The 60,560-nt window shown below is 35.0% G+C and overlaps 5 protein-coding genes across 6 annotated transcripts; 4 read left to right on the forward strand and 1 right to left on the reverse strand.

Moving 5' to 3' along the window:
• Nucleotides 1-12: 12 nt before the first annotated feature.
• On the forward strand, nucleotides 13-1,307 carry LOC120201450 (benzaldehyde dehydrogenase, mitochondrial-like; the record flags this gene model as incomplete). The annotated part of the gene is made up of 5 exons (XM_039202061.1): nucleotides 13-216; nucleotides 303-440; nucleotides 549-686; nucleotides 779-840; nucleotides 917-1,307. Coding segments are annotated over 5 exons (816 nt in total), but the record flags the coding sequence as incomplete, so codon positions are not given.
• Nucleotides 1,308-23,828: 22,521 nt separating this feature from the next.
• Nucleotides 23,829-26,054, forward strand: LOC120201452 (U-box domain-containing protein 19-like). The gene has a single exon (XM_039202063.1). The coding sequence runs from the start codon at nucleotides 23,879-23,881 to the stop codon at nucleotides 25,907-25,909; it is 2,031 nt and encodes a 676-aa protein (XP_039057994.1). The 5' UTR covers nucleotides 23,829-23,878; the 3' UTR covers nucleotides 25,910-26,054.
• Nucleotides 26,055-26,656: 602 nt separating this feature from the next.
• LOC120201453 (serine/threonine-protein kinase STY13-like) lies at nucleotides 26,657-36,716 on the reverse strand. 2 transcript variants are annotated; one of them, XM_039202064.1, is made up of 7 exons: nucleotides 36,481-36,715; nucleotides 36,099-36,447; nucleotides 35,419-35,540; nucleotides 34,676-34,872; nucleotides 34,356-34,530; nucleotides 34,028-34,162; nucleotides 26,657-27,216 (listed from the first exon to the last, which is right to left on the reverse strand). In XM_039202064.1, the coding sequence occupies exons 2-7, from the start codon at nucleotides 36,439-36,441 to the stop codon at nucleotides 27,010-27,012; spliced, it is 1,179 nt and encodes a 392-aa protein (XP_039057995.1). In that variant the 5' UTR covers nucleotides 36,442-36,447; nucleotides 36,481-36,715; the 3' UTR covers nucleotides 26,657-27,009. The 2 variants fall into 2 exon arrangements, with proteins under 2 accessions (XP_039057995.1, XP_039057996.1); XM_039202065.1 differs by having other exon boundaries at nucleotides 36,099-36,716.
• Nucleotides 36,717-40,006: 3,290 nt separating this feature from the next.
• On the forward strand, nucleotides 40,007-45,697 carry LOC120201455 (protein EXECUTER 2, chloroplastic-like). The gene is made up of 11 exons (XM_039202066.1): nucleotides 40,007-40,445; nucleotides 41,368-41,484; nucleotides 41,566-41,631; nucleotides 42,387-42,493; nucleotides 42,572-42,653; nucleotides 42,941-43,636; nucleotides 44,058-44,184; nucleotides 44,265-44,428; nucleotides 44,572-44,646; nucleotides 45,167-45,259; nucleotides 45,379-45,697. The coding sequence occupies exons 1-11, from the start codon at nucleotides 40,131-40,133 to the stop codon at nucleotides 45,478-45,480; spliced, it is 1,944 nt and encodes a 647-aa protein (XP_039057997.1). The 5' UTR covers nucleotides 40,007-40,130; the 3' UTR covers nucleotides 45,481-45,697.
• Nucleotides 45,698-59,678: 13,981 nt separating this feature from the next.
• LOC120201451 (CASP-like protein 4A2) lies at nucleotides 59,679-60,557 on the forward strand (the record flags this gene model as incomplete). The annotated part of the gene is made up of 2 exons (XM_039202062.1): nucleotides 59,679-60,266; nucleotides 60,428-60,557. Coding segments are annotated over exons 1-2 (717 nt in total), but the record flags the coding sequence as incomplete, so codon positions are not given.
• Between the last annotated feature and the right edge of the window lie 3 nt (nucleotides 60,558-60,560).

A 60,560-nucleotide genomic window follows, 5' to 3' on the forward strand; every position in this document is an offset into this window, starting at 1 on the left:
GAAATACCAATTTATAATGCCTTATTAAAACTTTGTTTGCAGGTTGCATTCACAGGATCAACCGAAACCGGTAAGGTTGTGCTTGAATTGGCTGCAAGAAGCAATCTTAAGCCAGTGACGTTAGAGCTTGGAGGGAAATCACCTTTCATAGTATGCGAAGATGCCGATGTTGATAAAGCTGTGGAGCTTGCTCATTTTGCTTTGTTCTTTAATCAGGTTCCTTTGATGAGTTCCTTTGATATAAAATATAGGATGTTTGACATACATACCTTAAGAGACTGTTCTAATGCTTCTTTCTTCAGGGGCAATGTTGCTGCGCTGGGTCTCGCACTTATGTTCATGAACGTATATATGACGAGTTCCTAGAGAAAGCAAAGGCACGTGCACTGAGACGTGTCGTTGGTGACCCCTTCAAGAAGGGTGTTGAGCAAGGTCCTCAGGTAATATACCGAACCCCCTCTCGCTCTCTCCTTCCCTTCCTCGATATATTTAACAAACTACATGAAGCACTTCAGCTGACGTCGTTATTCATCTTGTAAAAAACTCAGATTGACACGGAGCAGTTCGAGAAAGTTCTAAGGTACATAAGAGCAGGAAAGGAAAGTAAGGCAACCCTTGAATGTGGAGGTGACAGACTCGGAACAAAAGGATACTTTATCCAGCCAACTGTTTTCTCAAATGTTACGGTAATAACCGTCATTCCTCTGCAATAATTACCTTTGTAATTAGTTACTAACTTGTTGCCAAACATCATCATCCTTGCATTCTTATCAACTAGGATGATATGCTGATAGCACAGGATGAAATCTTCGGTCCAGTGCAATCTATCCTTAAGTTCAAGTAAGTATCAATCGACCTCGGTTCTAGATAGATGGAATAACTTGAGTTCATATGAATCATGTTTCATCTGTGGCAGGGATATTGATGAAGTGATTAGAAGGGCAAACACAAGCCGATACGGTCTAGCAGCAGGAGTTTTCACGAAAAATATAGAGACAGCGAACACGTTGACACGGGCGTTGAGGGTGGGGACAGTCTGGGTTAATTGCTTTGATGTGTTCGATGCTGCAATTCCCTTTGGTGGTTACAAGATGAGTGGCATTGGCAGGGAGAAAGGGATATACAGTCTTCATAACTATTTGCAGGTGAAGGCTGTTGTTACACCTTTGAAGAATCCGACATGGTTGTAATTTCGGTATCATCAGATTATCCCACCGTCTATCCCCTCAGTTGGTTGTGTCTTTATAAAATAAAGAACTTTGGCTTTGTTGTTTCGTTTGGAACGTAATAAAATTTATTAGCAGGGACAAGTGAGTTTTGTAATTATGCTATACGTGAATCATTGCGTTTACACGTATATTACTGTATCTATTTTACGAAAATAAAACTTAAATGCTATTTTGAGAAAACAGTTAGAGTGTTATTAGTATCGAATAGTTTAAAGTAATTATAAGATATTATTTATTTAGAATCTTTCTTATAATATAAAACGTAGCTGTTTGAATCCGAAACCTTTAGAAAATATAATACTCTCTTCATCCATCATGGGTTAAATTAAAACAACACTTCCTTTATTAATATATATTTGAAATACAATAATAAATAGATAATGTATAGGTTAAAGCGAATTACAAGTTGTACCGTACATAAAAGTTCTATTAAAAGAAATTTTTAATACCTTTACTATTTGTAAAAATTAATTTTAGTCTTTCTAATATAAAAATTAACATTTTAATTCATATACGTCTGAAAATGAATATTTTGAACCTGTTAATTTTAAAATTATAATTACTTAATTAATATTTTAGTTTAAACATTCTTTAAATTTCTAACAGTTTTGAAATTGAACAAATTGGTTTTTATTAAAAATTATTTAATATACATTTTAAAAGTGAATAATAATCCAATTATATAATTATTTAATGTACATTTAAAATGTACGTGAAAAGAACTCATTGAATGACCTTAGTGGTTAAAAGGAGTATTGTTCTCACTTAAAGTTTCAGGTTTGAACGACTGAGTCTACATGGTGTATATTATCCATCACTAAATTTTTTTTGACATATATTATATTGTAATCATTCTAAACTATTAAAAACCAAAATGCTTGCGGAGATGGGAAAACTCCAGTTTTCGAGAAGTAAAAAAGTGGATATTGTTTAAATACTATCATTTATTTAAATGATAATATAATAATATTAAAACGATTAAGGTTGTAATGAGACGAAACATATCACGTGCTATTCAAGATAGATCGATTCAGTTAAAGTATGGTCAATACTTAATTCGAATTTTTAACGAGCTGAAGCAAATTACTTGATATTTTGACTTGAAAAGCTCGCAAGCAACTCGAAAAATAATATATTAAATTTTTAATTTTTTAAATTAAATTATTAATAATATTAAAATTAAATGTTTTTTATTATAAAAAAATACAATATAATAATTTCATATACTTAAAGTTCAAGTTCAAGATCGAGTTTGAGCTTCAATTGAGCTAAGCTGAGAATGTTTTGAGTTCAAGTTTTTTCAAGTTTTAGTCAAACTTGACAACTTTAAACTTGCGAGTTTTCAGATCAACTCAAACTTGATTTTAGATTTTTTAAATCGAATAAAATTCAACAATACTTGAACTTAACTTGACTCGTTTAGAACCCTAATATGAATGAGTAAGATATTGTTTAAATGAATGAGATTTCAATCACATTCCGACTGAATCTTGTAGGAATTGTTCAATAAGGATCGAAATTATCAAGTAGTATAATTTGAAAACATTTAAAACGAACTAATGGTTCTCAGTTCTGACACGTTTACTCCTTGCGCATCCTTCGAAGGTCCCATCCCTTTTATTTAATTGAGTCTTAATTAAATTATCAAAGTTTCTTAATTAAATTGAGTCTTTAAGGGTTAAACCAAAGAGAAAATGACGTAAGATGCGCGTGATATTAGTCATGAGACGGTTGGTCCACCGTTATATTGGATGGTTTTAATCAATTCCCCTTCCATCACCTGTGTTTCTTAATCAGCTTTAGGTTGGGTCATAATCAAAGATACACGAAATATTTTACATTAGAAAATATAAATATTTAATAAATTATATATACAATTATAAAAATTTAAGATATATAATTAAAATTATCGATAAAAATATAAAAATAATATAAAATTTAAAAAAAATCGCCATAATAGGTGGCGGAAGATAATGGAGACTAGTGGGGGTCATGCCCCTCTCGAAAGTTTAAAAATTTATAGTTTAGACCTTCAAAATTTTTTAAAATATTTAATTTAGCCCCCATAAAATTTTTTAGAAATTAATATTAATTTTTTAAAATTTTTAAATATTCTTAATTAAATCTCTCCCATAATTTTTAAAAATTCTCTTTAAACCTCTCAAATTTTTTTTTGGTTATACCCCAACTTTTTTAAAAAAGATATAAATTTAAAATTTTAACTTAAGCTTCTAAAATTTTTACAATTTTAAGTTAACCTTCCTCAATCTCTATCATCAACACTTAAACTTCCTCAATCTCTATCATCAACTCCCGGCACTCACTACAATCATAACATATACTTCAATTTTAATATAAGAATCTTCCAATCAGTTGCTATGCACGTGGGAGATGATATCTGAATCCGATTTATCATTTCATTCATTCATTCATTCATTCATGTCGGGATAACGACATCCCACCTCCCACTTTTGATTTTTATTTTTGCTCATTAAATTCCAAATTATTTACATGATTTTGTCCTACTCAGAACTAGAAACTTGTAGAATCATTATTGGAGAAAGATCTTTTGACCCATAGTTTTATAATATGCTGCACGCCAATGAAAACTATATATTATATTTTTATAATATACACGTATATATCTTGTAGTCAAACATGAATAAATATCATATATTTGTCTGTTGAATATTTTTTTTTCTTTGACACTTCTATAATCATTATTATTTTATTAATAAACACAGTGCGTAAATTTAAATGACGGCATGTAGATATGAAGCATACTTCTATTATATTAAAACATGCAATAACAATTGATCAAGCTGTCTGAAAATGAAGGGTACACTTCATGATTATGGTTTTACACTGTCCAGATTGACAGATTGTTTACAACTCATCAAGTAATATTATTTATATCATTATGCTTTTATCTTGTTCTAATCATGATTTTTTAATAATTTAATTGAATATTAATATTATTTGAATAATGAATTATTTATTAGAGTATTAATGCTATTATTTAATCAACAAGGTTGCCCTCAATCGCAGCAACCACACGGCCAGAAATGCCGTTGAAAGTTACCTTTGAACATTCTGAGATACCCGGTTTCCTGGGTAACATGGCTTATTTTCATTGGCCCAAGTGTCCTTGGTCGGCGTTGTAAGGCCAACCAAATGTCGTCACTGTCAAACCTAAACCCAGATCAAAAGGCTAATTCACTTTGGGATTAATTCAATCATACGCACTCAAATTATGAACTGAAATTTAAAATGATCCTTCAGCTTTAAAATGTTATAGTTAAAACCTTAAATATTAATTCAATTACGATCAATAAAATTATTTGCATATACTAGCAGTTATAAATTTAACTGTCAGTTCAAAGCCTCTAATAAAATTTTTACTTTAACAGTCTAACAGTCAACAGTACTGTATAAAATCAATTTTGTACTACTCTATTTCAATTTATATTATTTCACTGTATCATCATGAAAATATAAGGTACTCGAGTCAGTAAATGAGTGTGCGCGCTATTTGCAGTTTTATTATCAGTAACAATTTGCACTTTCGATGTCAGTAACAGTAATGTACATGTGTTGTAAAACACAATATCACTGTGCCAGTAATCCGATATAGATTTCACAATGTCACAACATCGTGAACCCACGGTGCATATATAGTGTCAGTATCAGTAATAAGTGAACAATAATCAGTAATCACCCCACCTCATGGCACGCCATTTGTACCACTAACTCTTAATCTCATACAGTGAGCGTAATTGAAAATAATATATTGTTCTCCATATAAACATTCATATAATCGAATATAAATAAAAATCTCATAAAAATCAGTATTGGGCAGCTCATACCCAAAATATTTACATGCTATAAACATAAAATATCGTATAACATAGTTTGGGTAATTCGTACCCAAAACCATATAAAAATCATTTAATAACACAATAAAAAAATATTTCAGAACATGATACAAATTATTTTATTCAAAAATATTTGAGGTTGATTCATCGCAAGCTGTCCTCCGACCGTGTATAAAATAAGTAAGTTTCACTCACATGTTGCCTCAATACACTTTAATTACTATCTTCCTTGCACCCTCGAACCTAATACTTTTATTTTGGTTCGATTTGTTTTTGTTTTCGATCACAGTCTTCATATCATCAATTTCCCAACATAAACAATTTCAAATATGAATTAGTACTTTAACTAATAATATAATATTCATTTATAATCCAACAATTTAAAAAAAATCGACACATATTTGAAACTAATTTCTCTCCCTTAATCTTGTGAAACTTTCCACCTTATCTAAATTCAATATTCTCATATTTTAACTAAAATTTCTAGCATTGCATCCAAAATTTCCAAAGCTTGAATCTAAATCCTTTAAATTTCCTAACTTTGTAAAATGCCCCTGACAACTTCACCATCTCACCACCTTCATTCAACTTACAATTGAGTTTCTAGACTTATAAACTCTTCCAAATCAGTCAAATTTATTGTTCTGATATTAGATTTCAACATAGGAACTTAAATTTTCAATAATTGCACATTAATCCTTTAAGTTGCCATACTATGAGAAAACGTCCCTCAGGGTCTAACAAAATTCCAAATTGGCTATGGAGGTTTGGCAGTTTGGTGGAGGAGAAAGCAGATTTTCTACAAATTTCTAACCAAATATCTCCTAATTAGCCTTTAAAAATCAATTAAAAAATATTTTTTATTGTTTTTGAGCCAAAAGACTAAATTGCCACTAATAAATTCCCAAAATTATACCCATTCCACTCTATTATCTCTATTTTAATATTATTAAATAACCATAAAAATCTCATCTTTCAATTTTTCTTCTTGACCCTCTAATTTTCCAAAATTTCATTTTAGTCACTAAATTGCACTATTTCACTTTATAGTTCAATTCCCACTAAATTCCATCAATCCAACTTAAATTCCACTAATTAAAATATCCATGTAACTTTTCCAACACAAATATACCTTCCTTTAAATTTTTTTAATATTCTTATTCGATTTGGTTATTTGAATAATATGTTGATCATTGTCCTTTAATAAACTTTTATGCAAACTCCATATCAAAATTCTGAAATCTAATAAACTAATTGTCTTGGGATGAACTAATTATTTAAAAATCCATAATTTAACTTTTGAAAATTGTAACAGCCTAAATCAGGGCTAGTGACTAAAAATAGAAGTTTTGAAACTTTGAGATATAATTTTGAAAGATTGAAATGTATAGGGATTTAATTGGAGAATTTGTATGTTGGATTTTATAGTAAAGATTGAAAGAAAGAATGGTAAAATGGTCATTTACCAAGAAAGTTTTTTATCTTTCTTTTGTACGTTATATAAATGTGGGAAATGAGGGAAAAGTTTTCATAGAACTCTCCCTTCCTCTTCTTTCTCTTCACCGTGGGAGCCAAAGCAAAGATATCAATCGAAAGCAATTCCAGATCAGTCGACAAGTATAGGGCATCGAAGAAAATATAAGAGAACGATATTGACTATTGAGGCTAGGTGAGTGCACATTATTTAGTAAATGATGTTTAATGGGAAATAAGACTTGCGATAAGTCTATTTACAATAGTAAAATGTATGAATTCATAGATAGAAGTATGTGTTTGTTATGATTTACATGTGTGCATGAGTATATGTGATAACATGTTATTATGTATGTTACATGATTTGTATAAGTCATGTGAATATGTGTGAGTGAATTACGTAACTATGTGACTATGTGTGAAATGAAGTAAACTATGTAATTATAAAGTATGTGAATATATGTTAGTGTGATAAGTTATAGGAATCGATATAAGTGATATATATGTTTACATAAGTTATATGATCTTGACATAATGAATGATATGAATATGTGATATATGAACATAAGAGATTAAGTGAATGAACATAGATGATATTTATGATGATATAAGAATAAGATATGAATCATATGATATTAGTTATATGGAAAATATTTGTGAACAAGATATGATATATGTTTATGTGAAACCATGCAAAGTGATATGAGTTATGTGACATATAATTATGAAATCATATAAGAAGTGACATGAATTACACGAAAAATAAACTATGTGATTACATGAATATGTGATATGTGAAATTTATGGAAACGAACTATTTGACCTGTGATATGAGATATATGATAATGAAATATGAAATTCCATAAAAGTATTACATGATATGTGATAAAAAAGCCATGAGCTTATATGAATATGTGATATGAATGTGTAGAAATGACATAAGTGACAATGTCAATGTTATGTGATATGAGAGCTATAGGTATAGTTGGCATACCAAGAGTCGAGGGTTACCTATGTCTTTCGAGATATAGGAACAGTTTACCTATGTCCTTCGGGACATATGGACAGGTTACCTATGTTCTTCGGAATATATGGATAGGTCCTTTGGGACACAGATTTCATATGCCACTTAGTGGATTTTATACGAGCTGTGGTGACAGCATATGTGTGCACAACCTCATAGTACTCGCATACCTTGAGTTCTCAATAAAGTACATAGGCTAATAAAGAGATAATCCTAAATACAATATATGTATATATATATGATGTGTGATATGAATTGAATGAAATGATATATGTGTGTTATGAGTTATTGCATCTATTATAAAAATGAGTTATAAGATATATGATATGAGCATAAGAGATTATACGAACAATAGATAAAAAATATGAATAATAATAGTGTATGAGTATAATAGAAACATAAATGATAACATGTATATATGTATTTGTTACATGAAAAATATATGAGTTACGTGGTTATGATAACATAAAATAATCATGCATGGTTAGTGAATATAAATTACATTAGATGTGTTTTTTATGCCTCACTAAGTCCTAGACTTATCGTGTGATTGTTTCACACATAGGTTCCAGAAATCGAGAAGAGAAGCTAAGAGAAGCAAGACAGGTCAGTCACTCATTTATGAATTTCAAATCATAAAAGAATATTAATAATGTATACCTTGTTATATTGAATATGCTTTGATAGGTTTTGTAAAAGAAAATATTTTAATTAATGAAATTGTTTATCTTACTGAATTATGGATTTAAATTTTTACCAATTTATAAAGAAAATGTTTTGAAAAGTCAATGTGACACCTCGGACTCAGATCCGGGTCGGATACGGGTTGGGGTGTTACATTTAATAGTATCAAAGCTAAGATTTAGCCGATTCTAGGCTTAAACCAAAGGTAAAAGAGTTTTTAAAATGTGTACATGCCAACATGAAGTGAAAATTTCTGATCTAAATGAATAAGGAGTGAGATGTCTTGTTAATAGAGTGGAATTAGAAGATTATGTTAAAAATATAGTAATGAAAGTTTCGAAGCAAGAAAAAGCTAATAGACTTGATGGTGGTAGCAATTCACCTACCCTGGTCGGGCAGGATGAAGAGCGGACACCTCAGGAAATGCTTTGAAACAACAAAGGTTGTTTTCAGAAAGTTGAAAACATGTTAGAATAATGTTATAGAGTCTCCATTGTTCTGAAGTGGAGAAGTTAGATGAAGTAGTTTAGATACTATACGTATGAGTTGAAGTATAGTGAACAAATGTTATCATGAGAATGATAGAAGATTCAGAGATGTTGTTATTAATTTGAAAAGGTTTGATAATAAGTATCTCGGTGATAAGTTCATCAGAAATATAAAGACATAGTTAATGAATTTGAAACATGATAATTGTAATGTGTATGAATAAGAGAGCAGTTTGATAAGTTGAAAGAATAGTAGTTAGGCTAACTTAAAGGAAAATGATGTGTATAAGTGATGTGTGGAGGGCTTATACCTAGATCAAAAGAATATTATTGGTATTGGAATTGTGTTTTTTTTCTCCAAGAGGTGGTTAATGGTGTTAAAGATCTAGAGAGAACTCATAAGGATTAAGAGAATCGATATTTCATAGAATCACTACTATCAAAGAGAGACAGAGATTAGGATTTTTTAATTTCAGACTCGGTTAAAGATCAAATTTGATGAACGTCATATTCACTTAAGTAGTAGAGTCTGGTACTGGAAAATTAAATAAGGAGTTAAAGATAGATATGAAGTTAAGATATGAAAGTGGGGGGAAATGGATTAAGAGTTCCGTTGAAATGATGTAAATTGAAAAAGAAAAAGTATTTAAAATGTATCAAGTAATGTGAATATTATTTCAGAAGAGTTTAAGAATGTGTACATCGGTGATTAGCTTACAAGACAAAGAAAGTTGGAATGTTGAGTTGAGCAAAGGAAATTGCATAGTGTATGAGGAAGGATGTGGATTTGATAAGTTAAGTAATTCTTGATGGTTTAATTTCGACTGAAAAAAATATAAATAATTGGTTCGATGAAGGTTTACGTTCCAGATTGGAAAAACTGGATGTGATTGTGTATTTTGATCATATAGATATGATGTAGGCAAGGAAATAAATATTTGTATGTTTTAAAAGGGGGCTTTAAAGAATGAAATATAAGTACAAAAGATGGTAAAGAATGAAGTTCTATATAAGTAAAGTGGATTATCAAAGTTACGAAAATGCAATGAAGATTGGTACTCAGAGATGAGTATAAGTGATAGGACAAGAGTATGTGGACATTAAAGAAAAGATATAACCTATGCTATAAGGAGATTTTGATTTATATTATAAGGAAATGAAAATGATGGAGTTTAAAGGAACATAGATGATAAAAGTTATATTGAGGTATGGATTATAAGTTGATACAGAAATAAGAAAAGTAGGTAAGGTTGAATAAAGAGATTGTTTGATTTTGCAAAAGTGTATGTTTTAATTATATGATGAAGGAAATCAATTGAATTATGACCTTGAGTAAGAATGAATGATAATATTTACATGGTAAATGATATGACAAGGATTTACAAAGGTCTAAAGTAAGTGTACAATAGAATGGATTAGGGTTCTTTGGAAATCAAAGACAAGTTATTAAGTGCAAACCGTGAAAGATTGAAGTAGTAAAGGTAGCATAAAAAATTTGAAGCTATAGGTGGGTAATGTTTTTATCGATATGTTCAGTGAAAATTCGAGGATGAATTTTCTTAAAAGGACGGGAGATTTATAACAGCCTAAATCAGGGTTAGTGACTAAAATGGAAGTTTTGAAACTTTGAGGTATAATTTTGAAAGATTGAAAAGTTCAGGGATTTAATTGAAGAATTTTTATGTTGGACTTTATAGTAAAGATTGAAAGAAAGAAGAGTAAAATGGTAATTTGACAAGAAAGTTTTTTTATCTTTCTTTTGTAGGTTATATAAATGTGGGAAATGAGGGAAAAGTTTCCAGAGAACTCTCTCTTCTTCTTCTTTCTCTTCACCATGGGAGCCAAAGAAAAGATATCAATCGAAAGCAAGTCCAGATCAGTCGACAAGCATTAGGCATCGAAGAAAATATAAGAGAACGATATTGACTATTAAGGCCAGGTGAGTGCATATTATTTAGTATATGGTGTTTAATGGGAAATAAGACTTGCAATAAGTCTATTTCCAATAGTAAAATGCATGAATTCATAGACAGAAGTATGTGTTTGTTATGATTTATATGTGTGCATGAGTATATGTGATAACATGTTACTATGTATGTTACATGATTTGTATAAGTCATGTGAATATGTGTAAGTGAATTACGTAACTATGTGACTATGTGTGAAATGAAGTAAACTATGTAATTATAAAGTATGTGAATATATGTTAGTGTGATAAGATATAGGAACCTATATAAGTGATATATATGTTTACATAAGTTATATGATATTGACATAATGAATGATATAAATATGTGATATATGAACATAAGAGATTAAGTGAATGAACATAGATGATATATATGATGATATAAGAATAAGATATGAATCATATGATATTAGTTATATGGAAAATATTTGTGAACAAGATATGATATATGTTTATGTGAAATCATGCAAAGTGATATGAGTTATGTGACATATAAATATGAAATCATATGAGAAGTGACATGAATTACACAAAAAATAAACTATGTGATTACATGTATATGTGATATGTGAAATATATGGAAATGAACTATGTGACCTGTGAATATGTGATATGAGATATATGATAATGAAATATGAAATTCCATAAGAGTATTACATAATATGTGATAAAAAGCCATGAGCTTATATGAATATGTGATATGAATGTGTATATGTGAAATGACATAAGTGACAATGCCCATGTTATATGATATGAGAGCTATAGGTATAGTTTGCATGCCAAGAGTCGAGAGTTACCTATGTCTTTCGAGACATATGAACAGTTTACCTATGTCCTTCGGGACATATGGACATGTTATATATGGAAAATATTTGTTATAAGAATAAGATATTAATCATATGATATTAGTTATATGGAAAACATTTGTGAACAAGATATGATATATGTTTATGTGAAACCATGCAAAGTGATATGAGTTATGTGACATATAAATATGAAATCATATGAGAAGTGACATGAATTACACGAAAAATAAAGTATGTGATTACATGTATATGTGATATGTGAAATATATGGAAATAAACTATGTGATCTATGAATATGTGATATGTGATATGAGATATATGATAATGAAATATGAAATTCCATAAGAGTATTACATGATATGTGATAAAAAGCCATGAGCTTATATGAATATGTGATATGAATGTGTATATGTGAAATGACATAAATGGCAATGCCCATGTTATGTGATATAAGAGCTATAGGTATATTTGGCATGCCAAGAGTCGATGGTTACTTATGTCTTTCGAGACATATAGACAATTTACCTATGTCCTTCGGTACATATGGACAGGTTATCTATGTTCTTCGGAACATATGGATAGTTCCTTCGGGACACAGATTTTATATGCCACTTAGTGGATTTTATACGAGTTGTGGTATACATATGTGTGCATAACCTCATATTACTCTTATACCTTGAGTTCTCAACAAAGTACATGGGCTAAAAAAGAAATAATCCTGAATACAATGTATGTATATATATATGATGTGTGATATGAATTGAATGAAATGATATATGTGTTATAAGTTATTGCATCTGTTATAAGAATGAGTTATAAGATATATGATATGAGCATAAGAGATTATACGAACAACAGATAAGAAATATGAATGATAATAGTGTATGAGTATGATAGAAACATAAATGATGGCATGTATGTATGTACGTGTGTATATGTATGTATGTGTGTGTGTGTGTATTTGTTACATGAAAAGTATATGAGTTGCATGGTTATGATAGGATAAAATAGTCATGCATGGTTAGTGAATATAAATTACATTAGATATGATTTTTTATGCCTCTCTAAGTCCTAGACTTAGCATGTGATTTTTTCACACGTAGGTTCCGGAAATCGAGAAGAGAAGCATGACAGGTCAGTCACTCATTTATGAAGTTCAGATCAGAAAAGAATATTAATCATGTGTGCCTTGTTATATCTAGTTGGCATGTACTAAGAGAATTGTATTGAATATGATCTGATAGGTTTTGTAAAAGCAAATGTTTTAATTAATGAAAATTGTTTATCTTACTGAATTATAGATTTAAAGTTTTACCAATTTGTAAATAAAATGTTTTGAAAAGTCAATATGACTCCTCGGACTTGAATCCGGGTCGGATACGGGTTGGGGGTATTATAAAAATTTACATTTTTGTCCTTAAACTTTTACAACTTTACACTTTAATATTCAAACTTTCAAAATTTACATTCCAATCACCAATCCAAAATTTGGGATATTACATTGATTGTTAGTGAAAACGAACTTCGAGGGCTAAGATAAACATCCTAAACAATTTCAATAGCTAAATTGATGCAAAAAAAAGATAAGGACGAAATTGATAAATTGGGTTTACTACATAGGCAATAGTGACCATTAATCCTATTTTTTTTGAAAAAAAGTTTAACGGTAAAAAAATCATTAAGTCAAGTATTAATATCTTATTAATTACTTTTTCAATAAACTACACTCAATATCACTTAATTATAGGTTTAACAGCAAACATATCATTTTTCTTTTTTTTTCTTAAACTTATAAACATATCGCTCAATTAAATATCGTTACAAACAAGTCATTTCGTCGTTAAAATTGAAACAAACATTTAATGTGTCTTTATATAATAATATTTTTAGTCCTTAAACTTATATATTCTATTAATTTCCATAACTCGGACTAATTCAATAAATTTAATCCATAATTTAAAAAATTAATCAATTTAGTTCCTTTTTACGATAATGTCAAATCAAGTGAGCTAATCGAATCAAGGCAGTGGTTGGATAACTGCATTCTTTCCTAAAACAACAATAAGTTACCATTAAATTATTATTATACCATAAAAGTAACAAAAAAAAGAAGTAATATAACATTTTTAGGAAAATAACAACTAATTTATGAGAAGAACAAAGATTAAAATGATGGTATTTTCAAATACAAAAGGTTAATTGATTGAATTGCTTTATATTATGATCAAATAAATTATATAAGCTTTAAAGATTAAAATTATTATTATATTAGATTACTCTATTACTTTATTTAATATTTAATGATAGAATAATATATTTATAATAATATTTAATCAAATGTCTATTTGTAATTTTTAAAAGAAGAAGTGATATATTTATCCCCAATCTTATAATTAAATGACCTTAAATGTACACATAATGCATTAATAATTTGATTTTATTGTATTAAAAACAAGTTTCTTAAATTTTAATTATATTTATTTTTTTTGTAAGAAATCATTAATTTTATTCAAAATAAGAAATATCCTAATTACAATAAAGGTTTACAATCATGACCGTAAATTAAGCACATAATTAGGATAATTTCCTATAATCAAAACTAGAAATTTAAGATCACATAATGACCATACAAGGAAATATTAAAATCTAACTAAGAAAACGCGAACAAGCATAGATACAAATAAATTTGATCACATCGACAAAGGAACTACAAAAGGGATGAAGCTACTGAAAGACCACCGACAAACCGTAAATCAGACTCGAACGACGTGAAAAGCTATCCATGAGCGCATAACAGGAATTCAAATCCTATCTGAGGGTCCAAAGAATGGAAGATCAATAAAATAACAGATAAGCGTCATCTTGATCAATCTGACAATGTCTAATCAACCTTTAGAAAAAAGATAAGTGAAAACAACAGTCAAACGACCGAAAAACGTGTCAAAAGATCGAAGAAAACGTGTCATAAAAGCATAGAAGAATTTGTCATACAACAAACTTATTAAAAAAAAAAAGTACAATAATTAATATTGACAGTCGACCAACATTAAAATTGATGATGTTGTGGATGAATAAATATAAAATGAAAAAGAAATACACTGCTTACTAATAAAAAAAGAGAAAATAACTTCAGTGACCGAAAATGTCTTATAATATACGATTTTAACCAACTTTTTCTGGATTTGCAAAAATAACCAACAAATTCGCAATGCGATTTCAAATTCGCAACACGAACTCCAATTTCGCAACACAGTTTCCAAATTCGTAACTCAGTTTTCAAATTCGCAACTCGAATTTCTTTTTCGCAATGCGATTTTTAAATTCGCAACACAATAGTCCTTTTCGCAACAAGATTTTATAATTCGCAAAGCGCGTTTTATTTTTGAAACGCGAATTTTATTTTCGCAACTCGATTTTCGAATTCGAAACACGAATATTAATTTCACAACTCAAAACCTAAACCCCTAAATCGCAACTCAATCTCATCTCCATCTCTCACTCTCTACGGCGACATCCGTCCCCATATCCGACGACCCCCCTCCATCTCCATCTCTCAAAGCCACCCTCTCACAACCATTCACGACCACAAATGGAAAATCAACCGCCGAGGGTTAGTTTTTTTAATTATTTTTATTTTGAAATTTTTGTATTATTATTAGATTTTTCATATTTAAATTGATGATAAATTTACTCGTAATTTCAATATATAGATTAACCATTTCACTTAGATTGTCTTAGTAAATTCATTCGGTTACTGCCAATACTGTTAAATTGTTTAGCCTTTAACCCTGTGAAGTTAGTATTTGTCTTTCGGTTGAAGTAATGCAATTCATTCAAGTTTCAATTTGCAGAAGAAGATTAGTTTTTGAAACTTAAAATCGCAACACGAAAATGAAATTCGCATCACAAAATTGCAACACGAAAATGAAATTTGCAACGCGATTTTAGTTTTCGCGCTGCGAATTTTATTTTCGTGTTGCGAATTTCATTTTCGAGTTGTGGTTTTCATGTTGTGAATTTAAGTTTCAAGAATAAACTACTCTTCTTCTGCAAATTGAAACTTGAATGAATTGCATTACTTCAACCAAAAAACAAAGACAAATACTAACTTCACAGTGTTGTGAATTTAAGTTTCAAGAATAAACTACTACTCTTCTAGAATGTTGTCCTTGAACCTGCACTAAACCTATATGTTGTCCTTTTAAATGTTTATATAAGTGCTTACTTCTGGAATGTTATCTGATGCATTTTGTGAACTATGATAGAATAATGACTTGGATGAATACCGGGCTAGTTTGAAACATATTTGCCCATATTTTCCATGTTTAATATCATGTCTGTTTATTGTGTATAATTTGTTGTTTTTGGTTATTAGTATATCTAACTTGGCATGTTTATTGTTTTTGTTAGGAATTTTTTTCAGCTGCATTGACTTTAAGGAATAAATTAAGCCTAGCTACTACAATTACGTCGACACTTACACCTGTCCAAAGAAATTTGTTTGAGAATACTTGTTTCGGGCAATGGATGAAAGTACAACATCCAAGTAGAGATGATATGTTGACTCATTTGTTTCTTCAGACTATGACTAACGATCTACCCGAGGGGATACAACATCTCGATGAGGAGATATGGTTTCATTTTCCACCGGCGTATACTCATTTTGGGCGGGAGGAGTTTTGCTTGGTCATTGGTCTACGTTTCGGACCACACGATGAATTAGGTCCATAAACTAGTCATATCACCCGCCCATCATGGTTATTTCGGGTTTTTCCTGAGCTGACAAAGGTGAAGGCCACTTTACACGTTGACGATTTGAGAATATTACTTTTTAAAGATGGTTTTACTCGGATGGATGACCTTGATATTGTCCGAGTATGCCTTTTGTTACTTTTGTATGCCAACTTTTCAGCCAAAGAGGGCATACAACCTATTTCTCAGGATTTAATATTATTGGTAGATGACCTAGATGCATGAAACGTGTTTCCGTGGGGTTCATATCTATGAAAAGCTACTTGGAAAAAATTATCGTCTGCCTTTGAAGACTGTCGTAGTTTGCGTGGGCATGGTTTCAAATACACTTTGGTAGGCTTTATTTGGACCTTTAATGTAAGAATTTCTATATAATGTTTCCAAAATTAATTATTTAACAATTACTAAAATTAATGTTTGTGTATTATATTGTTTGTAGATTTGGATATTTGAGGCATTTCCCAGCATGCGTACTTATGCCATCAAGAATTAAAATGATATTTCTAAGGCTATTACTTGAAAGAGGATCCGACTGTTGGATTGGGAAGATTTAGTACCATATACGACGATCAATGATATAAGTTAACACAAATACTACCATATATAAACAAGTTATTACTAGTAGACGTTTGACTTTGTTTGGGCTTTTATATTGTTAGGAGGCAAACTATCCAATACAGACATTGACACCCACAGAGGCTGAGCTTGCCACTGATTGGTGGCAAGCTAGTAGGCATTTTTTTATGGGACGGATGATGAGCACCCCCCACTTTTTCATCTAGCCGATTTTTTAGTTTGACACCGAGATTCATCACCTCATAGAGTCGATTCTCCACTTCGACACCGAGATCCATCACCTGATGAGCCAATTCTACACCTCGATACTGAGAGCCATCACCTCTAGCCGACTTTACACCTCGACACCGAGATCCATCACCTATTCCATCATATCATCGAGCCTCTTTTTCACCATCACCTCATGATAGACGACCGAAAAAGATGTCACGATATTTATCTCCCTGTTCTCCACCTCCACGGGATGAGTTAGGTGCTTTACGTGGTGAGGTGAGTGTTTTACGTGATGAGGTCGGTGCTTTATGTGATGACAATGGTGCATGGCGTGATGAGGTAGGGTCTTTATGTGGTGAGGTAGTTGTTTTACGTGATGACAATGGTGCTTTACGTGGTGAGGCAGCTACTTTACATGATGAGGTCGGTGCTCTACGTAAGATTGTTTCATCGTTGCAGAATGAGGTTCATACTCTACACAATGAGGGAAGTTTGTTTAATTTTATAAGAAATACTATACTAAAAATGCAAATAACCTTTTTTCGACATTATTTATTTATTTACTGATTTATGTATTAATTTATTTTTACCGGCCCGATGAGGTAGGTGATTTACGTCAGGTTTTTCTTACACGACGGGGTTCACGCATCAGATGTCGTAGACCTTCCATTACGTCTCCTTTCACCCCAATAGTTCCAAGACTGCATAAGAAGAAGCATGATCCACCTACAACCATTTAGGATCCACCTCCCATTATTCAGGATTCACCTCTCATAGTTCAAGAGGCCCCCCATCGTTCAAGAGGCCTCTCCCATCATTCAAGAAGCCCCTCCCATCGATCAGGATCCACCTCCCATCGTTCAGAATCCACATTCTATACTATGTCGAGACATATTGTTCCCGGTATGATGGATCATATATGGCTTTCGTATCAGTTACCGACCAGTACCATTCCTTAGCACGAGATATGCACACTACAGGACACAATTAAGGATAATACCATTTGGGCTAAGACCACAGTTGATTTTTATCTACATTAACGGAGTCAGGGGTGCTTCACCGATATATGCAAAATCGACGATACACATTCGTTTCTTGAGTGGTCTTGGTGGAGTGTTTTATTAGGGGTTGAAGAGAATGGCTATTTCGAATGGGGGTAGGTATTATATTCTTTTTATATTTATTTTGATTATTTTTTTAAAATTTATTAAATTCACTAATATATGTATTTTTTATAAACAATATATTGATGCATGGGTAACACGACTTCTGATCTTAAGGAAATTGAAGAAACTCAAAAAGACGCGATGGACTATTATGCCTTCGTCTTTTCACGCAGCTCACTTGAAGGATCAGAGAGACTCTTCATATGCGTCAGGTAATGGCAAAGCTATCCTTTATCCTGTGTGGTGGGAGGTCGATAAGGTTAGTATTTATTTTTGCATATTTAAAGGTTTTCATAAAATTTATTTGATGTGTGTAGTTGAAGTATTATTTATTATATTGCAGGTGTTTATCCCTATTATGGAACATCATCATTGGATTCTCATTGAGCTTCAGCTCCCATCCCTGAAGACGATAGTATATGACAACATACTGAATTACATACCATTATCTGATCTGAAAGATATTATTTGTAGGGGATGGAGCGATCTTTTGGCTAAATACTTGGATGCAGTTGCTTATTGGACTAATTCAGGAAACGAGAAGCCAAAAAAGTTAAAAGTTATAATGACGAGAGACGAGACAGCGCCACAACAAACGTCAATAACCAGAGGGGATTGTGGTCGCTTGTATGCATGTGCTTGGAACGTATGACGAGAGTAGGTAAATAGTTTCTACCTCCGACAGATAGAGATAGAGCTGCAGTAGGGTTGTGGTTTCGGCATTTTATGGCTAGAGAGATATATGCGAGACGTTGCCTACCTGCTTCTAGTGGTTGATATGCGACAGTATGACCATGTGAGAATTTCTTTTCGCTTGTCTGTATGACTTTGAACTGTGATTAGAATGTACATGATTTTCACTTGTGAGTTTTATGTATAGGTTTGAAGCCGAGAAATTTTGAGATGCTTACAACCTCACCGGGTGCTGAAAGTGTGCATAAACAACCATTTGTTGATAAAGATTAAATAATTTAATTTATCTCATTTCATTGGCTGATCATATCTCAGGTCTGTAAGCTCCCTATTGTTAGGATCATTTTAGGTTGGATGTGCTGTAAAGTGTAAATAAAATTTGTTTTTTCTTGTTTAATTGATTTGTTTAATTTCAATCTGCATTATGTTGGCAAAAAAGACATGTTGAAGGCACAATACGTTTAAGAAAATCAAATTCGCAACGCGAAAATTGTAACTCGATATTCAAATTTGCAATACGAAAATCGAATTCGCAACACGAAAATTGGTTTCGCAATTCGAAAATCAAATTCGCAACACGAAAATCGCGTTGCGAATTTTAATATCGAGTTGCGAATTTTAATATCGAGTTGCAGTTTTCATGTTCCGAATACGATTTTCGCGTTACGAATTTGAGTTGCGAATATGGAGAATTTCACAATAACCATATTTTTTTCTAGTTTCAATTCAAGGAAAACACCTTCAAAAAGAAGATAACAGACAACAATCTGATAAGTGATAACAACTGAACATATCATAGCAATGTTCAAACTCAAGTTAAGTATATGTGATGTCAGGAGTACAGCTTTATAATGCATGCCTAACTGCAAAAATGTATGCATTCACACATATAATACACATAATACAACGTTTGCATTTAAAAATCACCTAAGTTAATAGTCCCAAAAGGTGAAGGCGGTTGTGATTGGGATTTTGATTTTGAATGCGATTTTAATTTCCTTTTTCTTGGCACCATATGAGCTTTAGATTTTGATGAGGATCCATATTTTGGTAGAGGAAAAGATGATTGTGATGACACTGGTGATCCACAGGTCAACCTTATATGACCACTTTCCTTGCACCGACTACATGCCGATATCTTCTTCTCTTCACCCTTATACGGTATACGATTATGATTTTTTGGTCGGCCAAGTAGCCTTCTATCCATGACTGGTGGCAAAACTGTTTGTAAGTCATCTGGTATGTCCCACTTAGAAGGATGTGGAATAGAGTAGACAATCTCGGCATAAGTTTGTCGATATACTTCTGTAGTGTAGCAATCCATAGCGTATGCGCTTGAATCATCTTGGTTTAGATGAAGAGCAACTTTTATAATATGGCCACAAGGATAACCAGATGTTTGTCTTCAAACAAAGTGTTTGAACATGGTTCAACTCTCTATGACGTTGACTTCACAACATGTTTCGTTCTCTTTTTTTCAGTCCATTGTGCAACACGACGTTCCAATGTTCCTGTAAATTTAAATAAATAATACTTAGTAAAATCTATTAAATATGATAAGTTACGAATTTAAAGAAATAATACTTGTATGGTTTCTTTTCTTATCGTACCACTGTTAAATAGAGGCTCAAAAAAACTCCATTAACATAGTAATGGGTAATTTTCGGGAATGAAGACTTAGAGCGTTGATTGATTCTGCACTATTAGACGTCATGAAACCATATATTGCTCCAAGTTGATGTACTCTTGACCATCTTTCAAACCCGACATCTTCTAGTGTTTGAGCACATTGAGGTCTTAAACAATTTATATATTTATTAAAATCCACTTTCCGATAAGCTTTTACAGTCTTCCAGTATGTTCATTTGTGATTTTTTATACCAGCAGACCTTGATTTTAGATTTATATAAAAAAAAACACCACATAGTCCATGAAAAGCATCTGGGAAACACCTTCTAATAGCGTTGTCAATTGAGTTTGCCCTATCGAATATGATTGCCAGATTGCTAATAGGACCTATGCAATCCCTAAGATGCCCCATAAACTATGTCCATGAATCAGAGGTTTCAGATTTGCCAACCCCGTAAGCTATTGACAGTATCCCATTTTAGCATCCATGGCTACTGCTAATAAGTTTACTCCAAGGTATCGACCTTTCAAATGTAGTCCATCAACTATAATAACTGGCCGCATGCAAGTAATAAACGAACGAATCTACAAAATAATATACACAAGAAATATAACCATTTAAATGTGAAATGCATGTAACTAACAAAAATGAGTCAACAAAATTATATTGATTTACTAACCGCAACACCAATGGTGATAAACATCAACTCAAAACATCCATCTCTATCTGTTTTGATATGAGTTACTGACCCATGATTTTTCAGCTTTAAATTATGACAATAAGCCGACAGTTGGGCAAACGATGCTTCTGGCGACCCTCTCAACAATTCCAATGAGCATTCATGTCATTCATAATTTCATGTCCCCGATATACCCTGTCATTCAAAAACATTAACTCAGCCAGAAAACCACCCAACACCTTTTTGTTTGCATATCTATGGTGAGGAAAAACTTGGGTTCTTGAACATGTATGTTTATCAATAAAAGTCATAACTTGAAACATTTCACAATCTTTTATCCTCTTTGCAATCATACGCCACGTACAGTTTTTGTCAATCCTACACTTTGTTTCGAAACGATCTTTGCTTGATTTGTTAACTTTTAGTTTATACCAATCTTCCACACATTTCGTATACAAAGCTATCTTCAAGTCTTCCTTTGTATCAAAACAATCATCTTTCTTGATACGAATAACTTTTGTGTAACAATCAACTGCTACCTTTACCAACTCTTCTTCCGGTATCTGAAGTAATTCTGGCATATTCCAGTTATACTCTAGTGGCTCTTTCTTCTTCTTTTCTTCGGGGACTTTTTCTTCTTCTTTTTCTTGTTCAGGGTTATATGAATTACATAATGGATGTTCAACATGTTCATTCAGAGCCGTAACTTCCTCCTCATTACCATCAACAACATCTTCCTCGACAACGGCTGTTTCATCATCAAAATGAGGGTATTGACCAATATCAAAATCATTACAAGCAGGGTCTGTTTCTTCTTCTGAAACATCATCAAAATCCGAGTATTGACCAAGATCAAAGTCCGGGTATTGACCAAGATCAAATTTTGAATACTGACTAGTACTCACAATTTTTTCTGTTGGCTCATCATCGTCTAACTGGTCAATACGAAAAACGAAATTTGGTGTTGAAAGTTGATTGGAATTTGGATTAGGGAAAAGTTATGGATTTTGAGATTGTGTTTGGTATTGAAAATGTGGTGAAACAAAATTTTCTTGGTGATGAAATTGTGGTGGAACCATGAAATTTTGAGGTTGATAAAAACGTTGTACATTGTGAGCACTATAAACTGGGGCTGAAGAACTTAGTTGATTACTACCCGTTACTGACCCAATTTCACTACTTCTAGGTTCAACAACATACAATGTAACATCATCTTGCGAAACACTAATGTAAGCAATGAATCGTTCAACATCTTCATTGTTGGTTAACAAATAAACTTTACATTTTCTCTAATAAGATAGTCTAAATCCACTTAGAAGCTCTAAATTCAATTTCTTTGAAACACGTAACATTAGAGTTTCAAAAGTTAATAAATTTAATGACAGTTTTAGTTGAAGATTCATGGGTAAATGCATATATTGTAAAACACCATTACCATTCTCCCATGACCCTCCATAACACAAATCTATCCAAACATGATCAACATTAGATGATTTCATTCTACAAATTGTAAATTAATTTACTAAACAAACGAGTTATAAACTATATATCATCACTAACTTAGAGAAAAACATACTTTTTTAAGTTGATACTTGATAATTTGGGAGAGAAATCATTGAAAAATTATATAGAAATAAAATTATGTAAAAAAAATTAGAGATGGGGAAGGATGTCGTCGGATATAGGAACGGATGTCGTCGGAGATAGTGAGAGATGGAGATAGACTGAGTTGCGATTTAGGGATTTAGGTTATGAGTTGTTGCTGCTGCTGGCGTAGTTTATATATCTAAAAAATTTGTGTTGTGAAAAAGAAAATTGAGTTGCGAAAAAGAAATTCGTGTTGCGAAAAGAAAATCTAGTTGCGAAGAAGAAATTTGTGTTGCGAAAAAGAAATTTGTGTTGCGAATTCAAAAATCGAGTTGTGAAATTAAAAATCGTATTGCGAAAAAGAAATTCGTGTTGCGAAATTGTCAAAATCGAGTTACGAATTTGACTTATGTGTTGCGAATTCCAAATTCGCGTTGCGAAAAAGAAATTTGAGTTGCGAAAAAAAAAATTGAGTTGCGAATTCGGAAACTGTATTGTAAAATTGGAGCTCGTGTTGCGAATTTGTTGGTTATTTTTGTAAATATAAAAAAATTAATTAAAATCATATATTATAAGGCATTTTCGATTACTGAAGTTATTTTATCATTAAAAAAAAAGCTAGAAGTTAGTTTTTTTGCCAATTATATTTAATTTAAGATAGAAAGACTTGGTTAATAATACTAATATTTTAAAGATGGGAGATATTTGTTTGACGTGTTGTGAATCATTCCTTGAATTTTCAAAGTATATCCATATCTCCTTTCGTAGAAGGAATCACTTGCCAAACCTCAAGACTACACGTGTCATACGACACGTGTCCGAACTTTGTGGGCGCCAAATCGATCCCAACCTGTCTTCTCCTAGTCAACTCGGTAGCAGTAGGCACCGTCATGTAATCCTTCATAACCTGCCACGTGTCCACCAAGATTTTCTCGTTATATTTTGGATTGGATTAACTGAAACCCCTCACTAAGTTGTAAACAAGTTTGTGCATCCTCTGCTTTTCCTTTTAACTACCGTTTTAGTTATACTCGATGATACAAAAAAAATCTGATCAAATTGACCGCCGGATGTTTTCGTTTCCGGCTGTTCATCCTTGCGAATCAGTTTCTCCGGGGACCCTTCTCCGCTCATTAATTATTCTTTCTCAGAATATCAGTAATTACCAGTCAAAATCCTTTTCTACTCAAAGAAGAAATGCACGGGAAGCGATTCGACAAATTGGGATACTCCTCGTGTTTCTCGAGGAGATTCACGATCGCGGTTTAGTTGTTTCCGAGTCGGCTGTGCTTTGCTTCTCTGAGCTTCATCTTACTTTCCAGAAAATTAACTTCTTGTTGGAGGATTGCTGTCGAGAAGGAGCCAGCCTATGGATTTTAATGAAGTCGGAGATGGTGGCCACTCAATTTCGAGTGCTAATTAGAACTGTTGCTACAGCGCTAGATGTTTTGCCATTGGATTCGATTGATGTTTGTGCCGAAGTGAAGGAATTGGTGGAGTTGGTAGCGAAGCAGGCACGGAAGGCGAAAATCGAGATCGATCCTCATGGTGAAAGAGCCACGAGACGAGTTCTTTCCTTTTTGGATCGGTTCGAGAAGGGAATCGAACCCGAGTTTCAAATTTTAAAACGGGTTCTTGATTATCTTGAGATCAGAACCTGGAGCGATTGCAACAAGGAAGTCAAATTCTTGGAAGAACAATGCGTTGAAGGTGAGGAAAGAGAAGTACCATTTCTAAGTAGTTTGCTGGGGTTCATGTGTTATTGCCGGGGATGGATGTTCGATACATTGGATGGTCAAAATGCCGATCAAACTGACGTACAATGCAACATGGAGATTCTTAGTTGCTTGAACCCCGAAGATTTTCGCTGCCCGATATCGCTGGAACTAATGATCGATCCGGTCACTGTCTCCACTGGACAAACATACGATCGGTCTTCCATACAAAAATGGTTGAAAGCAGGGCATACCATTTGTCCGAAAACAGGGGAGAAACTAGCGAGCACCGAATTGGTCCCGAACACAAATCTCCGCAAGCTAATCCATCAGTTTTGTGCTGATAATGGGGTATCTCTCGCCAAAAAAGGAAAGAAAAACAGCGACATATCGACGACAATCGTTCCCGGGAGTCCGGCGGCCGCGGAGGCATTGAGGTTTCTGTCAAAACTCCTAGTGAGAAAGCTGATTTTTGGACCCAGTGAGCAGAAAAACAAGGCCGCTTACGAGATTCGTCTGCTTGCGAAATCGAACATTTATAACAGGTCTTGCTTGATTGAAGCTGGCACGATCCCGCCTCTTTTGAACCTTTTGTATTCTTTCAATAAGTCCATACAAGAGAATGCAGTTGCAGCTTTGTTGAAGCTTTCAAAGCATGCCAGTGGGAAGAAAGTGATAGTTGAAAGTGGGGGATTGAGGTCGATTCTTGCAGTTCTGAAGATGGGAATGAGTTTGGAAGCCAGGCAAATAGCTGCTGCAACAATATTTTACCTTTCTTCAGTGAAAGGGTATAGGAAATTGATTGGGGAAATGGATGAGGCAATCCCAGCACTTGTGGATCTCATCAAGGAAGGTACGCCTTGTGGGAGAAAAAACGCAGTGGTAGCTCTGTTTGGACTCATTTTATATCCTGGAAACCGTCGAAGGGTCATCGATGCCGGAACCATCCCATTGCTCCTGGATATCCTTGCTTCATCAGACAAGCACGAGCTCATTACAGATTCAGTAGCGCTTCTCGCGAGCTTGGCAGAGAGTTTCGCGATTCTCCGGGCTTCATCTTTGCCTCTAATAACAAGGATTTTGCAATCTTCAACATCTCAAGCGGCAAAGGAGCATTGTGTTTCCATCTTACTGTGTTGCTGTAACAGTGATGATGACGAGGCCATCGCTGTATTGGCTAAGGATCCTTTGGTTATGAACTCCCTGTACTCGCTCACGACAGATGGCACAACTAAGGCGAGCAAGAAAGCTCGCTCACTGATCAAGATTCTTCACAAGTTCCATGAAACAAGCTCATCTAGACAAGGGTGTCAAGCATTTACACATGAACAGTCAGTTCATGTTTGGTAACAGTGATCAAGGATTGTTTTCGTTTTGTACTTGTAAATATATACTTACAGTCGTTATGATTTGAATTTCGAGACATTAGCTCAGTTTTTGCAGGAGCTAATGACTACATCTCTATCATTATCGCAGTTACTTTTACTATGAAGTGGAAATTTTGTAATCACGCAAGTATTTTTTATACTCATTATTATTTACGTGTGTTTGGACGGACTATTCAAAAAAAAGAAAACGTGTTTCTGGAAGATGAGATAAGGTGACTTGAATTCTAGTTTTCAATCTTTTGCATTTACGTTCTAACAATCTAATGTATAAAACCATCTTTCATGTTGCTTTATCTTTAGTTAAAAGAACCTCTAATTCCCTTCTCTTTAAACTGTACGACTCTTGGTATGTTATATACATATCTATCAGGCATCCTTTGTAATACCCAAGACTCCGCTGTTGCAGCCGACAGTGGATCACAGGCGTCTGATACTCTACAATCGGGATCCAAAGCTATTTCAAAAGGTTTAAAATCATCACTACACCACAGAAGCTTTTTATGTGCAGCTGTTCTTCCCACGTCTTCATTGCGGCAGTGTGTGTAATATTCGTTTTTCACTGTTACATATAGGTGTTGGTGATAAGGACTGTTTTGCACTCGTGGGATCTCCTTCCTTGCTCGGAGTAAAGAAGTCCAGAGCTCGGGTGAGGTCAAGCACAAGTGGATCATTGAGAGAAATGAGAGTGATAACAGAGAAAATAAACTTGAATTCTAATGTAGATCAACTTTAATAATGCTTAATTATTAAGTCTAGTGTATAAAGAGTGTTCTTACAGACAGGGAGGAGGGGCCAATTCACACCCAGACTGGCAAATATAAAAATTACACATACTGAGATGGAACCTCCAAAAAATTAAAAGAGAAAATAGCAAAGGAAACAGCTTTACAATCGTTCAACAAAGTGGAATAGGGCATAGCTTCTAAGCCCACTTTTTCCTCTTGGCTTGGCTTGGATTGTCTGTTTTGTTTTCGTTATAATACAAACTAGACTTGTTTAACCTTTTAAACAACAGTCTTGCAGTCTTTTTTTTTTTCCTATATGCATTTAAGAGTTGTTCTTTTAAGGCCCTCGATACATCCGGAAGCAAAGGCAGCTCTGCTGTTGATCAATAGGAATCATACCTCCACCTTTGGATGTGTCTATTCCCTCCAACATTGAGACTACCTCATCCATTTCAGGTCGCTTGTCGGGGTTTGCGTCCCAACATCGTTTCATCACGTTTGCAAGAGAGCTGGGACAACATCTTGGTATATCCGGTCTCAAATTCTGTTCAATGCAAGGATAATTAGCAACAATGGAAAAAAATGAGAGAGAGAGCAAAACGTAGAGAGGGAGAGTCTCAAAGGAAAGTCAGTCTCCGATGAGAACTGGACAGTGTTCATCGACAATCTTAGTAGGAGGGTGTCCCGACGTTCATTAAGGGATATTTTCATAGTACATGGTTCTATTGAGAGAGTTTTCATTCCCAAAGTCACTAGGAACCCAAAATACAAATTTTCAACGTTTGCTTTTGTTCAGTTTAAGAGTGAGGATGGTTTGAAGAGTGCAGCCGAGGTCTTAAATGGTGTTCTGATAGATGGGAGAAAGATTTCAGTTGGTCTTGCAAGGTATAAGGGAGCTTCTTCCTGGTATGAGGGAAGGAATGTTGCTACAAAGAAGGTCCCCAGTCAGAACATTGCTGGAACATCCAATTCCAATCAGGCGAAAGTTTTAAACAATTGTTTTAGGGATACTAGGTCTTATAAAGAGGCTTTGTTGTCAAACAAAAGTGCAATGGGAAATAAAGCGTTTTCATCCGATGATATTCATAGGGGGAAAGTGAAGAAAAATACTTTGGAAATGCATATTCCTTCTGAAAGTTCCAATTGGGTTAAAAGGTCATTAACGGGGATTATTAAACACTCATTGCAGATTGAGTCGGTCAAGAAGGCGCTATTTAAAGAGGGTTTCGAAGTCCAAATTATCAGATGGGGACATGTGTGGAATTCTTGTGTGATTGTCTTTAATTCATCGGAAGAGATGAGGGATACTTGGTTGAAGAGGAAAGAAGAACTAGAGTTCTGGTTTGATCGATTAGCCCCTTTGTTGAGTGATGATGGTGTCCCAATGGCCTTTTGTTTGGTGGAACTAGTGGGGGTCCCTCTGTTATGCTGGAATGATCAGTTCTTCGAACAAATAGCAGGGGATGGGGGATAGTTGTTGACATTCATGAAGCCACTAGGAAAAAAGAAGACCTCACAACGGCGAAAATTTTATTAAGGGTGGAAAGTTGTTTTGATATTCCGGAGGTGATCTCTCTGGGTTCCTATGGAACATCATTTAAAGTGTGCATCAAGGTGGGATCGGCGTGCCAGTCTTCAAGTTCTTTTTTGGCAACTCTCCGGTGGAAGTTCACGGTGAGGGACGTTGTGGAGAGAAGGTCACTGTAGAGGAAGAATTCAAATTGTTGTCAGAAAGTGGGAATGATATAGATGTTTCAGCAGAAGATTTTCGGCAAAAAGTTGACACCTGGTTTGACAATATAGGCTTTTCTGATTCTGGGGTAGTTGGTGGGGAAAAACAACTCGGTAGACTTTCTATAGATAGGATTGACATTAATGGTGAACTGTCAGAAAGTCAGAGTATTGGGAGTATAAAAGTTGGTGATTATGCCGACTTAGGAATTAGAAAGTCAAAATTTTCTGATTTTGGATCACAGGCCCAATCAGATAATGAGGGATTTTCTGGGCTTGTTGGCTCAAAAATTATTCCAGCTGATCCAGCAATTAATATTGACAAGTTTGGCAAAATGATCCTCAAGCACAAAAATGTTAACTCTGGAAATGCTAATTAAGAAGAGGGAAATGAGTCAGATTTAGAGAAGTGTCTTCAGGCTGAAGTTAGACAAGTTGGGCAGCAGTTAATGTTGTTAGAGCCAAGTATAAATATGGCAGAAAGCTTCTCAAGGGGGAGATCGCGGTACAGAAATAAAAGATTGTTGTCTTTAAAAAGTGTCTCGTTAGAGAGAAGGAAAACAAGCAGCTATAAGAGGTTTTATTCAAGGTCGACGAGCAGGAAATTCTGGCATGGGAATATTCTGAATGTTACTCCTGAAAGAGAGGAGGATTGGACCAATAAGGAGGAGAATTTTCAACCCTCAAAAGTTGTTCAATAGATAGTGGAAGTGGAGGTTGCAATAGAGTTGTCAGAAGGTGATAGATCTAGATTCATTTCCGGCTCAGACTTTAGAAGAGCTAAAAGATGCTTGTTAAGGGAAGCTTATGAACAGGTGTCAATCTCAACAGTTTCTACTTCAGATTTTTCGATTTTAGTGGAGGAAGCCTTAGCAACTTGGTAAATCAGCAAGTTATTGGGGGTGTCTTTTAAGCAAGGGAAGGAGGCTTTTCTGGATAAGATTATCAGCTTGGAGAAAGCTTTGAATAAGGCTAATCGAGGAGAGCTTGATGGGGATGTAGATTGTGGACTAATTAATGATGAAGATTAATTTTATCATTGCTTCATGGAATGTGAGAGGATTAAGGAGGAAAGAAAAAACAGAGGGCTATTCAGAGGTTAATTGATAAAAATCACCCACAGTTTCTTTGGCTGCAAGAAACGAAAATGGAGAAGATTCCTAGATCTATGCTTAGAAGAAAGGGGTTTAGTTATTTTAAAGGAGTCCTTGAATCTCCATCGGTTGGCTCATCAGGGGGTTTAATGAGTTGTTGGGATGATAAAGTTTTCGAATTAGAAAGTCAGTCTATCTACAGAAGATTCATTGTCTTATCCGGAAAATTTCGTGTCAATAATTTCAGTTGTATTTTCATCAATGTTTATGGCCCTTCAATAGAGGAGGAGAAAGATAGTTTTTTTGAAGAGTTGAGCATGTTCATAAGTGGTCAGAGGGCTCCTATTTGTGTAGGGGGGACTTTAATGTTTATTTGCATGATGGAGAGAAGATCGGAAGAACTCAGAACAGGAATTCAATGAGGATATTCAATCTTTTTATGCTGCAAACAGGCTTAATTGATTTACCTTTAAATGGAGGAAGGTTTACTTGGTGCAATAATCAAGATACCCGTACACATGTTAGATTCGACCGATTTTTGGTTGATGGCCAATTTCTTGGTGCATTTCCTGATTTGGTGCAAACCTTACTGCCTAGATCTCTTTCAGACCATAATGCTATTCTGCTGGAGAATGGAGGTGTCAATTGGGGTAAAAAGCCTTTTTTTTTTTTTGATAGAAGGGTAAAAAGCCTTTTAAACTTTTTAACTATCTCATGGAAGAAGTTGGGTTTGAGGATTTGGTCAGATCTTCTATTCAAGAAAGAAAGAATTAGCAGAGGAAGGCTAGAATTTATAGTATAATGAGAAATACAAAAACTGCTATCAAGAATTGGGCCGGCAGTAGGGTCCAATTTCCTGGGGCTAGTATCTTAGCCTTAGAATCGAGGATCCACAGTCTAGAATTGGATATTCAACAGTTGCAGGATGGTGTTAACAGTGGAATGGCAGCAGAGTTAGTTTCAGCAAGAATAGAATTGTGGAGACTCTATAAAATAGAGGAGCAAATCTGGTTCCAAAAGTCCAGATCAAAATGGATAGAAGATGGAGATAGAAATACAAGATTTTTTCATAATTGTGCTTCGATTAAGAAGAGGAGGAATGCTTTGAATGCCTTGAATATCGGGGGTAATGTTATTCAAGAACCTTCTGTCATTAAGACCATTATTAGGGACCACTTCTTTAAGATTTTCAATGAGCATTCGACTTTAGAGGTGGAAGAGATCAGGTTGATTTTTCCTAGTATTTTAGTTGAGCAGAATCTAAGTTTAGAGAAGGAATTTTCAGAGGAGGAAATCTGGGAGACTATACAATCTTGTGATAGTAATAAAGCACCAGGACCGGATGGTTTAAATATGGGCTTCTTCAAAAGGTTTTGGCATGCCCTCATGGTTGATATTATGAAATTTTTTCATGATTTTTATTTGGGGAAAGAATGGGAACATGGGGTTAATCATACCTTTATCACTCTCATTCCAAAGGTCTCTAACATTGGTGGTCTAGATGACTTTAGGCCAATTAGCCTAGTTGGTGGGTTGTATAAGATCATTTCTAAGTGTTTGTCGAGGAGATTGAGGGGTTGCGTTTCAGACATCATTAGTCCAACTCAGTTTGCCTTCATACCGGGTAGACATATTCTAGATTGTTTTTAATTGCTAATGAAGGAGTGGATTATTGGAGAAAAAATGGACTCAAGGGTTGTGTATTCAAGGTTGATTTCAAAAAAGCTTACGACTCTGTTGAGTGGTCTATTTTATTTAAATTAATGGAGAAAATGGGATTCGGGTCCAGATGGAGGGGCTGGATTGAGCAGTGTGTAACCACAGCTTCTATTTTGATTCTTGTAAATGGAGTTCCTTCTGAAGAATTCTCAATGGCTAAAGGTCTTCGTCAGGGTTGTTCGTTGTCTCCTTTGTTGTTTAATTTAGTAGGGGAGCTACTTAATCTATTGATTCGAAGGGCAGTGTCACAGGATTTGTTTTCTGGAATGGTGATTGGCAGAGAACAGGGGTCTGTAAATGTGTCACATTTACAGTTTGCGGATGATCTGATTATATTTTCTGGTGCCTCGAAGATGCAAATTCAGAATGTCAAAAGGGTGATTCGAGTTTTTCAAGTGGTTTATGGTCTACAGCTGAATTTGAAGAATAGTAAATTGTTTGGTGTGAATGTTAATGAGGAGGAACTGCTGGAATGGGCTACTTCTATTGGATGTTCAATTGGGAGATTTCCTTCTGAATATCTAGGACTTCCCCTAGGTGCTACTAGAAATTCTGCAGCTATTTGGGAACCTGTCATTAATAATTTTTTTAACAAGTTATCCGGGTGGAAAGCAGCATCTCTCTCTTTAGCAGGGAGACTAGTGTTAATTAAGACGGTTCTATGTTCGCTTCCTACATATTATCATTCCATATTAAAATTCCAACTTTGGTTCTTAAAACCCTTAACTCTATTATGTCTAATTTCCTATGGGGAGGGGGAAATGGCATTAGAAAAATTCACTGGGTTAGCTAGTCCAATGTTAGTAAGCCGAAGAGTGAAGGGGGCTTAGGATGAATAGAGCGCTTTTGGGGAAATGGACTTGGAGGTTTGCAAATGATAGGGACTCAGTTTGGAGGGAAGTTGTTTGTACCAAATATAGACTCGATTCTTCAGTTTTAACTCTGGACAGTAAGCTTCCACTTAAGGTATCCTGGATTTGGAGATCACTGCTAAAATATTATTTTAAAGAAGACTTCTTTGGCAGTAAGTTTAGAAGCATGAGTAGTTTTCATGTTGGTGATGGTAAAAATATTCGGTTTTGGCAAGATATTTGGGCTATGGATCATCCACTTGATGTCATTTTTTCGAGACTATTTTCTATTTCCTTAAATCAGTTTGGGAAATTATATGAATTTGGGGAGTATATCTCTTCCGTTTGGACTTGGGATGTCAAGTTCAGAAGAAATCTTCATGACTGGGAACTTGAACAATGGTCTAACTTGTTGGCTATCATTACAAAATTTTCACTTTCTTCGGAATTTCCTGATCGTGTGATCTGGAAAGGTACTAGGGATGGGGTTTTTACTGTTAGATCAGCTGTTAATCTAGGTTCATTCGAGACTTTGGGATCGGAGGAGGTCTTTTTCTGGAAGATCATTTGGAGAGGTCTACTACCTCTAAGAGTAGAGTGTTTTCTTTGGCAGATCGCTCATGGGAAGCTGGCTGTTAGGACTAAACTTGTCAAAAGAGGTGTTCAAGGAATTGAAGATGTGTTGTGTCCCCTATGTAAGATGCCGGATGAGTCTCCCTCTCATTTGTTTTTCTCTTGTTCGATGGTGTGGTCCCTTTGGAATAAGTTTTTAAGTTTTTGGAGGATTTGTTCTGTTTTACCAGCGGACGCTAAAAGCTTCTTTCTAGCTTGGGATGGTTTAAAGTCTAACTCTTTGATTTGGCCTTTTATTCCAGGGGTCGTTCTGTGGACTACTTGGAAAATGAGGAATTTCGTGGTGTTTGAAGGGGGAAAGTTTGATAAGGCAGAATTCTTCTTTTTAGCAAGGTTTAGGCTTGCTTCTTGGTTCTTAGCAAAGTATAAAGAAGTGTCTATTCCTAAAGATTCACTCATTTCCGATCCTTCTCTTGGGGACTTGTTTTCTCTTCGCTCTACTCAGATTTCTCCTACTTTACTTTGGTCTCCTCCTCCTTTGGGTTTTGTTAAATTAAACGTTGATGCTGCCACTACAAGGGATTGGAAGAAAAGCGGGTTAGGAGGAGTTCTAAAAGATTCCTCAGGTTCTATTATAGGCTATTTCAAGGAAACTGCTGGTCCGGGACCGCCTACGTTGATGGAGTTAAAGGCTATTCTTATGGGGTTGTCTTTCTTTGCAAACTATCGACAGAGGATCAAGGACTGTCTGATTATAGAGAGTGATAGTAAGGTGGATGTGGATTGGATTAAGGGGGATGAATTATGTCCTGTTGTATATGCCTTCTTGATTAAAGATATTGCTCATAGGCTTAATGCCTTTGAAGGTGTTGTTAGATGGGTTAGTAGGACAGCCAATTTAGAGGCTGATGCCTTAGCTAAAGAAGGCATAGGCTGAGTCAGTAAAGTTGTTGATGGCTGTTTAGGGTGGTGTATGAATTTTATGTGTTTTGTAAAGGGATTACTAGTGTTGTTTTCGCTGATTTTGTGTTTTATGGGTGTTTCCAGCTTATTTGGTTCTGTTGGGGTGGTTTTGTCGGTTGTATTGTTGGTTGTATCTTATGTGTTTTTACTGTTCAATAAAATCCTAAGGCACTCTTTTCCTCCTTCCGCTGATTAAGGAGCTTCCCTACAAGCTCCATTAATCAAGAAGGGGGTTTTTAATGAGGTCTGAAATTCTTATAAAAAAAAAGATAATTAGCAACAATGCTAGTGAGAGTAAGATACAACCATGCATCCTACATGAACATAACTGGAATAGTGTCGGATAATGTAAATTAGCAATGAGAAGGGGGAGGGAACAATAACGGTCTACTCTACGTAGGGAAAGAAAGCAAAGTTAATATACCTGACGAACCACAGCCGAGGTCACTTCAGCGAAACTAAGGTCAGGATATGGCATGTCACAACAATAAATCTCCCACAAACATATCCCGAAGCTGTACACATCACATTTCCTGTTATATGGGTTGCCATTGAGAACCTGAAAAGATCTCCCACTTAATGAGTAACTAATCATTTAAACCACATTTTTTCCTCTTTTCTTTCACTTTCAGTCTAGTTAGCTGAACAATAAAGTCGGATGAAGAACCAATACATTGATGAAATAGCTCCAAAGTTAAAACCTCAAATCCGTATGAAATCTGGTAAAACTAAAATAACAATGACATCCATACCTCTGGAGCCATGTAGCCAAGGGTTCCAGTCTCTCCAGTCATGTCATTAGGATTTGAAGCTTCCACGCGAGCAACTCCAAAATCAGCAATTTTCACCGTACATGTCTTGTCTAATAACATGTTCTCCGTCTTTACATCTCTGTGAACAATCTTCTGTGAATGAAGGTAACACAACCTACAAAATAATAGAGAGATCCCCCCTTTAAGTCTAAAGTTTGAGAGAGAATATAAGGTGCCATATGCTTGAGCAGTAAAAGAACCAAACACAATAAAGAAAAGAAACTAAAAATAGAAAATGGGAGATATATATGTTAAATTACCCTCTTGCAAGATCAAGAGCAAGTTGAACAACCACTTTGAAAGCTAACTTCCTTCTCCTGTTCTTTATAAGATAAGATTTCAGAGCACCGCCAGGAAGATATTCCACAACAACGCAACACACGCTGTTTGGCAAGCCGATTTGGCCATTCTCGGTTTGTATCTGTAGCCCTGATGAGCCCATTGTTGCCCCTATAAACTGGAAAGTATAAACCATAACTCGTAAGAATAAGAAACTACATAGAAGTTAAGTGATTGCTAAAACGGCAAAGTTAAAAGTCATTTGTCTTTTCAAATATATATTCAATTTGTTGGGAAGTTAATCTCCTCAAGCATTCATTCATGGGTTCGTCCTGTCTGGAGCTGAAGGTTTTTGGAGAGTTTCAATATGGTGCCAGAAACAGGAGATGCCCTTAATAACATTACAGCAAGTTAATATTCTAAGCATTCATTCATCGGTTCATTCTGTTTGGAGCTGAAGGTGTTGTAGAGTTTCAATGTGGTCCCAGAAACAGGTGATACCTTTAATAACATTACAGCAACCCCATAGCTTTATAGACATTAAGCTTGTGAAGAAATTAACAGCGATTCTAGTGAGCTTTTAGTCATGGTTGCAGACGAAAATCTTCAAGCGTTTATGTATGAATATTGTTAATAAAAGATCCAACAGCAAATATCATCACGATTAAAGGGAAGGGGAAATTACGAAAAGAAATAAAAAAGATCTTCTTAAGTAGAAATTGACCTTGGTAACATTGGGATGCTCAAGTTTATGCCAAACAGCAACTTCTTGTGAAAAGGCTGCCCTTAGTGCGGTAATCTCAGCTTCCGTCCTGTGGCCCTCCTCACCCCAGTCAAGCAGCTTCACTGAACACCAAAACACGTTGTATTAAAACAAATAATCTTGGTCATAAGATCAAATCCAATCCATGAAATAGATCTTATGTTGGCTGCCATTAGAGACTATCTGTGATTACCATAACCAGCAAATAACATATTAGAACTGTATAATTCTTTTCGTTCCTTGTTTATCCGACATGAAATAATGTAATAATTAAGAGCTAGGATCACATGAAAGTTGTTGTTGATGGAACCAAGAAATTCAACCCCACCCCATGGTGACTCACGGACTCCCAAGACTTCCATAATAGTCGAAAGAAGACCAGAAATAGACTAAACGGGTGGTGATCCAAATGAATAACCCGCAGAAACATAGCAACACTGAGGCTAATGAACTATGAAATGAAGGGACTTGAAGAAACAATTACGAGAATCCAAAATTGCACCAAAAACTAGAGTAAAGCCTTTGTATAAAAAACAAAATCTGGTTAAATGCAGACCATCTGAGTAGCAGTCTAAGTCAATTCATTTAAAAGGGTCCAAGGACAAGAATAATAAGGAAAAGGAATTCATTTAGAATCAGACCAGCAACATCCAGATCGACATAGATGCCACGGTGAACAGTGCCAAAGGTACCGCGAGCAATGACAGATTTGATGATGAGCTTGGACGGGTCAATCTCCCACTCCAGTCTCTCCCTCTTGGCCAAAGTTGCAGGCTTGTCGGAGTTGCTCCGAGCAAGCCTGAGCTTTCCATCATCAACAGCAACATGATCACCGCCACCATCGCCATCAGCAACATCTTTCTTAAGCTTGGTGCCGTCACTTGTCCAAACCCTGTTGAGATGTTTCTCGAGCTGCTCATCCAAGCTCTTCAGATCAATCTGATCTGCTCTCACGAACCCATCACCGCCTTCCTTCAAACTCATTGAAAAGTCTTCAACTTTTTGCTCAAAATCAGTGGGGAAAGGGAGGAAATGAGGGGAGTTTGGTTGATAAGTGATTGATGGAAACCAAAAGAGAGTTGCTTTTTAGTCCATGTTGTTTGATGTGGAAGAAGAAGAAGAAAGGAAGAAGAGAAACAGAGTTTGTTGAGTTTGCTCCAAAACCAATCGCAATAATCCATGTGGGAACATGGAATTGCCCGTACACAACGTGTAACTGACCCACTGGCCACTAGTCACTACGGTCTCCTCTTCTTACTCCTTCAATGCTTCGAATTCCTCGTTTACTGTTTCCCTTTTTTTTCTCAGTTTTAATATATTCATAGTTTCGTACTATTCAAAATATAAATTTTTTACTAGTTACTTATTATTTTTAAGAGATAAAATAATATATTTTTCTAAAATAAAATAAAAAAATTAATTTTAATATTATGAATTAATTTTAAAATTTTATTTTTATCATAAGTATATAATATTTAATTAAATTAATCAGACATTCAAGCATGAACTATGTAAATAAGCTCAAAAGGTATTTTTTGTATAAAATTCAGTACGTAGTCCTTACAATTGTATACCTATCTGTCGGTCCAAAAATATAACCAAACTCTGTCCCTTTTCATTATTTAGCTTTTTATTATTAGTAGTAAGAGTGTGACATTAAATTCATCAAGTAACTTTAGTGATTAAGTAGGGTAATTATCTATTTAAACGTCTTAGATTTAAGAAGATACGTTTATAAATATATATACATAGTTAATAGTTAAAAAAATTTAAAATAAATATTATCTTATAATTTTTCGAATTTAATTATGTTCACATTCTTTATAAAATAAATTTAAGCTTTAAGAGCACATGAGATTACTTTATTGCATGTTAAAAGTTTAATGGAAGTAAACCAACCAAATGTTATATATGGAGTATATGTGTATGTAGATGTAGGGGTCCAAGTGAGATTAATGGTTGGATTGAGATATAAAATATGTGTGGTTTAGCAGTGTGGACAAGAGGAGGCCCACCCTCGTCTTTGAGCTGAGATAAATGGTAGATGCCAGTGTACCTCAAACATGCATGTCCTTGTCCTAGTGCTTCCCTCCCCTTATGAAACATACGAAAGTCTAAACAAAATTAGATTAAAAAATGGCGTAAATCAGTGCGATTAAAAACATTATAAAACAATAATATTTTATATTGGACGTAATTTAAAATTTCTTCGTTTTCATAATATTTTTTGTTTAACTTAAAATGTTACGAATGAAGTAACATTTTTGTTTGTTAATAAAAAATATTAGAGTTAATTACATCATATGCCCCTAACTATGACTGTCATTTTAAATTAATCCCTAAACTTTTGATTATTTCAATTTCATCATCAAACTATGATCTCCATTCTAAATTAGTCCTTAAACTTTTGAGCATCATAATTTCATCCTTAAACTATGGCCCTCTTTTTAAATTGGTCCCCAAACTTTTGAATATTACAATTTCATCCCCAAATTCATCCAAATATGTAATTGGTTTCAATCACAGTTTAACCTGAATTTTGTTTTTTTTTCAAACATATAATAATATAATTTGGCCTAACAATTTTATTAAAAAATGATGTGATTAGTATATACATATAACTTGGGATGAAATTGGAATGTTCAAAAAGTTTAGGGATCAATTTAGAATGAAAGTCATAGTTTGGGGATGAAATTGAAATGCTCAAAAGTTTGAGGGCTACTTTAGGGATGAAATTGAAATATTTAAAAGTTTATGTACTAGTTTAAAATGAGAATCATACTTTGAGGATATGTAATAATTAACTCAAATTTTTATAAGGAATGTAACTTTTTAAATTCGAACGAAAATATTATAAAAAAATATTTTAAATTACATTCAACATATAATATTTTTGGTCGTGCTCGTTTCCGTTGGTTTTTAACCTTAAATTATTAGATTGTATAATAGAATCTACCTGTGAAACAAACCCTCCACCTTTGTTCTAATCAAATGGTTGTAAATTGCTGCCATTGGTTCCCGGTAGGATGGCAAACGGGTACAGTTCCGTGGATTCCGCACCGCATCCGCTCCAATTGGAGCGGGGATGGGTATAATTTTAGCGGGTAGTGGGCGGGTGTGGATTTATAAAGTGGTACCCGTCGTGGGTGGTGGGCGGGTAATGGGTTTGAGACATTACCCGCCCCGCATCCGCCCGCCCCACATCCGCCCGCCCAGCTAAATATCTATTAAATTTTGGACCATTATGAATTTAGTTGTAATTTTAGAGACTAATTTATAAATTTTAATATTGTATAATGTATAACATATAATTTAACCAAATATTAAGGATATTTAGTATTTAATCTGGTCTTTAATTAGGGAAATATCCGGCTCTTTGATTAAAACCATAATCCCACTAACCACGTCACTTTCCATGTTCTTTAGCCCATCTAAACACAAATTAGCCGTACTATAAGCATTAACATCAAAAGCAACAGTTTCCATGTTCTTTAGCCCCTCAAAACCCATATTAGGCGCACTATAAGCATTAACATCGAAAGCAACTCAACAATCCAGCTCTGCGACTACATGCTCCCTACAATCTGTCTCCATAACATTCGTAGAGCCACTCCTCTGACAAATTGAAGCATGCGCTGCTACCCCATCACGAACTGTCTGGGAACCAACTCCAACATCCCATTAGTTTGCTTTTAGGTGGGTCTAGATGGGTATGTCGCTAATGGGTAGTGGGTGTGGGGATGGATTTGAAAATGTACCCGCGTGGGCGGGTGTGAATTTGAAAATTTGTACCCATCATGGGTGGTGGGCGGGTGGTGGATTGAAAAATATTAGGTGGGTATGGAGATGGGAGAGGGGGTATCCGCACCCGACCCGCCCGTTTGCCATCCCTAGTTCCCGGGATTTGGTATAGGGGTTTTACTAACCTAAATTACATAAATCGAGTTAATAAATAAAAATAACAATTTCAAATTTCAAATACACAAAAATTAAATATTTATTTATTTAATAATTTAAAATAATTATAAAATAATATTTTTTAAATATTTAAATAGATATTTATGATCTTACTAAAGTTCATAGGGTTAACCCGAGATAAAATTAGGTAAATAATACGTGCAAGAAAATTTTCTAGCAGAGGATGGTTGAGAATTATTGTAGGATCTAGATTATTTATTGTGCACGTGAAACTCGTGATGACGAGTTTGAAACTTATCATATGAATATAACGATTTTCATACAATTTTAATCAATCTCATATGATAAGTTCTGTTCTTTTAAAATATTTTATTAAACTCATTATCTTTACGTAAAAAATTTAACGCATACTGTAATAAATAATTTAAATCTTAAAATAAATTTAAAAATATTTTATTTTATTAATTAATTATTCCAGCTGTATTATTTGTCTGAATTTACCTTAAACCGACCATAATCTAAATAGTAAAGGCAGGAAATCATGTTGGATCACCCCACGAATTCAGTGGTACGGATATATCCGAATTCCAAAGTGTATGTGTTATGCTTCTACCCATGTTATCCATTCATCCCTGCACACGGTTGATTGAAACCCACAACTCTCTAAGAAACAGAAAACAGAAAACTCCACTCATACTAAGACGCAACAGATTCATTTAGAGTTTGGGGACATCCTTTGTATTCAGAAGACAAAGATGATAGTTAGCAACCATGTTTGTGGTGTCGGACAATCAATTTCATTTCCTCAGCTGAAACCCTTTTGTTGTATCGATTTCTCGCCCAAGAAATCATCCAATTTGAGCTTTGTTTTGGGTTGGAATTGGACTCTTGCTGCTGCTGCTCAAAACAGGCCATTTTCGAGGCACCAATCGAATAACTCTTCTTGGCGTTGCAGCTGCAACAACCCCATCAACAGTCAAACCATCAGTTCTTCTGAATGGGATTGGAATCGATGGAACCGCCATTTCTCTGAGATTGAGCAGGCTGAGAGTTATGCTTCTGTTCTCAAGGTAACTCCTTTGGGGTCCTTTCATCCCTCGCGAGAAGTTTTTCCTATATGGGGTTTTAATTAGTTAGTAGTTAATTGCAATTTCCATCTTTACACACCCATTTCATGTTTCTCTCTAGTGTCGATTTCCTTGTTTCTTTTTCAATTTGTGTCTCCATGTAAGTTTTGCCACACCAACTATTTCTAAAATCCACAAAATTATAATTTGACAACTTGCCTCAGAAATAATAACTCGAAGGAAGATGGAGCTATGTGCTACTTGTGAACTTTTCTCCCATTCTTTTCCTCTTTTTTTCACATATGGAAGAATAGGAAGGGGGGATTTGAACCCAGCTCTTTAACCAAGGTGTATAATCATGATATTTTTCTTTTGCAGTGACTTTTATTCTTTTCTATTGCTGTTAGGTTTTATCTCTCTTAGTGTCAACAGGATAAATGGAAACGAGGATGTAAGGTGGCTTTGGATATAAACATGTAGATTATTGTGTTAAGGGAGGGAAGGAGGTGGGGTGAGGCTCACTAATGACGTTAGCTGTACTAAATTTCTTGTTGTTATTCTTTAATCAATAAATAACGATTTTTTCATAAGAACAAACTCTTAATGTGCTAAATTTCTTGTTGTCATTCTTCAATCAATAGAGTAAATTACTGTGTTTGCTTCCCATTTGTGATATTTATTACTTTTCATCTCTTTTTTCAAAATTTTCTCATTGCTGATTATGAAGGCATGTAACGAAGACTTGAAATTTATCTTCTAATGACATTGAAGTGCTATAAGTCATCAATTCTTTGCTTGTGAGTATAGTGCTATAACTTTGGTTTGCTTGTACTTTCAATTTTTACTTATATAATTCAACTGCAGTTGTTAAGTTTTATATGTGTGTGTGTATAAATGTTGTCTGATTGAGTGCTCCATCTTGTAGTTCCAACTCGAAGATGCAATAGATAAGGAAGACTTTGAAGAAGCTGCAAAGTTAAAGTTGGCTATTGCAGAGGTTTCTTCAAAGGACAGTGTAGCTGAAATCATGTCTCAGTTGAAGGTTAGGTCTTGTATAAGCTTCTAAAATGAACAACGTGCTATTATGTTTTGGCTTTTACTGGAATCTGTTGTTTATCTGCAGAATGCCATAGATGAAGAGCGGTACCATGATGCTTCACGGTTGTCTAGACTTACGGGAAGTGGACTGGTAATTTCTTTGGTTGCTACTAATTCTTATCTTGGGCTGTGTTCCTTCTAGTGAAGAGCCTACAAATAGTCAATTGTCCTGGATTTCCAGTATTGAGGAAGTCATTGTTTAGGTTCTAATATTGTTCTTTTTTTCTAACAATCTTCCTTTCTGTTGCACTGCTATAAAACTAACAATATAAAGCTCAGCAGTATTAGATTCTTGAGAAAAATATTTTATGAATGGACACAATGATAACTTGCAAACATCATATAACTGTTTCAGTCTTCCGAGGTGTTCCCCTTTAATATTTAAAGCAATCGTTGAAATGAAAATTTAACATTTGTAGGAGTGAATGACCATAAAGGTATTTATATGATGGGATTTTAAATGAATGACAGGGAATAATGAGTTAATGTTTATCTAAGGGTCTTGCATAATCATCAAATGTTCGAGCCCTCCTCTCTTTTTGGTAATTATACTGACCTCAAATAGGAAACTTAAAATTTGATGGTTAGCTTTTATAAATATTTACTGGCAAGTTGTATTGTTTGTTATGATGCATCTTTAAGCCATGGTCAAATACGTTCCTTAAGAACACTTTTTTATGATATTTTTTCCTTGTGGTGTCAGTGCTGTGCATTTTCTGTTGGTTGCTGAAATGTTTGTAACTCATCACATTCACATAGAACTCCTACCAGCCTATGAAACCAGACCTCTAGAAGATCAATCTCTCTCCAGGTGTTAATCGAAGCAATGTTATTTCTGTTGGGCAGGTTGGCTGGTGGGTAGGCTACTCAAAGGACTCTGATGATCCATTTGGTAGATTAGTGCGCATAACACCTGGTGTAGGTAGATTTGTTGCTAGGAGTTACAGTCCAAGGTGAGAAAAATCTCTCTTCAACTAAGGTTCTTTGTACTGTTAATTTATTGATAATTGTTAATTACTGATTGCATGCAGGCAGTTGGTCAATGCATCACCTGGAACTCCATTATTCGAGATTTTTGTGGTTAAAGAAGATGAAGAAACATATCTTATGCAGGTGAAGTACAAATTGCCTTAAATATTCTAGCTTGATGCATCATCAATTTTAATATGCTGGATTTTTGTAGATTGTATATTGTAGGAGAAAATTTTCTAAATTTGAGTGTACATATATTTCATATATTGGACTTAGTTGAAGAATTTTTCCTTCGTCTGGATAATCACATCTACTCTGTCTGGATGAATAGCTTTTTTCTGCTTGCACACACACAAAAGAAGATGTTCTACCATGTGCTCTAGAGCCTTCTAATATGGAAGATGCTTCTGACGGAACGTATGCTGCAGGTAGTTTATATACATCGTGCAAAAGGAAGTTCTACAAATAGTACGAGCTCACCGTCCAAGCCTACAAAATCCCCATCGACTTCTGAAGTTGAGAATGCATCTGTTATAGATGTTCAGGGGAATGATGAAGGTAAGGCAGAAAGAAGTGATGAGAAGGGAATAAATATTGAGGGAGCAACTGAGGAAGGGATTAAAAGTGTGATAAATTTTCTTAAAAATAAAATTCCTGGATTGAAAGTCAAAGTCATGGATGTTGATGTTTCTGAGGAAGTAATAGTTAATGATTCTGTGGAGGAGCTCATACAAGAAGATGATGAGAAAACAGCTGCCACTGAGAATTCTGAAGATGAAACTAGTGATTTGGAAGAGATTCAGCCTGATGGAGTTGCCATGGGGCAGGCTGGCAATCTAGATGACAGAAATGATTTGGATATGAAGCTTTTCATAGGTGGGCTTGTCCATAAAAATGAGGACACTACTACTAAGGATGAATATATCCGTCTTCCAGCTGATATAAAGGACTTGGAGAGAGATTCTTTTCTGCTACATTTTTCCAAGAGGAGTTTAGAGAGTGATACTGGAGAAAGTAAAGCATCTAAAGTGAAAATAGCAGCTATTGCAGCTCAAGGTGTTTCTGAGCTTATGCCTCCAGATGTTGCCAAGGCATTTTGGGGTTCAGATAAAGCTTCTTCTAAGGTGAGATTTAAATTTGAACCACCGGATTCAGATAATTAACTTTAAGATTTAAATAGTATACCAACATTCTTCTCATTGGTGTTATCGAAGGCTTTTTTAGTGGGATAAGCATAACTGAAACTCTTCCAGATGTTCTTCCAGATGTTGGATTCTAATAAATCTTTCAACTTATAAAAACCTGACATCCTTTTCAATCTGTAGGTCGTATTACACTTATTAAATAATATGTAGCCAGCATGCTCCCTATTGAGTACTGTTGAAGTGCTAAGTAGCTGCTCTATCACCACTGTGCCATTTTAAAAATAGGAGGAAATTCTGATTTTGAGGTCAAATATATTTTCCTTAAATAATGGATGATGTGTATAGGTCGACGTTTGATAACTGAGTTTGATAAGTATATGACTAACTAATGTTATTTTAGGTCTCTAGAGATGTGCGCGAAATTGTCAAACTTGCTGTTAGTCAGGCACAGAGGCGGAGCAGATTATCTGAGTATACAAATTTCAACCGAATTAGCAGTGACAATGGCAATTTGGACCCACTTGAGGGTGGGTATTCGTATGGTATCTTTTTTTTCTTCCCCCACACGCTAAGCATCATTGATTGATACAAGCTGATTGGACTACAGGCCTCTATGTTGGTGCATTTGGTCCTTATGGAACTGAAATAGTTCAACTGAGGCGTAAATATGGTCGCTGGAGTGATGCAGATGATTTATCTTCTGTTGTTGAGTTCTTTGAGTATGTTGAAGCTGTGAAGCTTACTGGAGATCTCAATGTTCCGGCTGGCCAGGTTCTTTTTCATTTTATTGTATCTTAGATAAATCTATTGATTGTTGTCCTGCTTATTTCTTGCATCAGTGTGTGTCAATTTTATGTTGTAATGTTGTTGATAGAACATGCCTGTGGTAATCAATATGCCTTTTACAATTTTAGGTTACTTTTCGTGCCAAAATTGGAAAAGAGAGCCGCCTCCCTAACCGTGGGTTGTATCCAGATGAGTTAAGAGTGGTAATTACTCTAGTTTCTCTCTATCAGTTTGTATGTCCCCCTTACTATCTAAAGTGTGTTACAGTACAGCATGTTGCCAGTGATTTTGTCACTGTGGAAGTCTCTTTTGGTCATTTCAAAATGCATGAGACCTGGAAGATTGATAATTTATGGGTACGAACTTGAAAGCTCATGAAATGAAACAAATAGATTGTCGTCCTATAACTGCGAAAGCAACTTGGCAGGAAAAGTTTCTAATTATTCAGTCTATTATTGGAATTCTTTCAGTAAATCATTAATCATAATCTGTCACTCATACAGACAAAAGCATGTACCCTGTTATTGAATTCCTCCATCTTTCTCCTTTGGTTGCATTGTGAGAAGCAATGCTAGGTGGTATTGAATTTGGTGTAAGATTTTGCCCAAAATATCTCAGCTATCTCATTCATATAAATTGGACTTCATTCAGAACCTCATATTGGTTAACATTAATTTGGACTTTTAAGACTTCAAATTTATGGGAAAAACTATAAAAATACAGGTTGCATGCTACAAAGGTCAGGGAAGAATAGCAGAATTTGGTTTCCGTAATCCACGATGGGTTGAGGGTGAGCTTCTCCAACTTCATGGCAAGGTAACTAAAAATTCGGGACTTTTTATTAATAATTTTTATTTGAGTTGAAACCGAAAGTATTTTGGTGATTTTCCTAACTATTTGAACTGAAAGAAATCCCTGTGGTTGTCCATATGCAGGGCATTGGACCCTATGTCAAAGGAGCTGATCTAGGCTTCCTTTACGTTGTGCCTGAGCAAAGTTTCCTTGTCCTGTTCAACCGTTTAATATTACCAGAGTGAGATCAGTCTATTACTGATTTTCGTCACCTTTGTCACAACAAGAGATCAAAGAATCCGACACGGAGGAACTATTTTGTGAACAATATTCTGGAGGACAATGCTGTCTTATGGTAACCCTTGTGTTCTATGCTTTTAGTTTTGGTTAAGGAGAAGAGGTGATCGATATTTTTTTAATTTTTTCTCTCTCTCTCTTTTGCACCATCTGTCTTTACTCCTTAGAGTGCTCCTCTCTTAAAAATCTCTTAATCTTTTTATGTATATCGATTTTGCAGATTGACCAAATATAGAACTAATAAGGAAACATGTTACTTATCTTCTTGCAGAGGTTATGATAGAAATGTTACATCGACTCCCATGCTTCCTTTAATTATTATCACTGCATGATAATCAGATTAGTGACGATAACATGATACATAAGGGCACATTTCAATATATCATAGCTAGTCTATGCATTTAGCTGGTTTCTTATTAACAAATAGTTGATACATGGTAGCACTCATTGCTTATCCCTTGCTTATACCAACCAATAATTTTTTACTAGGTGGTGGATGTATATATAGACTATAGTGATTCCAAAAGGGTATTCAGAAAAGCAGGAAGTGATGGGGGTTGTCTTTTTGTTGTGTTAGACAATTGAAAAGCATTGGATTATGTGAAAGTCTAATGATATGAGAGATAAAGTGGAAAAAAGAAAGAAAGAAAACAGGGAAGGATGCTTTACTTGTTTCTTTTCTATTTCCTTTCTTTTTGAGTATAAAACCTAGCTGAGGAGGCTACTTGTGGTAGACAGGTGTCTGGTTATTGATGTTTGCTTTGGCTTAATATTAACATGTACATACACACATACATAGGGTTAAAGTAGTGTTATTAGACAGTAAGACTTCTGCTGTGCAAAGGGTTATTAGGCAATCAACTCGGAAAAGGGTTTTTGCATGTGTATAAATCTATTTATGGTTGTAAAGCAGAGGGTGGTGTGGGAATCTTTTGTTAGATGGTGGTGGACCTGGTGTTGACTCTTGCCCTTGTTTATTACACAGCATAAGCATAGCCCACTCTTAAAGAAACCATAAAGAATGAAGGATAGAAAGAAAGAAAGAAAGAAATCACTTTACTATTGTAAAGTTCCCAATGAATTTGATATTGCCAAGCAATTGAATTCCATTTTACCACCACTGCCAATTTTTAATTCCATTTTCTATTTATAAATTATAGTTCCTTTTCATATTTTTTTAAATAGAGAAAATAACCTCAGTGACCAAAAATCTTAGATAATATACGATTTTGATCAACTTTTTTTGGATTTGCGAAAATGACCAACAAAATCGCAATGCGATCTCTAATTCGCATTGCGATCTCCACTATCGCAAATTCACGTTGCATTTCGCATTGCGATAGTTGAAAATCGTGTTGCGTTTTTCCATTTCGCGTTGCGATAGTTGGAGATCGCGTTGCGATTTTCCATTTCGCGTTGCGATAGTTGAAATCACAACGCGATCTCCATCATCGCAAATTCGCGTTGCGATAGTTGAAAATCGCGTTGTGGTTTTCCATTTCGCGTTGCGATAGTTGAAAATCGCGTTGCGATTTTCCATTTCACGTTGCGATTTTCCATTTCACGTTGCGATAGTCTACAGTTGTCGTTGCGATTTTCCAAATTCGTTGAAAAAAAGATTTTGTTTCTTAAGAATTTTCTCTAAAAAGATAGTATACGCGCGGACGTGTCGAAGACACGTATTACCATTACCACGACCACGACCACGACCACGACCACGACCACGACCACGACCCGAGACGAGACGGACGGTGGCGGCGGTGCGCGAGAGTCCCCCTTGTTCTCTATCACTCAACAAGGAAGTGGGAAAGCCAAGCCTTAAATACCATTCCCAATAGTGTTTCCAATACAATGTGGGATTGAGCATTACCAACACTTGTTTCTAATATAATGTGATTATTCAGGAAACAATTAACAATCATGCACCTTAAAACAACTGAATCAACAACCAATTACATTAGTATTATACGATTAAATATGTCATAATTAAAAGTCAATCTACAATCAATCGCGATTATTGTAATTTTAAGCAAAACATTCAAAAATAATATCACTATTTAAGGCTCAATCCCACATAGTATTGGGAACAAGTGTTGGTAATGCTCAAATCCCACATAGTATTGGAAACACTATTGGGAATGGTATTTAAGGCTTGGCTTTCCCACTTCCTAGTTGAGTGATAGAGAACAAGGGGGACTCTCGCGCGCCGCCGCCGCCGTCCGTCTCGTCTCGTCTCGTCTCGTCTCGTCTCGTCTCGTCTCGTCTCGGGTCGTGGTCGTGGTCGTGGTCGTGGTTACGTGTCTTCGACACGTCCGCGCGGATACTATCTTTTTAGAGAAAATTCTTAAGAAACAAAATCTTTTTTTTTTAACTATCACAACGAATTTGGAAAATCGCAACGACAACTGTAGACTATCGCAACGAATTTGGAAAATCGCAAACGCGAAATGGAAAATCGCAACGCGAATTTCAACTATCGCAACGCGAAATGGAAAATCGCAACGCGATTTTCAACTATCGCAACGCGAAATGGAAAATCGCAACGCGATTTTCAACTATCGCAACGCGAATTTGCGATAGTGGAGATCGCAATGCGAATTAGAGATCGCATTGCGATTTTGTTGGTCATTTTCGCAAATCCAAAAAAAGTTGGTCAAAATAGTATATTATCTGGGATTTTTGATCACTGAGGTTATTTTCTCTTTTAAATATGATCAAGATTACAATAATTGACATGTCAATTCTTTTCTTTGATACAAATATAAAGAATGTCACGGATGTCTCAGGTACGACAACCTTAATATACAGTTAAAGAAATGTGTTATTGGAAATGTTAATATTTTTTTAATATTTCCAGTAAATCGCTATTGTCATAACCATTTTTAGGTGAAACCATTATTTATAGTTTTAAAAACAGTTATGACTTTAATTTGGAATACATAAACGTCTTTTAAACAATTTTAAGAAAAATCATTTTTTAGACAATTTGGTTTGCGTTTACCAGAATTTTGATTTGATGAGTCCATGAGTCGATTACGCATGGGGAAAGATAAGCACCCCACAACGCCCAAAACTGGTACTATGTCGCTTACACATTGTCGTAATGGTGGAAAATATAAATCGAATATAAAGTTAAAATATGATCCGTTTATTGAACATTGATTAATGTGCTTCGGATTTATTAATTAGAGAAACTTCCTTAATTCAAAAAGAAATCTCGAAATTAGCAATCTTTCATCGAGAAAGTTAACTCGGCTATTTCTTATTAGTAAAAGAATATTCACTCCTCATTGATTAAAAATGTAAATCGAATATAAAATAAAAATCGATCTTTATATAAAGTCAACCGCTATTTAGTAACATGCATCACATTGCTCATATTAAAATAAAAATAATTAATAAGCAAAATAAAATCAATTTTATTTCAAGTTCACATTTGTTCGAACGTCATATCAGATTACACCACTTCGATCAAGCGATGCTCTCCACGCCTATTCTACAAATCATTGTTCTTGAAAATATTCGAACAAATAAAAATATTGGCAACTAGATATTTTACAAGTTAAAATAAATCACATTGAATGAAATGGAATAAACATTTACAATACATTTTCATATATGAATATACAAGGACATAAAATAAATTTAATAAGTATGTATATAATTACATATGATACAACATGTGCACGAAATAAAATAAAAAATAAATTAACATATGCATGAGTACATTTGAAACATGATATATGTATATAAATATTATAATATGGTTTAAAATGTAAATATATAAATATGGCAAACCATAACATAAAATAAATAAACTTTACAAACAAGTGACTAAAATAAAATAAAACTTGAACATGCAGCCCGAATTGAAATAAACAAACAAACGGTCAACCTAGTGATCTAAATAAAACACGACAAAAACAACAAGGACTTAACGGATATTTACCCACGAATGTGGTGACTGAAACACAAAATACGCTAAAGTTTCAGGGATCTGAGCGTGATATAACCCAAAATTCCTAAATATAATTTCTTCTTATTCTTTTGGTTTCACTCAACCCGAACCTCTTCTACACCCTAACAACCTTCTTCCTCTCTTCACGCGTGCGGCGACAACCAACCCTCTGACTAGTCGGAGTAAACGACGCCTCGGCCAGTCAGTAACCGAGAACGCACATGGACAACAACACGTCCCCACGCCTCCTCTTTGCTTCGATCTAGAACCAGGCAACGAACGACCACCATATGCGGTGGCCGTTCAACCTAAACTTCCCTAGTCCGACTCCAACTTACCCCCGGACAACAGCTCTGGCACTGGTCGAACCCCGACAGTAAGTTAAGTTCCTAAACCTCTTTTATCTTTTATTTTTTTAAGCTCTAGGATTCACATAATACTTAGAATTAAACTAGAAACTAAACTCTACTTTTTAGCATTCATGTAATTGAACTGATAAACTGAAAATAAAATACCTCTTTCTCTTGGTATTTTCAATTGCTTGAAGAATATGTTCCTTGCTGAGAAATTTTTGTTACAGTGTTTTTATTTCCCCATTTTTCGTCCCCTTTTTCGTTGCTTTTTCTCGTGGTTAAATACCCATTACAAGAAAAATAGTTAATTCTGCATAAATGTAAAATGCTAGCATGGGCAGCATTTGATGGTGTGCTAGTGCATGCATCGGGAACATCGAAGTATGGTGATGACCTAGGGAACAGCAAGGTATGGGAGCTGCTTTTGGGCAGGGTGCTTGCGTGGGGAACAACAAGGTATGGGCAGTATGGGAGACAAAAATTGGTTATTACAGCTGCCCCTCTTTGCTCATTACTGTGAAAACATGAATAGAGCAAAGACGTAAAACACCAATTTTTGGACCATCAACAAGTCTTGAGCTCCGAATTCTTCTTATTATGAACTCTTCACTCTCTTTTTAAAGGCATCAGTTGAGGTTAAAAACGACACTGCTCATTTACATTGAAGAGATCTTGCCACTTTCAAAATTATTTACTGAAGATGACACTGTTCCTTCTCGTTGAGGAATTCTGGTCAATTAGGAGATACTTTGGAGACAATATGGTTCCTTCGTGATGAGAAGATCTGATTTTCTGAGGATGAAATTGCTCCTTCATGTTGAGGAGATCAAGTCAATTTGATGTTGGAGATGACACTGCTCGTCCGTGTTAAAAAGATTGGGTTGTTTTTAGGAATGATGATAACACAATTCCACTCTTTTGGGGACGAATGGTTATCTGAGGTTGACATGGTTCCACTCTGTTGGGGAAATCTGGTCGGGGGATAACACTGCTCATTCGTGATGAAGAGTTATTGGTCATCTTTAGGAAGTATGATAACATGGTTCCACTCTGCTGGGGACGGCTGGTTATTTGAGGTTGACATGATTCCACTCTGCTAGGAAAACTGGTCGGGGGATGACACTGCTTATACATGATGAAGAGTTCTTGGCCATCTTTAGGGATGATGATAACACAGTTCCACTCTGCTGGGGACGACTGGTTATCTTAGATTGACACGACTCCTACGTGATGAGGAGATCTGGTCGGGTGATGACACTGCTCATAAGTGATGAAGAGTTCTGGCCATCTTTAGGGATAATGGTTTCAAGAGAAATCGACTCAAATATGATGCTTCAAGAGAAGTTGTCTCAAGAGATACCAAATTCGTTTCAAGGGAAATGATCTCAAAGATATTTGTTGTTTCATGAGAAACAGTCTCAAGAAAATAAGATTTGTTTCAAGAGAAACGATCTCAAAGATGGTTGTTTTGCTTCAATGGAAACATAATCAAAGATATTAAAAATTTTCCAAAGAAACGGACTTCAAGACTTTTATTTCAATAGAAACAACTCAAAGATGATCCTTCAAAAATAAAATGTCTCAAGAGATAAAATCCGTTTCAAGAGAAACGATCTTATAGATGGGTGTTTCAAGAGAAACTGACTCAAAGATTATAAAATTTGTTTCAAGTGAAACATACTCAAAGATTTTTTAAGAAACTGTCTTAAGAAAGATAAAACTTTATTTACAGAGAAACAATTTCAAAGGTGATCAGCTTTGTTTCATGTGAGACAAACTCAAAACTTGTATCTCAAAGAAAAAATGTCTCAAGCGAGACGAAATTTGTTTTGAGAAATTATTTCAAGTGAGGCAAAATTCATTCTTTAGAAAAAATACCATCAAAGATGATAGACAGTCTTCTTGTTTCTTCATGTTGAGGAAATATCTTCAACGTATTTGATTGTTGACTTTAGGAAGTCAAATATGCAGATGTCATTGTTCTTTCAAGTTGAACACATCTGGTCATTTCTGAGCTTTTATTCCCTGATAGATCAAAATGGTGCATTTCTGACTGACTATCATAGATGCTATGATGGATGCCATGATGAAATTGATTTGATGTTTTATTGAATTTTTCCTCAAGAGAGGAGAAAATATCTTTGATACGCATGATAATGAATGCAAAGATGCAAATTTCATATGTCATGTATGTATGTGTATATGTTGATATGTGAGGGGAATAGTTGCGTGAGCAGTCTTCGTTCTATTCCTGACTCAATTTGTCTTCATTTCCACCATAGCGTACTCTTTCAAACCTCGACCTGAGACAATTTATTTCCTTGCCCCATCAAATTTTGCCCCTTTGCTTCTCTTGCCCCAACTTCAATCCTTAGCTCTGAAGAGATATTTGTTGAATTCCAAGATACGCTTCCAGAGAACTTATCTTGTTTGAAAGTGATTTTCTTCCTTTGACTTTTCAAAATTTTGAAGAATATCAAAATAAATTTTGAAAATATTGCCTCATCCTAAGTTTCATAATTGAAACTAATCAAAAACATGAGTTGATTGGATATCAAAAGAATTAACTGCTCTTTTAAGCTTTGATAACTGCAAATCTTTGACAAATATCAAGGTCGAAATGTTGGTTTCTAAGGTTCGCTTCCTCGATTTGGTCATCGTGAAGATCATAACATGCCCCTCTTTCTTGGTTTGACATTTTAATCAGATGTGAACAAAATGACACAACTAGCATAATAAATAGCTAGACCTTTCAGAATACTTTTGTTTTAGTTCTTTGAAATCTTACATTTGTTCAAGCTTCGTAGACTCACCTAGTCAAGGTAGTGTAGAAATATCGTCTAAAATAAGATTTCTGAGTGTTCGTGTGAAGTTGACTATAACAGGTGTTCCTCAACTCCCTTAGTCCATATTCACTGAAACTCCTTTCTTAGTAAATTTTATTTAATTTGTCATTGTCTGACTAGCTAAATCTTATCCATAAAGCCGGGGCATTTAACCAATTTCTCTATAGGGACAGCTCAAGTTTTATTGTATATATATTTTATAATTGCCTTTGTTCAGCTAGCTGAAGGATTCATGTCGTCGCAAGGTCTTCGACTTGACAATCACAGTGGAGCATACACCGAATTGCCGAGTACCCGATCAATGTTATGGTTTGAATGTAGTCTATTCATAAAGTCAGTGCTTTCAAGTTTCCTCTATAACCAATTGCTTTAGCGGAATAACTCAGCTTTATCGTATACATATATATTATATATTTTTTTGTTGGGTAAACAGATTCTATTTCTTAAGCTCGTTGAGGAAAACCCTTTATAGTCCATATGTTTGTTGAAAGTCACAAAAATCATCGTTAGAGTTCAATTCCCAAGCAACTGACCTAAACTAAATCCACCACTCAACCATTCCATCTGAGAAGATCATGATCATCATTAAACATCATCAACAGAAGTAGAAACCAATTAGCTTTGCAATTGCATGTTCTAGATGCCCTATTTTGTTCGCTCCTAACACATACCTAAATGTCAAACTGATGGACTCTTCATGAGAAGAGAAAACTAGCCCGGTCCCTTCAAGAGAAAGGTATGTAGTTTGATGTATGTTCTAGATTAGGATCGAGAGGTCCTTGTTTTGTAGGGTTCAATCTTGTCATTTGTCAAAGATTTACAACCTCAATTATTAAAAGGTTTTTAATTAAAATGATATTCAAAGAATTTCACGATTGAAATTTGCTCATTGTTCATTTCCTAAGAAGAAAGCATTTTATTGAAAATGTTCGAACGTCAAGCAACTTACAAAAAATTAGACCTAATAAGTTCACAAAAAAAAAGTTCAAACAAGATGATATGTATGAGAATGCACAAAACTCCTGATGGATGCCCCAGACTACTCCCGATCAGAATTCCCCCATTACACATTGAATGTCAATGCCCTTGAATTGATCAGTTCTTGGACCTTGCGCTTCAAGGCCCCACAATTCTCAGTGGTATGCCTCGAGCTCCCAATATGATAATTGCATATGGCGTTAATATCATGGCATTCAGGAATGGGGCCTCTCTTGGTTTGGATTGAACTAGAGTCACAAGATTCTTCTCAACTAGCGTTGAAAGTAACTCCTCATATGTCATTGGAATTTGATTGATGCGACGACACACCTTATGAGGTTTGGTCCCAATATTAGCTAAGTAAGATCCCACGATGTTAATCTCGGTTCTTTCTTCATTGCCAGTATGGCTAGTGACACTTATCTGGCCATTCTTGAAAGCTCTTTCTATCATTTCTCCGCACATGACTATGTCAGAGAAACCCTTAGTGACAACTCCTATCATGTAGTTAATATATGGATATTTTAATGTATCGATAAATAGAGTGATGAACTCATTTTCAGTCATCGGTGGATGTACTTGAGATGCAACATCCCTCCATCATTGAGCATATTGTCGGAAACTTTCATCACTCTTCATCTCCATATTTTGAAGCATTGTTCGATCAGGGGCCATATCAGTCATGTGTTTGTATTGACTCAGAAAAGCACTAGCCAAATCTTTCCAGGAGCGGACTTGAGTACGACTCAGCTAATTATACCACTTAGAGGCGGGTCCAATCAAACTGTCTTGGAAGCAGTGGATCAACATCTAATCATTGTTTATGTACCCAATCATCATTCGAATAAACATCGTGAGATGAATTAGGGCAACTGGTTCCACTGTACTTTTTAAACTCAAGCATTTTGAATTTAGGTGGAAGCACCAAGTCGGGAACTAAAACTAATTCAGTTGCATTCATTTCATTATGAGAGCTTTGTCCTCTCATTCCCTTGAATATCTCTCTGCACCATTGTTTCAAAATTTTCGGGATCTCATTATTGGCTCTTCTCGTCGCCTCAAGAGCGGGTATGTTATGACCAATGGAATTACCCCGAGGATTTAACACGGTTGCTTGCGTTTCAGTGGTGAAGAAACCTACTTGGTGACTTGGAATCTGATGGGGGTGAAATGAATATATGTTGATTAACATTGGCCATTATACGTTCAGAGGCTCCTATAGTTGAGTAAATATTCTCTCTGCCTCTTTCTTGGTTGAGCCCAGCAAATTTTTCTACCATTTGATCAACTAGGTCTTTTTGGTTTTGCAAGATACGGTCCATGGTGGCTTTTTGCTCTTGCTCTATTTTGGCTTCCCATTCTTGTTGCATCTTCAAAAGCCTTTTATGAATTTCCTTTTGCACTTGCTCGAGTTTAGCATCCATTTTCTTAGTATTTCTTCTGATATTATGCGAATGTGTGGCCTCGGACTGGTTTTTATCGGTTTATGGGGTACTTTTCTTCAAAATAAATGTTTATAAATTAATATATTTATGGTTGTTTTTTTGAAAATGCTTAAAAATGAAATGCAAAATGCAAAGATGCAAATGCAGATGCAAAAATGTTGATCCCAACGATGAAAATCGTAGAATAATTTTCACCAGTGATAAAAGTTTTCACATTACAAGACAGTCACTTTACAAACATTTCTTCGATTAGCTATTGAGTCTGAAGTGGATCACCGCTTCATCTTGGACTTTCTTTCTTGAAAATGCCTCTCAAGTATTTTGTATCCTAACTATGTTAATGCCCCATCGGTGCTAAAGTCAGTGTGTCGCTCCTTGATAACTAGCGATGAGATGATCGTAGATGAGAATCTACTGTTGGATTACTTATCAGATCAGTGGATCATCATTTTAGTCTCGAATATTGCACGATCTTTGAGCTCTGTAAACTAACTCCATTAATGCCTCGGCGATGTTGAAACCAGTGTGTTACTCTTTGGTGGTAAGCAATGAGATGAATGTAGATAAGACACCACTGCTGGATTACTCCTCAGATCAGTGGATCATCATTTCAGTCTCGAATGTTGTACAATCTTTGAGCAAGTCTCATTCTTGTACTCTGAGCTTCTTTTAGCCCTTGGTGTATGTCTGTGTATGTGATTGCTTGATTGAAAACTTGTATCTCTTCTTTTGAAAATTTTCTCATGAATATCCCCTTGCTGATCAACACTCTTGCATTATGTTATGACGATGCAATGTAATGCAAAAACGATGAAATATGACATAGACAAAAGAAAAAATAGGTTAGTGTACACAAACAAAAGAAGTGAAAAATAGTCAGTACATGTAAGACAATCGATAAAGATAAAAATGTTATATAACACCTACCTCATCATGATATCTACCCGAGCATGCTTTTATTATATAGTAATCCTACCCAAACATGCTTTTTACCCACAAAGATGTATTTACAAGAAATTAATCCTAACCGCATGGTATCTAGTTCACATACTATTATTCAAAAATTAAAGCAAAAGGAAAGCTTCAGAAATGCTCCTCCTTTGTGTATACTTAATTTGGCTACCTACTGACGGACAGAGGTTCGGTACGACTATACCTATGTTGACTGTTCTACGGTTCACTGTATGCATGGTTCGACTCTACTGAGAAAGGGGTACTCGAATTGTCTTTGACGTCGGTACCCCTTTAGGCTGCCAAACCCTCAATCCTCACCCAATATAGGCTTAAATGGATCGAGTTCAATTCGAGGGGATACATTCCCTTATGCCTATACGGAGAATAAACTCACACGAAGACATAAGGTATATGAATCCCGAAGGTTACTTGCTAGGCCCATACGGAGAATAAATTCCCACAAAGGCGTCGCTTTCGCCCCCACTTAAAAGGGTTGGAGCTCATGTCTAGAGTTCATGTCATGTAAATGCACGTGATGTGTGTGAGGAGGAACACACCTACCTTTGACTCAAAATGAAACGTAAAAACTCTCGAAAACTTGGACAGAGCTGAAAACATAAATTAAAATGATAGTATGACAATTAAAAAATGAAGCAATTAAAAAAATCAATAAAAGGATCATAAGTTAACTATAGGCTCGAACTCATAATTTCCACCACAAAGACAATGTGTAAACGACCTACAGCCTGACTCTCTAAAAAAATTATCCAATGGAATCGCCAAGCTGTCATAACCATTTTTAGGTGAAACCATTATTTATAGTTTTAAAAACAGTTACGACTTTAATTTGGAATATTTGGCGCTTTTTGAATTGATTAGAATTAAAATGAAAAGGAGTTGCCATCGACCTTTGGGTTAGGTAGGTCGAATACCTAAAACGTCTTTTAAACAATTTTAAGAAAAATCATTTTTAGACAATTTGGTCTGCGTTTACTAGAATTTCGATTTGAAGAGTCCGGGAGTCGATTACGCATGGGGAAGGATAAGCACCCCACAACGCCGCCCAAAACTGGTACTATGTCGCTTACACATTGTCGTAATGGTGGAAAATATAAATCAAATATAAAGTTAAAATATGATCCGTTTATCGAACATTGATTTAATGTGCTTCAGATTTATTAATTAGAGAAACTTCCTTAACTCAAAAAGAAATTCCGAAATTAGCAATCTTCCATCGAGAAAGTTAACTCGGCTATTTCTTATTAGTAAAAGAATATTCACTACTTATTGATTAAAAATTTTAATCGAATATAAAATGAAAATCGATCTTTATATAAAGTCAACCGCTATTTAGTAACATGCATCACATTGCTCATCTTAAAATAAAAAGAATTAATTAGAAAAATAAAATCAATTTTATTTCAAGTTCACATTTGTTCGAACATCATATCAGATTACACCACTTCGATCAAGCGATACTCTCCACGCCCATTCTACAAATCATTGTTCTTGAAAATATTCGAACAAATAAAAATATTGACAACTAGATATTTTTACAAGTTAAAATAAATCAATTTGAATGAAATGGAATAAACATTTACAATACATTTTCATATATGAATATACAAGGACATAAAATAAATTTAATAAGTATGTATATAATTACATATGATACAACATGTGCACGAAATAAAATAAAAAATAAATTAACATATGCATGAGTACATTTGAAACATGAAATATGTATATAAATATTATAATATGGCTTAAAATGTAAATATATAAATATGACAAACCATAACATAAAACAAATAAACTTTACAAACAAGTGACTAAAATAAAATAAAACTTGAACATGCAGCCCAAATTGAAATAACCAAACAAACGGTCAACCTAGTGACTAAATAAAACACGGCAAAAACAACAAGGACCTAACGGATATTTACCCGCGAATGTGGTGACTGAAACACAAAATACACTAAAGTTTCAGGGATCTGAGCGTGATATAACCCAAAATTCCTAAATATAATTTCTTCTTCTTCTTTTGGTTTCACTCAGCCCGAACCTCTTATACACCTTAGCAGCCTTCTTTCTCTCTTCACGCGTGCGGCGACAACCAACCCTCTGACTAGCCGGAGTGAACGACGCCTCGGTCAGTCGGTAACCGGGAACGCACGGGGACAACAACACGTCCCCACACCTCCTCTTTGCTTCGATCTAGAACCGCGCAACGAACTACCACCATATGCGATGGCCGTTCAACCTAAACCCCTAGTCCGACTCTAACTTACTCCCGGACAATAGCTCTGGCACTGGTCGAACCCCGATAGTAAGCTAAGTTCCTAAACCCCTTTTATCTTTTAATTTTTTTAAGCTCTAGGATTCACATAGTACTTAGAATTAAACTAGAAACTAAACTCTACTTTTTAGTATTCATGTAATTGAACTGATAAACCGAAAATAAAATACCTCTTTCTCTTGGTATTTTCTATTGCTTGAAGAATATGTTCCTTGCTGAGAAATTTTTGTTACAGTGTTTTTATTTTCCCATTTTTCGTCCCCTTTTACGTTGCTTTTTCTCGGGGTTAAATACCCATTACAAAAAAAATAGTTAATTCTGCAGAAATGTAAAATGCTAGCATGGGCAACATTTGATGGTGTGCTAGTGCAGGCACCGGAAACATCGAAGTATGGTGCTGACCTGGGTAACAACAAGGTATGGGAGCTGCTGTTGGGCAGGGTGCTTGCGTGGGAAACATCAAGGTATTGGCAGTATGGGGGACCAAAATTGGTTATTACATCTATCTAAAATTATTTTTTACCGAAAATGTTAATATTGAGTGTTACCTAAAATGTTTAACATTTTCGGTAAAGCGCTACTTAAAATATTATTTTTTACCGGAAATGTTAATATTGGATTCTACAGGAAATTTGTTAGCGAAATTAATATTTTTGGTAAAAAAATAATGTTTTAGATAGCGCTTTATCATGAATGTAAAAAAATATTAACATTTTCGCTAGAATATTTCTTTAACCGTATATTAAGACTGCCGTACAGAAAAACCACCGAATGTCACAAATCCCAACCAAAGTATATCTTGGGATACAGCTTGACTACTTGAGAACGGAATCAATGAAGTTTTGATTATGTTTGTTATTTCATGTATTATATGATTATTTTATAATTTTTAAACGAAACAAATATAATTCAATGAACTCTAATTTACATTATCATATTATTTACGTAAATTATTCCATCGAATTTCTATTTTTAACCAATTCTATCAAATATTAATTATGTGAGGACAAAAATATTGAAAAGCTTGAGTTACGTAGAATCTCCAGATTCTGCCTGAATTGAAGTGTCAAATAAGTCAACCAATAATACGGTGCCACGTCACAGTGTTTAAAAATTAATAGAACGTGGCGGGTTTTTGTTGGTTAAAAATTTCCAGACAGATGCCACGTGGTAGCTGTCGCTACGAAAAGGAAAAGGCGGGGAAGTAATTAATATCGCCCTTCTCCCGCGACTTGCTTTTCTTGGACTTGATTTTTATTTTAAATCTAGTTTTCGTTTTTGATACACTTTCACTCACTCACTCAACATATTAAAATGCGAGAGAAAGCAATGGAAACCAAAGCCACGATGAAATGGAATCAAAACCCCAACGACGTCATGAAACGACCCTCCTCTTCAAATTCCGAGTCAATGACTCACCACGAGTTCCCGCACTCACCTTTCCGACTCCACTCTCCTCTCCGATCCGACCACGGGGACCCCGACAATATCTCCAATTACTTTTCCCTTGAAGCTTCCCCCGTTAAACCCCCCTTCGACAACTCCAAGGCACTCGTTGCCATCGACAAGTCCACCCAGTTCAACCCCAATTCTTCTTCTTTTTCACCGCCTCCTCCGAGTACTCCACCGCAACATTCGTTGCATTTGACAGTGAACCGCGTCGTGAGGGAGGAGGGGCCGGGGGCGACGACGAGGACCGGGATAAGTGGTTCAGCTGGAGGAGGAGGAGCGGGAGTGGCGGCGGTACTGAGGAGATCGAAGGTACATCATAGGGTGATTATGGCGGCTTTAGGGTTTCGATTAAGCGAGATCGTTTTGTGCTTGATTTCTTTCTCTGTTATGGCTGCTGATAAATCACAAGGCTGGAGTGGTGACTCTTATGATCGCTATAAAGAATACAGGTTTTTCTCTTTTTACTTATTTGATGACTTGAGGCTTTCTTAATTAAAATTCTGCTACAATTTGGTCAAAATAGAAATAAATTGAGTTGCCCCTTTTCTCCATATATTTATTGCATTTTCCATATCCATTCGTCGTTTGATTGTATGTGTAAATTTGGCAGGTACTGTTTATCAGTAAATGTGATTGGGTTTGTATGTGCGGGGTTTCAAGCCTATGATGTAGCTCACTATCTCATGACAGAAACGCATGTCATTCACCATCACCTTTTTCTGTCTTTCGCCTTCTTCATGGAT

Source organism: Hibiscus syriacus, unplaced genomic scaffold (genome assembly GCF_006381635.1).
Source record: "Hibiscus syriacus cultivar Baekdansim isolate YM2019G1 unplaced genomic scaffold, ASM638163v2 tig00007227_pilon, whole genome shotgun sequence".
Classification (NCBI taxonomy): Eukaryota; Viridiplantae; Streptophyta; class Magnoliopsida; order Malvales; family Malvaceae; genus Hibiscus; species Hibiscus syriacus.

What these genes read in the sequence shown, in the direction of transcription:
- LOC120201452 (XM_039202063.1), top strand. Translation starts at nt 23,879, where the DNA reads ATGATACAAAAAAAATCTGATCAAATTGACCGCCGGATGTTTTCGTTT.
- LOC120201453 (XM_039202065.1), bottom strand. Translation starts at nt 36,441, where the DNA reads ATGAGTTTGAAGGAAGGCGGTGATGGGTTCGTGAGAGCAGATCAGATT. An exon ending in AGCATCCCAATGTTACCAAG is followed by an intron (nt 34,873 to 35,418) that starts GTCAATTTCTAC and finishes TATACTTTCCAG; the next exon opens with TTTATAGGGGCAACAATGGG. An exon ending in TTGGCTACATGGCTCCAGAG is followed by an intron (nt 34,163 to 34,355) that starts GTATGGATGTCA and finishes AGATCTTTTCAG; the next exon opens with GTTCTCAATGGCAACCCATA.
- LOC120201455 (XM_039202066.1), top strand. Translation starts at nt 40,131, where the DNA reads ATGATAGTTAGCAACCATGTTTGTGGTGTCGGACAATCAATTTCATTT. An exon ending in AAGAAACATATCTTATGCAG is followed by an intron (nt 42,654 to 42,940) that starts GTGAAGTACAAA and finishes CGTATGCTGCAG; the next exon opens with GTAGTTTATATACATCGTGC. An exon ending in TTCTCCAACTTCATGGCAAG is followed by an intron (nt 45,260 to 45,378) that starts GTAACTAAAAAT and finishes GTCCATATGCAG; the next exon opens with GGCATTGGACCCTATGTCAA.